Genomic DNA, 71,397 nt, shown 5'->3' with positions numbered 1-71,397 from the left:
TCCTCCTGTCAGAGTCTGGGGCACACCACGGGACCCAGATTCAAGTCCCCGTCCACCCACATGTGCCTCAAAATTGCATGAGATCCAGACCCAGCTGGTCCCCCCCGCCTCATAGGGACAGATCCAGACCTGGCTAGTCCCACCCTTGTCAAGCCCCGCCAGGCGGGGAACGTAGCCTCAGGTCCCCTGGCCCAGCGCCAGGACAGGGGGCATGGCCTGAGGTCCCCCAGCCCAGACTGGGGTGGGGGGGCATGGCCTGAGGTCCCCTGTCAAGCCCTGCCAGGCAGGGGGTAGGGGGTGGGCACAGCCTCAGGTCACCCGGCCCGGCACCGGGAAGGGGGAACAGCCTCAGGTCCCCTGTCAAGCCCCATAGGCAGGGGGGGTGCAGCCTCAGGTCCCCCTGGGCAGTGGGTGCGGCCTGAGTTCCATCCACCCAGCACTGGGGGTGCACCTTGAGGTCCCCTGTCAAGCCCCGCCAGGCAGAGGGGCGCAGCCTCAGGTCCCCTGGCTCAGTGCTGGGGCGGGAGGTGCAGCCTGAGGTCCCCCGGCCTGGTGCTGGGGTGGGGGTCACGGCCTGAAGTCCCCTGTCAAGCCCCACCTGGTGGGGGGCGTGGTCTGAGGTCCCCTGTCAAGCCCTGCCAGGTGGGGGGGGGGTGCAGCCTGAGGTCCCCTGGCCTGGCGCTGGGGCGGGGGTGAGCACACTGAGGTCCCCTAGCCCAGCACCAGGACAGGAAGTGCACCTTGAGGTCCCCTGTCAAACCCTGCCAGGTGTGGAAGATGGCCTGAGGTCCCCTGTCAAGCCCCGCTGGGTGGGGGGAGTGGCCTGAGATCCCCTGTCAAGCCCCATGGGGGCAGGGGAGGGCGTAGTCTCAGGTCCCTGCTGATTGCTTGTTAAGGCTCCTTATGGGAACTTGGCCTCAGCTGTGGGTGCAGCCATCTTTGTGACGGAGTGATGGTTAATTAGCATATTCCCTCTTTATTAGATAGGATTGATTTCAGAGAGGAAGGGAGAGGGAGAGAGAGAGAGAGAAACATCCGTGGTGAGAGAGAATCATGGTTTGACTGCCTCCTGCACGCCCCCCACAAGGGATTGAGCCCACAACCCGGGCATGTGCCCTTGACCAGGAATCGAACCCGGGACCCGTCAGTCCCCAGCCCGATGCTCTATCCACTGAGCCACAACGGCCAGGGCTGTTTTGTGCTTTTTAATCCTCACTCCAGGATATGTTTTATTATTGATTTTAAAGACAGAAAGGGAGAGAGAGAGCAAGACAAACATCAATGTGAGAGAGGTTGCCTTCCATAGATGCCCTGCTGAGGGTGGAACCCCAACCTGGGCATGTGCCCTGACCGGAATAGAATCTGCCACCTTTCGGTGTCCAGGATGATGCTCCAACCAACTGAGCCACACCAGCCAGGACAGTTGTTGCGTTTTTGAAAGTCCGAAGGCTAGACTGCCCTGGCCGGGGTGGCTCAGGGTTCAGAGCATCCGCCCGGAGCACTGAAGGGTGGAGAGTTCAGTTACCTGGGCTGCAGGTGGATCCCTGGCCCTGCTCCAGGCAGGTTTGGGAGGCAACCAGTCGTCGTGTCACTCTCACATCGCTGTCTCTCTCTCGCTCTTCCTTTCGCTGTTTCTGTCCCTCTCCCCCTACCAACCTCCCTTCCCCTCTCTCTCTAAAGGGCAATGGAAGAAATATTCTGGGGGAGGATTAACAACAACAACTGCTACAACGAACAGGATGCTGCAACAGTGTCTCCCTCTTCTCGCCGCTAGACCCTCCCCTCCCCTGCCATCTGCAGCCTTGCCTCCTGCCTCGCTTTGCTCCGTGGCCCCGACCCCGCAGGAACGCAGAGTCCGAGCATGTTGCTCGCCTCCGGGGAGGAAGCGCCTTGAGCCGCCACCGGATCTCAGGAAGGACCCTTCTGGTCCGGAGGAGGGGGAGGAACCCGGGCGGCCTGCGAGCGGCAACCCAACCCCGCAGGCCGGAGCGTGAGTGACATTTCTGTTCATTTCATTTCAAAGACGTGCCACCCCCTCCCCGGCCCACGCGTGTACCCCGCGAATGGACGCCTTGGCCGGATATTCTGTCCCAATGTTCCTGTCACTGTGGCACGATGGGGTCACTATCTACCCTGAGAGGTCGTGAGAGAGGAGTACAAGTTTCTTGCTAAATTGATGACGAAACTCTGATCTTAGTCCCTAAGTTTAACGGACACTGTGCTGCGTGTCGTTTTCGTTGACAGGAAGGCGAGACCAAGCCCGGGCCCTGACCCACACCCTCGGTGGGGCCGTAACAACTGCCGGGCGCCGGGTGCGGCGAGACCCGGTCCTCCCTCCCGGGTCGGGGACTCGCCGCCTCGCGGCCACCAGCGCGCCACAGGCCGGATCAGAACCCGGAGACAGGGGGCGGGGGACGTCAGGCCGAGGGCGTGGCGTATGCAGATGAGCATGGGCGCAGAGGCTGCCGGTCCCACTCCGCCTGCGCCTCCACGTCCCCGCATCCGGAGATGGAAGCGCCTCCGGGTTGTTTTCGTGACGGACGCGTTTGTCGCTTGGGTCTGTGGGAGAGCGGGGGTGCAGAGGCGTGTCGAGTAGAGTGAGCGTGTGTGAAGAGTGAGGCGTGCGTGGGGGTCAGGGTGGAGGCGGGCGGAGCAACTCATACTTACCTGGCAGGGGAGATACCATGATCACGAAGGTGGTTTTCCCAGGGCGAGGCTTATCCATTGCACTCCGGATGTGCTGACCCCTGCGATTTCCCCAAATGTGGGAAACTCGACTGCATAATTTGTGGTAGTGGGGGACTGCGTTCGCGCTCTCCCCTGGTTTTCTCGGTTGCAAAGGCAGAAACAACTAATTTAACGCGCCACTGTTTTATCTACTGGTCAAGCCAGTCAGGGTTACTTTCTCCGTTTTGCATTCTCTCCATTTCTCTCCCAGCTGTTCACAACCTCTCGAATTAGAACTAAATAAAGTTTTGCGTTTTTCTTTCTTTCCCACCTTAAGTTTTCATCAGCACAGAACCGGGCAATCCCAAAGCAAATGGTGGGATGGTGGGATGGTGGGATGGTGGGATGGTGGGATGGTGGGATGGTGGGATGGTGGGATGGTGGGGGGTGAGATGGTGGGATGGTGCGGGGGGGTGGGGGGTGGGGGGTGGGGGGTGGGGGGGTGGGGGGTGGGGGGTGGGGGGTGGTGGTGGTGGGTTTCCCCCAAAGTGCAGGTTGGCAATGAGAGGTCGTGAAAGTTCTGTCCTGCAGAAGCTGCTCATTGTGTTAGTTACCTGCAGCCAAGGCTATCCTACCTATAGAGCTCTTTAAAAATGATGATTGATAGATAGATAGATAGATAGATAGATCGAGCTATCTATATGGATATATTGATTTCAGAGACAGAGGGAGATAGAAACACCAATGATCAGAGAGAATCATTGATCGGCTGCCTCCTGCACGCCCACCCCCACTCTCACCCTCCGCTGGGGATCAAGCCTGCCACCGGGCATGTGCCCTGACGGGAAATCGAACCGTGACCTCCTGCTTCATAGGTCGATCCTCAACTATTTAGCCACAGGGGCCCGGCTCTTTATTGATATTTCACCTGTTGTCTTAATAATGTTCTTAACTTCGAAAGGAAATTCAAGACAATGTGTTGCCTTCAGTGCATGTCTTTTTAGGTTTATTTAATCTGAAAAAGTGCCTGGCATTTTCTTCTCTTGCCATTGTTTACTCTCATGGAATATGCCCTTCATCCCGTATTCTCCTGGTTCCCACCCAACTATAGACTCCTAAGCCACTCCCCCTGTCTGGCCCACTTCTGTTTCTCCTCAGAGCTTAAAGAACCGGTTTTCAACCATTTTCATCTCATAGCACACAAACACTAAAATTCTGCAGCACACCATAAAATATATTATTTGCGGATCTAACAAAAAAAAGTGTAATTTTGATTCATTCACACTTGGGCGGTTATTGTATCTGTAATAACTCTCAATAATGATTTTAAGTTTTTTTAAAGTATCAACTGTTTGAAATTTGCTTTATTTTCAAAATAAACTATTCAGCAGTTCGTTCTCAAACTTATGTACATCTATATAAGCATACACATACATCAAAATGTGAATGTAGTAAGATTATCTTTTAATCATTTTCTCTAAAGATTCTGAATATTAAAGTGTTTTTTGTTTTTGTTTTGTGCCATGAGGTGTTTTATTTCATTATTCACACAAATAATTTTCTACAATAACCGAGGGAAAACCAGAGAATTTGGCAGTCCGCTGGGGAGAGGGTCCCCTCAGAGACCCACAGGCCGATGGCATGTGCGCGGAGTGTCCGGGTTCACGGTGCAGTTTGTCGCTCGGGTCCTTGCAGGTGGCTTTTTCTCCACATCACGACTGGGGTCCCGAAGACGACGGGGATGGGAAATCCCGAGGTTCTTAGGAAATTTCACTTCGCCTCTCCTATTCAATGGTCTGTCTCTTTGGTGGGCAGGGTGTTCTTCTGCATCCCCGTCTTCTTCAGCTTGGCCTGATCGAAGCTGGCGACTTCCCCCATGTCTGGCTTGTCTGCTATTTTCTTTAAACAATCCGAGGCCTTCGCTCCAGATGGGGTTCCAGGGTCCCATTCGCGTTGTTGCAGCAAGAGACCTAATTTAAGTTCTTACCCTCTTCTCCGAGTGTCAACACAGGCCTGATCTTCGTTATCTTTCTCAGGATCATATAGTAATTCATCATTTTTTGGAATCCTGTGTTTCTTTTCTTTTCTCTTGGTCACCTGTGCTAATTTCAAAAATGTTAAGGATATGGCTAAGTATCACGTCTAAAGTTCACACTTTTTTCTTTTAATCCTTACCTGAGAATATTTTTTCCCCATTGATTTCTAGAGAGAGTGGAGGGGAGGGAGGAGAGGAGGAGAGAGAGGAACATCTATGTGAGAGACACATGGATTGGCAGCCTCCTGCACGCACCCCTACAGGGACTGGGGAACCTGCAACGGAGGTACTGCCCTTGACCGGGAATCCAACCCAAGACTTTTCAGTTCTCAGGCTGATGCTCTCACCACGAGCAAAACTGGCCAGGGTTAAAGTTCATGCCTTTTTAATACAGAATGAGGAACCCATTTCCTAAACTACATATTTTTTCTATTTATATTTTCCTTAAAATTTTTTTAAACTATTTCTCCAAGTACAGTTCTTGTACAATTAACAAGTCATTAAAAAGAAGATGACAGCCCTAGCCAGTTTGTCTCAGTGGATAGAGCATAGGCCTGCGGAATGAAGGGTCCCCCGGTCGATTCCAGTCAAGGAAGGGCACTTGCCCAGGTTGCAGGATCCATCCCAATAGGGGGCGTGCAAGAGGCAGCCAATCAAGGATTCTCACTCATCATTGATATTTCTTTTTTTTTTTTTAAGTATATTTTATTGATTTTTTTACAGAGAGGAGGGGAGAGGGATAGAGTTAGAAACATCAATGAGAGAGGAACGTTGATCAGCTGCCTCCTGCACACCCCCCACTGGGCATGTGCCCGCAACCAAGGTACATGCCCCTGACTGGAATCGAACCTGGGACCCTTCGATCCACAGGCCGACGCTCTATCCACTGAGCAAAACCGGTCAGGGCTCATCATTGATATTTCTCTCTCTCCCTCTCCCTTCCTCTGAAATCAATAAAAGTAATATATTAAAAAAAAAAAAAAAGATGACAGAGGTTAAACTATTCTTTCACTGAAAACTGGTTTCTCAAACTGGTATTTAAATAATGAAAATTTTGAGTCCAAAAAGGCTACACAAAGCAAGGCAAGAATAGAAACTATTGTTTTTTTAATTTCTTTATTGATTAAGGTTTTACATATGTATCCTTATTCCCCCATTACCTCTCATCCCCCCCACTCATGCCCTCAACCCCCTGTTGTCTGTGTCCATTGGTTAGGTTAGGCCCATGTGCATGCATACAAGTCCTTTGGTTGTTCTCTCCCCCTTACCCCCACCCTCCCCTACCTTCCCTCTGAGGTTTGATGGTCTGATCGATGTTAGAAACTATTTTTGACATCTAAATTCTCTACAAGTTCCCATACGTAAGATGCTACTGAAATCAGAAGAGAAATATTTCAAAAGTGAATGGAAAAAACGACTTTTAAAATGTACTTGAGCAGGCCGAAACCGGTTTGGCTCAGTGGATAGAGCGTCGGCCTGCGGACTCAAGGGTCCCAGGTTCGATTCCGGTCAAGGGCATGTACCTGGGTTGCGGGCACATCCCCAGTAGGGGGCGTGCAGGAGGCAGCTGATCGATGTCTCTCTCTCATCGATGTTTCTAACTCTCTATCCCTCTCTCTTTCTCTCTGTAAAATATCAATAAAATATATTAAAAAAATGTACTTGAGCAGGTCAATATTAAATAATATAAAAAATTATTTACCCCAAAATTTATTATTTGTGTATTCCAGTGTAATTATTGATATATTAAATTACTTTTGGGTCTTGTCAATATGTCCATCTTCACTCAAATTTTGTACAAAACCAATTCCAAAGAATAGAGACTGCCCAGCTGGTTTGCCTCAGTGGTTGAGGATCGACCTATGAAGCAGGAGGTCACGGTTTGATTTCCCGTCAGGGCACATGCCCGGTGGCAGGCTTGATCCCCAGCGGAGGGTGAGGGTGGGGGTGGGCGTGCAGGAGGCAACCGATCAATGATTCTCTATGATCATTGGTGTTTCTATCTCCCTCTGTCTCTGAAATCAATATATACATATAGATAGCTCGATCTATCTATCTATCTATCTATCTATCAATCATCATTTTTAAAGAGCTCTATAGGTAGGATAGCCTTGGCTGCAGGCAACTAACACAATGAGCAGCTTCTGCAGGACAGAACTTTCACGACCTCTCATTGCCAACCTGCACTTTGGGGGAAACCCACCACCACCACCCCCCACCCCCCACCCCCCACCCCCCACCCCCCACCCCCCACCCCCCCGCACCATCCCACCATCTCACCCCCCACCATCCCACCATCCCACCATCCCACCATCCCACCATCCCACCATCCCACCATCCCACCATCCCACCATCCCACCATCCCACCATCCCACCATCCCACCATCCCACCATCCCACCATCCCACCATCCCACCATCCCACCATTTGCTTTGGGATTGCCCGGTTCTGTGCTGATGAAAACTTAAGGTGGGAAAGAAAGAAAAACGCAAAACTTTATTTAGTTCTAATTCGAGAGGTTGTGAACAGCTGGGAGAGAAATGGAGAGAATGCAAAACGGAGAAAGTAACCCTGACTGGCTTGACCAGTAGATAAAACAGTGGCGCGTTAAATTAGTTGTTTCTGCCTTTGCAACCGAGAAAACCAGGGGAGAGCGCGAACGCAGTCCCCCACTACCACAAATTATGCAGTCGAGTTTCCCACATTTGGGGAAATCGCAGGGGTCAGCACATCCGGAGTGCAATGGATAAGCCTCGCCCTGGGAAAACCACCTTCGTGATCATGGTATCTCCCCTGCCAGGTAAGTATGAGTTGCTCCGCCCGCCTCCACCCTGACCCCCACGCACGCCTCACTCTTCACACACGCTCACTCTACTCGACACGCCTCTGCACCCCCGCTCTCCCACAGACCCAAGCGACAAACGCGTCCGTCACGAAAACAACCCGGAGGCGCTTCCATCTCCGGATGCGGGGACGTGGAGGCGCAGGCGGAGTGGGACCGGCAGCCTCTGCGCCCATGCTCATCTGCATACGCCACGCCCTCGGCCTGACGTCCCCCGCCCCCTGTCTCCGGGTTCTGATCCGGCCTGTGGCGCGCTGGTGGCCGCGAGGCGGCGAGTCCCCGACCCGGGAGGGAGGACCGGGTCTCGCCGCACCTGGCGCCCGGCAGTTGTTACGGCCCCACCGAGGGTGTGGGTCAGGGCCCGGGCTTGGTCTCGCCTTCCTGTCAACGAAAACGACACGCAGCACAGTGTCCGTTAAACTTAGGGACTAAGATCAGAGTTTCGTCATCAATTTAGCAAGAAACTTGTACTCCTCTCTCACGACCTCTCAGGGTAGATAGTGACCCCATCGTGCCACAGTGACAGGAACATTGGGACAGAATATCCGGCCAAGGCGTCCATTCGCGGGGTACACGCGTGGGCCGGGGAGGGGGTGGCACGTCTTTGAAATGAAATGAACAGAAATGTCACTCACGCTCCGGCCTGCGGGGTTGGGTTGCCGCTCGCAGGCCGCCCGGGTTCCTCCCCCTCCTCGGGACCAGAAGGGTCCTTCCTGAGATCCGGTGGCGGCTCAAGGCGCTTCCTCCCCGGAGGCGAGCAACATGCTCGGACTCTGCGTTCCTGCGGGGTCGGGGCCACGGAGCAAAGCGAGGCAGGAGGCAAGGCTGCAGATGGCAGGGGAGGGGAGGGTCTAGCGGCGAGAAGAGGGAGACACTGTTGCAGCATCCTGTTCGTTGTAGCAGTTGTTGTTGTTAATCCTCCCCCAGAATATTTCTTCCATTGCCTTTTAGAGAGAGAGGGGAAGGGAGGTTGGTAGGGGGAGAGGGACAGAAACAGCGAAAGGAAGAGCGAGAGAGAGACAGTGATGTGAGAGTGACAGGACGACTGGTATTTCTGCCAAAAGTGCGCAACCTAAACCCATTAATTAGACAAACCCAAATGAAGGGGCATTGTGTAGGCCTGTGCTTTCAACAGTGTCCAATGCTATGTGATACAAAAACCCAGGAACGTTTCCAGATTAAAGAAGTCTAAAGAAACATGCCCTGAGTGCAACACATTATTTTGAATTTCCTTTTGACGTTAAGGACATTCCTGGGGCAACCGGTGGCAGTGAATAAAAGGCCTGTGGATTAGAGAAGCATAGTATCAATGTTCCTGTCACTGTGGCACGATGGGGTCCCTATCTAACCTGATCTTTCCTATTGTAATGAGGATTTTAAGAGAATTATTTGGCTTTAGGAAATTCACACTGAAGTGTTAAAGAGTCAAGAGGCATCCTATCTGCAACTTACTTAAGTGGATTAAGTCAAAATGAGATGCATAGATGTGTGTGTGTGTGTAAAGAGGAAGGACTACGCCAACGTGATAATGTGTACATTTGGGGAATCTGCGTGAAAGGTATCCAGGAATTCTCTGTACTTTCCTTACAACTACCTGAAAGTCTGAAATTAAGAGAACGTACACACTTAACAACCTCAGGTTAAGTCAGTGGGTTACTGTCAATGTTTTGACAGTATATTATCAGACCGCGACGCCTCCGGAAGCCCCGAACCTGCCATCTGCAGCTGGAGCCGGAGCAGCCAGAGGCCCTCAGAAGCCACGTGGAAGCCCCAGAGCGGCGCCGGGACCGCCCTCATTCAGACGCAGTAGCTGCACGCAGCCATGGCTGACACGCTCCCGGAGCACCTGAGCCGCCTGGACATTGATTCGCCGCCCCTCACGGCCTGGAACACTGGCATCACCTGTACCATCGGCCCTGCTTCCCGATCGGTGGAGATGTTGAAGGAGATGACTAAACCTGGAATGAATGTGACTCCTATGAATTTTGCTCGTGGAACTCAGGAGTGCCATGCAGAGACCATCAAGGACGTGCGCACGGCCACTGAAAGCTGTGGCCCTGGACACGGAAGGACCTGAGATCCGAACTGGGCTCATCAAGGGCAGCGGCACCGAGGAGGTGCAGCTGAAGCAAGGGGCCGCTCTCAAGATCACGCTGCATGACGCCTACCTGGAAAAGTGTGACGAAAACACCCTGCGGCTGGACTACCAGAATATTTGCAAGGTGGTGGGAGTGGGCAGCAGGATGTACGTGGATGATGGACTTATTTCTCTGCAGGTGAAGGAGAAAGGTGCTGACTTCCTGATAACAGAGGTGGAGAACGGTGGCTCTTCGGGCAGCGAGAAGGGTGTGAGCCTCCCTGGGGCTTCTGTGGACATGCCTGCCTGTCAGAAAAAGACATCCAGGATCTGAAGTTTGGGGTAGAGCAGAATGTAGATGTGGTGTTCGAGTCTTTCATGCGCAAGGCATCTGATGTCCATGAAGTCAGGAAGGTCCTGGGGGAAAAAGGAAAGAACATCAAGATGATCAGCAAAATGGAAAATCTTGAAGGAGTTCGGAGGTTTGAGGAGATCCTGGAAGCCAGTGATGGGATCATGGTGGCTCGTGGTGATCTAGGCCTTGAGATTCCTACAGAGAAGGTCTTCCTTGATCAAAAGATGATGATCGGGCGGTGCAACCGAGCTGGGAAGCCTGTCATCGGTGCCACGCAGATGCTGGAGGGCATGATCAAGAAGCCCCGCCCCACCCGGCCTGAGGACAGTGATGTGGCCAGTGCAGTCCTGGATGGAGCTGACTGCATCATGCTGTCTGGAGAGACGGCCAAAGGGGACTGACTAACCCTGGAGGCTGTGCGCATGCAGCGCCTGATTGCCCGGGAGGCAGAGGACGCCACCTACCACTTGCAATCATCTGAGGAACTCTGCCGCCTGGTGCTGTTACCAGCGACCCCCCCCCCCCCCGCAGGAGCCACCGCCATGGGCGCCGTAGAGGCCTCCTTCAAGTGCTGCAGTGGGGCCATAATCGTCCTCACCAAGTCTGGCAGGTCTGCTCACCAGGTGGCCAGGTACCGCCCCGTGCTCCCATCATTGCTGTGACCCGTAATCAGCAGACAGCTCGCCAGACCCACCTATACGGAGGCATCTTCCCTGTGGTGTGTAAGGACCCAGTGCAGGAGGCCTGGGCTGAGGACGTGGACCTCCGGGTGAACTTGGCCATGCCTGTTGGCAAGGCCCAAGGCTTCTTCAAGAAGGGAGATGTGGTCATCGTGCTGACGGGGTGGCGTCCTGGCTCTGGCTTCACCAACACCATGCGTGTAGTGCCTGTGCCGTGGTGGGCCCCAGAGCCCCTCTTCCAGCCCCTGACCCCTCCCCTCCTCCAACCCATCCCTTAGGCCAGTGGTCGGCAAACTCATTAGTCAACAGAGCCAAATATCAACAGTGCAATGATTGAAATTTCTTTTGAGAGCCAAATTTTTTAAACTTAAACTATATAGGTAGATACATTGTTATTAACTTAATTAGGGTACTCCTAAGCTGGCCTTTGCTAAAAACGTCCTCAATCTGATTGAGGTACGTTTGCTGAGGTCGACCCCTTCCAAATCTCCCATCCACACTCGTCTTGTATACTTGTTTCGTCTATCTCCTTTCGTTCATCCTCTCTATATGTCCAAACCATCTCAACATACCTTTCTCAGTCCTCGACACTACTTCTTCTTTCACTCCACAACGTTCCCTAAAATTAACTTACTAAACTTTACTTAAAGTTTTAAGTCTTAGTTAAACTATAGGTACGTTGAATAAAACTTGATATCATACTTAATAACGATATTATTTATTGATAAAATTAAATTCCTTACAATTTACCTTACAATATCCATAAAATTAAATCATGACAATGACTGACAAACACTAATGTGAACAATGGCCTTGCATCTCCTTGGGAAGTTTGGGTAAGTCAGGTTTGTATGTTGTTTTTAATTTTAGGCACGATTCCAGGTTCTCATCAATAAGACGACTTCTCAATTTACTCTTGATAAGGTTCATGCTTGAAAATGATTGTTCGCATAAATATGTAGACCCGAATAAGGAAAGAACAACAAACGCTAGTTTTTTCAGTTGATTATATGAGTCAGGAATACTATTCCAGGTGTTAAAAATCAACATATCTTCCTTCTCCATGTCTTTCAAAGCAGACCACTTTTGCTGTGAACTAAGTTCACATTTGTTTTTCTCCAATATTTCTATATCAGCACAAAGACGTTCAAATTTCGAGCTCCACTATTCTTTGTTTTTTAAATCCAGCAATTGCATTTCAAAGTTGCCAATGTCAACATTAAAGGGAGAAAAATTTAATTCTGTTACAGTAGCATTAAGAGGTTTTTTAACAAAGGCTAACGTCGCTTTGCTGTTTCTGAATTCCTGAAACCTGTTGAGAAAAGCTTCCCTCATATTGAAAAGTGTTGCCGAAACCGGTTTGGCTCAGTGGATAGAGCGTCGGCCTGCGGACTCAAGGGTCCCAGGTTCGATTCCGGTCAAGGGCATGTACCGTGGTTGCGGGCACATCCCCAGTGGGAGGTGTGCAGGAGGCAGCTGATCGATGTTTCTCTCTCATCGATGTTTCTAACTCTCTATCCCTCTCCCTTCCTCTCTGTAAAATATCAATAAAATGTATTTAAAAAAAAAAAAAAAAAAAAAAAAAAAAAGAAAAGTGTTGTTCTGAAATAGCAAATGTCAATATCAGAATTATTATTATTATTTTTTTAATATATATTTTAATATATATATTTTTTAATTGATTTTTTTTTTCAGAGAGGAAGGGAGAGGGATAGAGAGTTAGAAACATCGATGAGAGAGAAACATCGATCCGCTGCCTCCTGCACACTTCCCACTGGGTATGTGCCTGCAACCAAGGTACATGCCCTTGACTGGAATCGAACCTGGGACCTTTCAGTCCGCAGGCTGACGCTCTATCCACTGAGCCAAACCGGTTAGGGCCAGAATTATTTTCTTGGTGATGTTTCAGCAGGCTTGGAAAGTGAATCAAAGTGTCTCTTTCAAAATCTTGAGCAAAAAGAGATAATTTGTTTTCGAATGAAATAACTTCTTCTAACATCGAAAAAATTGTGTTTCCTTTCCCCGTAGTTTACGATTAAGCTGATTTAGATGAGACGTAACATCTACCATGAAATAAAAATTTTGGATCCACTGATCGTTTATTAGTTCTGGATAGTGAACACCCTTCTCAAGGAGAAATGCTTTAATTTCTGTTAATAAGGAAGGGAAACGTTTCAAAACGTTTCCTCTTGATAACCAACGTACCTTGTTATGCAGCAGAAGATCTGCGTACTCACTCTCCATTTCAACTAAAAATTCTTTAAATTGGCGATGATTAAGAGCTTTAGCTATAATGGAGTTGATAATGTTAATCACCAATTCCATAACTTTGCAAATTTCTTCTGGAAATGTCTGCGCACAAAGCGCTTCTTGATGAATGATGCAATGGTAAGTATCCTGTGATTAATTTTTTCTTTCAAAATAGCAACAAAACTGTTTCTTACGCCAGTCATACTTTTTGCCCCATCTGTTGAAATTGAGACAATTTTATCGAGTAGAATATGATGTTTTTCAATGCACTCAATTACAGCATTTGCTATATCCTCTCCAAGTGTTTGACCTTTGAGTGGCAATAATCCTAAAAGTTCTTCTTTAGGACCTGTAGATGAAATAAATCGTACAAAAAGTGAAACTTGCGCTGTATCATTTATGTCACAAGACTCGTCAACTGCTATTGATAAAGCTGAAACCAATTTAAGATCTTCGACTTGCTGGTTGGTTATATTTGAAGACATTTTGACTGTTCTATCTTTCACTGTTTTAGCACACAATGGTAACTCTTTAATTTTTTTTAGAATATCTGCTTTGTTCTTAAAATCCCGAAATAGCTCTTCAGATGCATTTATAAAACAACTTTTTAAAAAAATATATATTTTATTGATTTTCTTACAGAGTGGAAGGGAGAGGGATAGAGAGTTTAAAACATCGATGAGAGAGAAACATTGATCAGCTGCCTCCTGCACACCCCCTCCTGGGGATGTGCCTGCAACCAAGGTACATGCCCTTGACGGGAATAGAACCTGGGACCCTTGAGTCCTCAGGCCGACGCTCTATCCACTGAGCCAAACCGGTTAGGGCATAAAGCAACTTTTTATGTATTCACCATCTGTATATGGTTTTCCTCTCTTAGCAATCTCTTGACTAACCACAAAACTTGCAATATTAACATTGTTGGAAGATTGCATCTAGTAATTAAATACAGAACTTGATTTTTCTTGACTCTTCTGAAGTTCCTCAACTGCTTTCTTCCTTGCATCACCGACAGGATATTTAGTACTAAATGACACGTGTTTAGTTGTAAAGTGTCTCTCCAAATTTGATTTCTTGTTATGCACCAATTTTTCCTGACAAATAAGACAGGTCAGAAGACCATTTAAGTTTGGAATAAACGCGCAAGTCTCGGTCCATTCAACTTTAAATTCACGGTTTTCGTCTTCCGTTTTTCCTTTTTCTTTTTTTACAGTGTAAAATTTTTATATTTAGAATTAGGCAGCTGGACTCAGTTTAGATGATTCCAATTTTGTTGGCAACATCCAAAGCATCATAGTCAGGAGCCAGTCGAACATATGCCTTCTTCTCGCCATCAGGCCTGATCAGGGTGTTGACCTTGGCCACATCAATGTCATAGAGCTTCTTCACAGCCTGTTTGATCTGGTGCTTGTTGGCCTTGACATCCACAATGAACACAAGTGTATTATTGTCTTCTATCTTCTTCATGGCTGACTCGGTAGTCAGGGGGAACTTGATGATGGCATAGTGGTCAAGCTTGTTTCTCCTGGGTGCACTCTTTCGAGGATATTTTGGCTGCCTCTGGAGCCTTAGTGTCTTTGGCCGTTGGAATGTGGGTGACGTGCGGATCTTCTTTCTTTTGTGGCTGTGGACGCCTTTCAACACTGCTTTTTTGCCTTCAAAGCCTTTGCTTTGGCTTCGGCTTTGGGAGGGGCAGGGGCTTCCTTCTTAGCTTTCGGCGCCATCTTCGTAAAAAGGGTTTTTCTTCCGTTTTTCTTTGCTTCTTCTCCGTAGCCATGTCAAACAGGGCACCTAAAAAAAGTTTCATTTTATAATAATAAAGCCACCAACACAAAATAATTACAATTCTTAAATTGATGACAAAAATACCTGTAGGATTTGCAGCTGGTTGGAAAAATACAGGTAACTTTATGCTTCCAGTAGGTACTTTTGTCACCTGCGCGTGATTTGCGGACGCGACTAGCACTAACCACTGCACATGAGATGCTGACTGACTGGCTCACTCAACTCTGTGCATGAATCCTGCGCGCCTCCCCTGTGCTGCGTCTCCCCTCGCCCAACCGACTGACGCCCCCACTTCTTCTAACGCCACTTCTTCAAAATAGACTCGCCCAGGCCGAAAACCGACTTCTGTGCATGGGCCACGAAGTTTCAATCGCACTGTACGTGCACGCTCGCACGTGGTATTTTGTGGAAGAGCCACACTCAAGGGGCCAAAGAGCCGCATGGGGCTTGCGAGCTGCGGTTTGCCGACCACTGCCTTAGACCAGCGATGCCTGCAGTGCTCACTTGGGGCTGTAGTGTGGCACTGATGGGCTGGGCTCCAGGGAAGAAGATTAAGGCCTCTGTGAAGTATGGCTATTTTTTAAAAAATGTTTTAAAAATTTTTATTTATTTCAGAGAGGAAGGGAGAGGGAGAGAGAGATAGAAACATCATTGTTCTATCTTTCTCATTGAGAGGGAGAATCATTGATTGGCTGCCTCCTGCATGTCCCACACTGGGGATGGAGCCCACAGCCCGGGAATGTGCCCTTGACCGGAATCAAACCGGGGACCCTTCAGACTGCAGGTTGACACTCTATCCACTGAACCAAACCGGTGAGGGCAAGCATGGCTGTTTTTAAGACCCTGCTCAGGTGAGGTATAATCCAGAGCCAGGCTGCCCATCACACAGCCATACCCAAGCAAGACAGGCAGGGGTGCAGGACTGGATGTTCCGAAGCTGAACATAGGGGGCAATAGCTCCTGCTTCTCCTCTGTGCACTCCATTCAGTTCCTGTAGAAATGGACACTCAGAGAACTCCCAAGCCGGGCCTGGGTCAGAAGATAGCCGGCTAGAGAGGGCAGTGGTTCCAGTTTCAGCAGACCCTGTCTGGTCCTGGCCTTCACTGGCTTCTCCAATCCCCTCAGCCTTCCCCACTCCATCTCGTGCACTATGCGCCTCTGTTCCTGCACTCCACTCAGCTGTCACTGCGGACAAACTCCATCCTCCACCTTCATTATCTCCACTACTGTAGCCGCCTCTAGGCCTGTTGCTATAGAGCCTACCTGTATGTCAATAAACAGCAGCTGAAGAAAAAAAAAATCAGACAACATAGATCTTAATTTTTTTTTAATATATTTTATTGGTTTTTTACAGAGAGGAAGGGAGAGGGACAGAGAGCCAGAAACATCAATGAGAGAGAAACATCGATCAGCTGCCTCCTGCACACCCCCCACTGGGGATGTGCCCGCAACCAAGGTACATGCCCTTGACCGGAATCGAACCTGGGACCCTCCAGTCCGCAGGCTGACGCTCTATACACTGAGCCAAACCGGTTTCGGCCATAGATCTTAATTTTAATGAGAAATTTGATACTCCTTATACCCTTCCTGGATAAAATGGAGAAATGATGGTTGATGATACTACAAAGAGGCGAATTCATAACTACCTAAATAACTGTAACCAGAAGCATTTGAGATTTTGCCCCTCATCATACATATGTCATTAGTTTTGGATCAAATAGACTGTTAGAAAACATCTCTACAGGTTTGGATGTTCTTACGTCGACCCTCTATGCCTGTTCTGGATTCAATTGTGACCCAACAACAACAACAAAAGATGTTAAGAAAGTAAAAATAGACTGGCTGCCAGAGCCTCATAATCCCCTCCCCAAGAATATGAAAGTGATGATGACTCTTATGAAGTGTTGGATTTAAGTGAGTATGCAAGAAGACACCACTGGTGGAATCATGTTTTTGGCCACAGTTCAGGACCTATGGTAGAAAAATACTCAGAAGCCATGCAGATTGTAATGGGTGGAGTGACTGGCTGGTGTGCAGGATTTCTGTTTCAGAAAGTTGGAAACTTGCAGCAACTGCAGTAAGTGGTGGCTTTCTTCTCCTTCAGATTGCTAGTTACGGTGGCTATGTGCAAACTGACTGGAAAAAAGTTGAAAAAGGTATAAACCAAGCAAAAAGACAGATTAAGAAACAAGCAAATAAGGCAGCACCTGAAATCAGCAACATCACTGAGAGGCCTCAGAATTTGTCAAACAGAACCACACTGTGATATCCACTGGCTTTGTGGGAGGCTTTTTGCTAGGCCTTACATCTTAAGCATATGAGTGTTCTGCCACAGCGGAGTCAACTGTGAGAAAAGAAGTCGGGGTGACAAGTCAGTCCCTCAACATTACATGCCACCCTACTCAGTCTAGGGTGACAAGAAACAACTAGCTGGACAATTTCAAATTCAAAAGTTAGCATATTGCCGTTTGAAGTTTGGCAGTCTAGTATATGCTGAAAAACAATCTATATGGTATGTGTACAATAATATTCTTGATCAAAACAGGGCTGTCATTTATTTAAATTAGATGCTCTTCATTGTGCTTTTGAAGCATAGTAACCTCCATCTTGGGTAAAAACTGCTGTTTAAAATTTAACCCTGCTATTCTGGCTTCTGTAAATGTTTGCCTGCTTAAATAATAGGGAAAAATAAGACTACTCCCCATTCCAGAGAGGCCATAAACTATGCCCTGGACAGAGTTGTCAGTGCTGGCGCCAAGCCAGGCCTTGAGATATGGTCTCATGGCCTGTGCCAGCACACAGGGCTTTTTCTCAGGTCTGGAAGTCTCATTCCAAATTTGGAAAACAAAGAGCTGAAAAACATATAAATAAGGGAGACTTCCACCATATTGGGCCCCAGAATTTGAGAAGCAATATTTTCCTCTGGGCCCGCTAGCACTAGCAAAATGAACAGGACTCCAAATAAATTTGGCTTATTGATTTAGGCGTCTTCTGATTTACAATATAACACTTTATAATATAGTGCCAATAAATAAAAATTTGTATGATAGCTGCAACACTTGGGTAGACTTTTAAAAAATATGTGTTTGCAATAAACTGAATTATAATGCTCTTTTGTGGAAGGATTTAGAAATAGAATTATTAAATATATTAAACAGATTTAATACCATTTTTTAAAGATTTTTTTCTGCCATTCTTACTTTGCTTATACAATAACTATAATAAACAATTTCAAGGAAGGCTTTTCTAAGGAAATATCATGTTTAAAGCTTTCTTTTTTTTTTTTTTTTTTTTTTGGTGTCTGTAGTTGTAAAATAGCTTCTTGTATATAAGCTTCTATTTTTTTTTATTAATTTATTTACCTTGGTAGCCTGAGCAGAACAAATTATTTTGAAGGTACATATAGTTGGTTCACTGATTTATTATATTAACTTTGCATTCTAAAAGTCCTAATTATTATTTTAGCCTCTTCACAAAGTGATAAAAATTACCTTAAAATACTTAGTAGTACAGTATGAATTTACTCTCTGAAGAACCGTGGTTCTATATAATTATGAAATATAGCTTAAAGAGAATTGTCTCCTTCATCTAGAGATATAAATGCTAAAGCTTTCAAACTTTTGGGAGCATTGTGTTGGTTGAACACTAGGCCATATGACTTGATTCTCAGGGCCGACATCACACTCGCCCTGAGGCTCCTTTGCCCAGAAAAGCTTCCTGTGTTGTTTTGTCCATAGACTTGTAGGTTGGAATAGAGAAAAACGTCAGAACAGTGTTGGAGTCTTCAGCTTGGAAAGACTGCAGATCTTTTGTAAAAATAAGGCATTTGATACTTTGGAGATTGGGTGCTTTCATTATCTCAAGACTCCTTAAAATTGAATGAGAGATTGATCTTCATGTTCTTTCTTTACTCTCATTAGTGCCTCAGATACAATGCTAAATAAAACTCAGAGCCGAAACTGGTTTGGCTCAGTGGCTAGAGCGTCGGCCTGTGGACTGAAGGGTCCCGGGTTCGATTCCAGTCAAGGGCATGTACCTTGGTTGCAGGCACGTCCCCAGTAGGGGGTGTGCAGGAGGCAGCTGATCGATGTTTCTCTCTCATCGATGTTTCTAACTCTCTATCCCTCTCCCTTCCTCTCTGTAAAAAAATCAATAAAATATATATTTAAAAAAAAACAACAAACCTCAGAAATGATTTTGCTTTAAAAAATAAATAGCGATAGCCAAAAAATATTGACTAATAAGTTAATACCAATTAATACAGAAAGAAAGAAAACTAAAACTTTAGCCTTTTTTGGTGTCACGTACTTTTTAAAAGAAATCTTTATTGTTCAGAGTCTAACAGCTGTCACTGTCCTTCTCTCTCCCCTCCCACCCCCATTGCCAACCTCCACCCAGCTTTTGTTCTGCCCCAGCTCATTCCACCTTATTGTCTGTGACCATAGCTAATGTATATATGCATATAAATTCTTTGGTTAATCTCTTCCCAATGACTCCTCCCCCCTTCCCTCTGAGATTCATCTGTCTGTACCATGTTTCCATGCCTCTGATTCTAGTTTATTCATCAGTTTATTTTGTTCATTAGATTCCTTGTTTGTTTATTGATTTCAAATGTTGATCCATATGTATTTATTGCTATTTTATTGTTGTAGTTCTTCTTCTTCTTCTTCTTCTTCTTCTTCTTCTTCTTCTTCTTCTTCTTCTTCTTCTTCTTCTTCAAGAATGCCCTTCAACATTTCATGTAATACTGGTTTGGTGGAGAAGAGCTCCTTTAGCTTTTTCGTGTCTGTGAGGCTCTTCAATTGTAAATGATAGCTTTGCTGGATAGAGTAATCTTGACTGTAGGTCCTTGCTATTCATCACTCTGAATCTTTCTTGCCACTTCCTTCTGGCTCGCAAAGTTTCTGTTGAGAAATCAGCTGACAGTCATATGGGTGCTCCCTTGTAGGTAACTAACTGCTTTTCCCAAAAAATATATTTTTATTGATTTCAGAGAGAAAGGGAGAGGGAGAGAGAGATAGAAACACAATGATGAGAGAGAATCACTGATCAGCTGCCTTCTGCATGCCCCACACTGGAAATTGAGCCCGCCACACAGACATGTGTCCTGACTGGGGATCAAACTGTGATTTCCTGGTTCCTAGGTTGATGCTCAACCTCTGAGCCATGCCGGTTGGGCCATAACTCATATTCTTGAGTAAGCAAATTGTCCTGGATATGTGTAGGGAAATGGATTGAACTATATTATGGAGGGCCATCAAGAATACTTCAGAATAAGGTGAACAGATCAGGAGGTAAAGATGAAATATCAGGACTTTTTAGAAAGGAAATCATCCAAAGCAAAGATGTGCTGGAAGAGGATCCCTCTGCCAGTAAAGAGTAGCATGGATTGCAGAGGGAACAAAAGCAAAACAAGGCTGTCATAGGAGCCTATATCAATAGTCAAGCTGAGGGGTAGGGAGATCAGATGTGGATGAGAGACGTTGCTAAGAGATCTACAGACTTGGGAATTGATGACTCATCCAGGGACAGAGAAAGGAGTCAACCAAGAGTCTAAGATTTTCTTTCAGTCTATAGCCGTTGTAAGAATGGAGGAAGTGACAGAAATCAAGAGTCAAAAGTAGCTATTGGCCCTGCCAGGGGAGCTCAGTTGGTTAGAGCGTCATCCGGATAAAAGGTTGTGGGTTCGATCCCGGTCACGACACATACAAGAAATCAACCAATGAATGAATAAGTGGAGCAACAAATAGGTGTTTCTCGCTCTCTCCCTCCTTCCTCTCTCCCTAAAATCAATCAAATAATAATAATAAAAAAAGTAGTTATGGCTAAAGTATAGGAATGGGGTGGAACATGTTGAGTTGGATTTGAGCTATATCGACTTTGAATTGGCAGGGGTGCAGCAGACGGAGATACCTAGCCAGGCAATTGGAAATCCGACATAGTGCTTGGAGGAGAGGGTAAGAGAGGATAGTGATCTGAATGGAATTTTGAAGATGGGAGAGTTGTCCGGAAGGAGGCAGGAACTTGAGTATAGGCTGGTACAGAGACGGGAGAAAAGGTGTCACAATCACGAGGCTGTCTGCCTCAGCTCAAGTATGGAGTGGATAAGGACTGAGCAAAGGTTGGGACTGAGGAGTCCAAAAAAGACAGTTGGGAAGTAACTGGTGACAGTCTAACAACTTTTCCGTAGGAAGTCAGGGCCGCTGTCAAAGTGAGGAGTGAATACTGAAGGCGAGGCGGCGGCGCAGCGAAAAGAAGGTAGAACGGCTTGAGGCGAGGAGATTGGAGGAACGTCGGTCGCCAGTGTCTGAGGACCTACAGGCGGCATGTCCCTCTGCATCTAGATTTCTGCTTTTCACATCACAAAATGAGGTACGGCAAGACGAGGATGATTACATCCGATGATAAGGTAGCTGCATCCAGGTAAGCAGAAGCGGCGGCCGGCAGTGACCGGATACGCCCCTTCTCCCCGCCGCACCCCCCACCCCGCCGCTGGGGCAATCTGCGCAGGCGCGCGGGGGGGGGGCGAAGCGGAAGTGCGGGCGGAAGTGGAGTCAGCAACGCCTTAGTGAAGGGGCCCCAGAGGAAACGCACTCTGCGGCCGTCCGAGGACGGTGTTGGAGTGCGGAGGCCGACATGAACCGGCTCCAAGATGACTCTGACCCCTACGCAGTTGAAGAGCCTAGCGATGAGGAGCCGGCTTTGAGCAGGTGGGCCCCTGCTCCGCCCCGGCCCAAGGCCTCCGCTGCGGCCGGGCCGTAGCCTCTTCCCCTGCGCTGCGCCGGCCGGCCTGTGCGGACCCTTGGCCCAGCGGCTCGGGCCCCTGTCGCGCCCCGCTGTCGCCTGTGGGGAGTTCTGGTGAGGTCTTGCAGCCACGGGGGAGGCGGGGCCGGACCGACGCGGGGAAGGGGGCTATTTTGGAATCTCGCGTAAGTCTTCAAAAGCCGCGTGATCGAATCCTGCCTCTGCAGCTTACTGCCAGTGTGACCCAAGGCAAGTCGCTTCTCCTCGGTTTCTCATCTGTAGAAAGGAACTATAATAACTATATCGTAAGTATGTTGTAAGGCTCGTGACACTTAATGTGAAGTGACCAGCTCGAAGACTAATACGCCATAAACAGAAATAAGAGGATATTTAACAGGCTTTTTTTGGGCACCTGTTATGTGCTTGCTCTGGGCTGCAGAGATCAGTTATAAGGTTTTTGCCTTTCACAGGTTTACAGCATAGTAGGGGAAATAATATACATACCTTGGAAGGTATCTATCTTGGAAATAAGCATGTATCTCTGAAGAGCGTTGTAGAAAACGATCTTAGCTAGGCACCGACAAAGTTTTCGTGGGAATTTCCAAAAGGAAGGACGTAATCCTACCTGAGGGAAACTTGCAGTTTTGTTGGCAATAGAGTTCCAGGCAAATTTCAGCCATTTTAGAGCTGTCAGCAGATCCTACTTATAACTTTGAAACATTTTGTCGGATTGAGCTTTCTGTAAAACTGGCTTACTTTGAATCACAGTGTTTCCTTCCGTTATCCCGGGGAGGGGTCCTAGGCATGGGAGATCAGGCTGTTGTGAAGATTTCTGTTGTGAGGAGTGAGGGTGGATTCCAGGATTCCCTGTGAAAGAGAGTTTACTTAAAGGGTCAGGTCTGTGAAAGGAGGTATAGACTTCAATTAGTAATTCAGTTTGATTGGAATAGAGGAGTGTTTCCTGTACTTGAGTTATTCAGCCGTTACCATCTCCATATTCACTTGTGTTATTTAACACTTTTCTTTAAGTCACTTTACACTTTTGTAGTTAAATATCTTAAAGAAAGCGTTATAATCCTGACAGTTGTTAATTGTAAAGTAGTGAAAAAAATAAATACTATGAAAACAAAACAATGCTTTAAGGCAGTATTGCCTGCTTGAGGCTCTGAATCCAGTGTTTGTTTTAAAAAGGGAGATTGTGCCAAGACCGGTTTGGCTCAGTGGATAGAGCATCGGTCTGCGGACTGAGGGGTCCCAGGTTCGATTCCGGTCAAGGGCATGTACCTTGGTTGCGGGCACATCTCTAGTAGGAGGTGTGCAAGAGGCAGCTGATCGATGTTTCTCTCTCATCGATGTTTCTAACTCTCTATCCCTCTTCCTTCCTCTCTGTAGAAAATCAATAAAATATATTTTTTTTTTAAAAAAAAGGGAGATTGTGTTAGAGAGGTAAGAGGTATCTGTCAAGATTTGATTTTACTCCTCTTTATAAGATAATATTTTATAGCCTGTCACTGTTTTGTGGAAGCTGGCAGGAGATCTGAGACTCCTGGGTTACAGAAAACTCACAGCATAGCAGGCAGCATGAACATTATGTTGGTATTGGTTGCTCTTCCTAACTTCTACAGAGGTTATGCAAAGAGACCAAGATGGATGCTAACATTCAGTGGATTGGTATCCTGGCTGAGGACCACATGAGCTTGGAATCTACCTCTTTTACAGCAGGCAGTAAATAAGCCTGCTCTTTGTCCTAGGAAGGGACATCACCTCATCCATCAAGTTTTTTTTTTTTTTTTTAATATTTTATTGATTTTTTACAGAGAGGAAGGGAGAGGGAGAAAGAGTTAGAAACATTGATGAGAGAGAAACATCAATCAGCTGCTTCCTGCACCCCCCCACTGGAGATGTTCCTGCAACCAAGGTACATGTCCTTGACCGGAATTGAACCTGGGACCCTTCAGTCCGCTGAACCAAACCAGTTAGGGCTCCATCAAGTTTTTTTTTTTACTTCAAACAACCCTGAAAAATGGCCTAGGTAAAGAGTGTTTCGAACTTTGCATTCCTGGTATACTCAACAAGAATATGCAGGGCCCATGACATAATTGCCTTGACTAGCAGTGCTAAATGCTGAGACTTTGGAAATAATCACAAAGATTGAAGAAAATTTGCAAAAAGAATAACACTCTTGCCTTGTGTTTTTATTTTTTAAATTAAACATTTTGTTTTTACAACTAGAGTCACATGTCGTTGTAAGAAATAATACAGAGAGATTGTGTCCCCTTTACTCAGTTTCCTCCAATGTTAACATGTTGCAGAACTAGTGCAATAGCACAACTGGGATATTGATATGAATACAGTCAAGTTACAGAACATTTCCATCAGCATGAGGAGCGTTCATATTCCCTACTTCCCACCCCTCATGCCCCACTTAACCTCTGGTAACTGCTAGTCTGTCCTCCATTTCTATAATTTTGTCCTTTTCAAAAACATGTAAGTGGAATTCTGCGTATGTAACCTTTTGGTATTGGCTTTTTTCACTCAGTATAGTTCTCTGGAGATTCACCCCCACTTTTTTAGGTATTAATAGTTCATTTCTTTCTTTATTGCTGAGTAATATTCCTCATTTAACCATTCACTTGTTGAAGGAAGGACATCTTTCAAGTTTAGACTATTGTAAATAAAACTGCTATAAACATTCATGTATAGGTGTTTTTTTTTAAACCTCACCTGAGGACATTTTTTCCATTGATTTTCAGAGAGAGTGGAAGGGAGAGGGAGAGACAGAGAGAACACTGATATGAGAGAGACACATTGATTGGTTGCCTCCTGCATGCCCCTGACCATGGCTGGTGGCTCCCGAGGTATGTGCCCTGGACTGGAATTGAACCAGGGTCCCTTCAGTCCATAGGCCAATCTGCTGATCCAAACTGGCTAGGGCAGTGGTCGGCAAACTGTGGCTCGCGAGCTGCGGTTTGCCGCTCTGTTGACTAATGAGTTTGCCGACCACTGACCTAGACTCTCGATTCCAATAATTACAGGCTGTTGTTGTTCCTTGTGATTAAGCTCCTATTCCAGTGGTCGGCAAACTCATTAGTCAACCGTGGCAAACCGTGGCTCGCGAGCCGCATGTGGCTCACGAGCTGCAGTTTGCCGACCACTGGGCTAGGGCCATGTATAGGTTTTTGTGTGCATATACATTTTCATTTCTCTGGGATAAATGCCCAGGGGTTCAATTGCTGAGTTGTATGGTAATTGTATGTTTAGTTTTATAAGAAACTGTCACGCTGTTTTCCATAGTGGTTGTACCATTTTACATTCCCACTAGCAATGGCTTTAGTATTCTTTAATGGGCCATCGTCTATTCTGCTACTCATTAAAATAATCTATGTCCCACACTTTGGAAACACTTAAATATAGAATAGATCAGGATTTCTCAACCTTGGCAGCATTGACATCTTGGGTCAGATATTGACATCTTGGGTTAAAATTGATTGTTGTGAGTTGGATTTTTCTGATTTACTTTCTGCTAGAGGCTCAAAAGCATTGTCTAGAAGACAAAAATAGAAAACCAAAAACCAAGAATAGTCTGTAAGTATTCATCAGACCATGAGTAACTGAGCATTATTTATGTACTGTTGACTGTATTAGAACTGTTTTGGGCATTTCAGATATTTCTGCTGATAATCTGGTTTAATTTTGTCCCATTCCTATTGTTAGGGAAACCCAGGCACAGAAGGCCAAGTAAATTGGCAGAAATTGCTCAGGAGAACTTGGGATATAATTTAGTTTTCTCTCTCTTTGTAATTCTCTGCAGCACTGTGCCTTTTATTTTTTTACTAGAGGCTCGGTGCACGAATTTGTGCACTGGTGGGGTCCAGCCAGCTGCCCTGATCGGGCCGATTGGGCTGGGCTGCAGGTGGTTGGCTGGCTGGATGACCCCACCCCTGATCATGGTGGGGGGGGGGCTGTGGGGGGATGGCTGGGGGGAGGGGCCACAGGTGGTTGGTGGGCCGGCCCCACCTCCTGGTTGAACTTCTGGTCGAATTCCTAGTTGAGGGGACAATTTGCACATTAGCCTTTTATTATAGAGAATTTTTAAATATATTTTTATTGATTTCAGAGAGGAAGGGAAAGGGAGAGAGAGATAGAAACATCAATGATGAGAGATTGATCAGCTGCCTTCTGCACACCCCACACTAGGGATCGAGCCTGCAACCCAGACATGTGCCCTGACTGGGAATCGAACCCTGACCTCCTGGTTCATAGGTCGATGCTTAACCACTGAGCAACACCAGCCGGGTAGCACTGTGCCTTTTAAATTGTAATGTTTAATACTGTAGGTTAACATTTTATGTGGATATTAGAGATATATTACATATTTTAGGATTAATTTAAAAATGTTTTTATTGATTTCAGAGAGGAAGGGAGAGGGAGAGACAGAAATATCAATGATGAGAGAGAATCATTGATCGGCTGCTTCCTGCACGCCCCCTACTGGGGACAAGCCCGGAAACCCGGGCATGTGCCCTGACTGGGAATTGAACTGTGACCCCCTGGTTCCTAGGCTGACACTCAACCACTGAGTCACACTGGATGGGCATTTTAGGTTTAATTTAAATGTCCTGAGTTTTAAAAAACTGTGGAGTAAACTTTTCATTGCTGATAAAATTAGAATTGGTACAATCCTTTGGAAAGCAGTGTGATAATCAAAGAAGTCAGAAAGATGTTTGTATCTAATTCTAGACATTCATCCTAAGGAAATAAACAAAGTTATATATACAAAGATGTTCATTCTAGTGTTTAATAGCAAAGATCTAGAAATAAATGTACAACTTTTACAAGAGGAAGTGTTATGTTAACATTAAAAAATATATTTGGAAATATGCAAAAATGTTTGATCTATTAAGTGAGAATAGCTCTATGTAATATGCCAGATAAATCAAATGCAACCTTATAAGCTTAAACTTATTGGGCAGTGAGGTGGTGGGAATTGTAAGTTATTTTAATTCTTTAATATTCATATTTTTTATGATTTAAATTTATATTAGTTCTGAAGATGAAGTGGATGTGCTTTTACATGGAACTCCTGACCAAAAACGAAAACTCATCAGAGAATGTCTTACTGGAGAAAGTGAATCTAGTGAAGATGAATTTGAAAAAGAAATGGAAGCTGAATTAAATTCCACCATAAAAACAATGGAGGTCAAATTATCCTCCCTGGAAACAGGTAAACTTTTAGTTAGATTTCAGTAAAGATATTTTTCCAAGCTCTGTATGGGCAAGAACCTTGTTTGTGCTCTTTTGTGTCTCCAGAACCTTCAGTAGGTACTCAGTAAGTAAATAAATAAATACCATATATATAGATATTATTTTTTTAAGTGGATAAGCTGAACTTTTAAAAAAATTCTTATTGATTTTTTTTATAATATATTTTTATTGATTTCAGAGAGAAAGGGAGAGGGAGAGAGAGAGAAACATCAATGATGAGAAAGAATCATTCATCAGCTGCCTCCTACACGCCCTCTACTGGGGATCAAGCCTGCAACCCCGGGCATGTGCCCTTGACCGGAATTAAACCTGGGACCCTTCAGTCCTCAGGCCGATGCTCTATCCACTTAGGCAAACCAGCTAGGGCTTGATTTTTTGATTTTTTTTTTAAGAGAGAGAGAGAGAGAGAGAAACATCAATGTGAGAGGGAAACATTGATTGACTGCCTCCTGCATGCCCCCTACCCGAGATTGAGCCCAAAACCCATGCATGTGCCCTGACTGGGAATCTAACCAGCAATCTCTTGGTGTCTGGGATGATTCCCAGCCAGCTGAGCCACATGGGCCAGGGCAACTCAGTAAATATTTATTGAGTGAATGAATAAATGTGTTTGGCAGCCTGAGCATAGTTTTCTTTGATGACTAGTGAAGAATTTTTCTGTGTTATTGGAAAGAGATTATTTAATACTGTTTATTTGCGTGATTTCCTTTTGTAATTTTTTTTTTTCTTAAATATATTTTATTGATTTTTTACAGAGAGGAAGGGAGAGGGATAGAGAGTTAGAAACATCGATGAGAGAGAGACATCGATCAGCTGCCTCCTGCACACCCCTTACTGGGGATGTGCCCGCAACCAAGGTACGTGCCCTTGACTGGAATCGAACCTGGGACCTTTCAGTCCGCAGGCCGACGCTCTATCCACTGAGCCAAACCGGTTAGGGCTCCTTTTGTAATTTTTACCCCAGGAGAAAAAAATAAGCAGGTTTATAGAAGTATATTTAGGTTACATAGCACTGATATGGCAGGTTGAATGATGTGTCAGCACAAATTCCTATCTTATTTTATTAAGTAATGAAATACTTCATTTTCATACGTAAACTGTATCTGACTCAAACAGTGATTTGTGATAGGACTCCTCAGCATTGGTTTCCATGTTGATATGCTATGTATTAGCTGTTAAGAAAGTGTATATGATGATAATAAAAACAAAAGCAGATTTTAAGAGGAAGAATTAGGATGCAGGCATATGATGACATAAGTATACGTCAGTGGTCGGCAAACCGCGTCTCGCGAGCCGCATCCGCGGTTTGCTGCTCTGTTGACTAATGAGTTTGCCGACCACTGGTATATGTAATGTCATAGCACTAGGCACAAATGAGTTCTTGAGTCATTCCCCTGCCTCTCTGTAGAACTCTTACTCTCCCCTGAAGTTCCTTTAAAACAAGATGTTTATTCCCTGTTCTCCACAGTAAATTGCATGGCTGAAAGGTAGAGATATGTATGCTGGCAACCTGAAAATAGGCTATTTAATTAGATATGTGGGAAGGGAGAGAAAAAAATAATCCCATGATCTGGAGCATTTAATCAGGAGGGGCAGCTCTCTGTAATGCATGGGGCACCAATCTAGTAAGTCATTGATGTGAAAATATTTTTCTATCCAAATGAGATTGGGAATGAGTTGATATTACTTTGAAGTGATGGAAGAATATATGGAGATTTTTCCTTGTCAATTATGTAAGGTTTAGTCTGTAAACTTCCCTTATGGTTTGAACAGGGTCTTCTTCAGGAAATGGGAAAGTTGGAACAGCTTCCACAAAGTACTATGATGATATATATTTTGATTCTGATTCTGAGGATGAAGACAAAACAGGTAAGTCAAATGTTTACCAGGTTTAGCAGTTATATTTTATGAAAAAAAGTTTATTTAGGAATTATTTTGTATTAGGATTTCCCTGTGTTTGATTTTTTCAAAGAAATTGCAGGGTGCTGATGTGAAAACAAAAGCAGGATCGATGAATAGGAACAGATGTGGTACAAATATTGAACTGTAATGTTGTACACCTTGAAATATGTATAACCTTGTATACCAATTTTACCACAAGAAATAAAAAAAGAACAGATGGGAGTACATACATATAAGGACCAACACTGGCACTGCATAGGCACAACTCAGGAAAGGGAGATTATGTTCCAACTCTGGGCTCTTGGCCCCCCCTCTTCTTTCAGGTTCCCTAGCACAGCAACATTTGTTTTCACACTTGCAAATAGTTTCTATATATATATATATTTTAATATATTTTATTGATTTTTACAGAGAGGAAGGGAGAGGGACAGTGAGTCAGAAACATCAATGAGAGAGAAACATCAATCAGCTGCCTCCTGCACAACCTCCACTGGGGATGTGCCCGCAACCAAGGCACATGCCCCCAACCGGAATCGAACCTGGGACCCTTGTGTCCGCAGGCCGACACTCTATCCACTGAGCCAAACCAGCCAGGGCAGTTTCTATATTTTTTTACCCCCCTTGCAGAATTCTCCCTAACTTGATTTTTATTTTTTAATTTTTATTTTATTTTATTTTTATTTATTTTTTTAAAATATATTTTATTGATATTTTACAGAGAGGAAGGGAGAGGGATAGAGAGCTAGAAACATCGATGAGAGAGAAGCATCGATCAGCTGCCTCCTGCACACCCCCCACTGGGGATGTGCCCGCAACCAAGGTACATGCCCTTGACCGGAATCGAACCCGGGACCCTTCAGTCCGCAGGTCGACGCTCTATCCACTGAGCCAAACCAGTTTCCGCACCCTAACTTGATTTTTAAAAAAAATGTAATTTTATTGCTTTCAGAGAAGAAGGGGGAGAGAGAGAGAGAGAGAGAGAGAGAGAGAGAGAGAGAGAGAGAGAGAGAGAGAGAGAGAGAAAAAGAGAAACATCAGTGATGAGAGAGAATCATTGATTTGCTGCCTCCTGCACACCCCACACTGGGGATCAAGCCCATAAGCAGGGCACATGCCCTCGACCGGAACCCTTCAGTCCGCAGGCCAACAACGCTCTATCCACTGAGCCAAACCAGCTAGGGCTTGTTATTTTTTAAAAATCAGCCTCTAGCCGAAACCGGTTTGGCTCAGTGGATAGAGCGTCGGCCTGCGGACTGAGGGGTCCCGGGTTCGATTCCGGTCAAGGGCATGTACCTTGGTTGCGGGCACATCCCCAGTGGGGGGTGTGCAGGAGGCAGCTGATCGATGTTTCTCTCTCATCGATGTTTCTAGCTCTCTATCCCTCTCCCTTCCTCTCTGTAAAATATCAATAAAATATATTTAAAAAAAAAAATCAGCCTCTATTCTTTGGAATTGGTTTTGTATACAATTTGAGTGAAGATGAACATATTGACAAGACCCAAAACTAATTTACTATATCAGTAATTACATTGGAATACACAAATAATAAATTTATTTGGTAAAGAAATAATTTTATATATTATTAAATATTGACATGCTCAAGTACATTTTAAAAGTCTAGTGTAGCCCTAACCGGTTTGGCTCAGTGGATAGAGCGTTGGCCTGCGGGCTGAAGGGTCCCAGGTTTGATTCCGGTCAGGGCCATGTACCTTGGTTGCAGGCACATCCCCAGTGGGGGGTGTGCAGGAGGCAGCTGATTGATGTTTCTCTCTCATTGATGTTTCTAACTCTCTATTCCTCTCCCTTCCTCTCTGTAAAAAATCAATAAAATATATATATATATATATATATATATATATATATATATATATATAAAAGTCTAGTGTATGTAGATGACCATATTTTTTTCCATTCACTTGAAATTTTTTTTTTTATGATTTCAGTAGCATTTTATATATGGGAACTTGTAGAAAATTTAGATGTCAAAAATATTTTCTATTCTTGCCTTGCTTTGAGTAGCCTTTTTGGACTCAATTTTCATTACTTAAATACCAGTTTGAGATAACAGTTTTCAGTGAAAAAACAGTTTTGCCTCCTCTGTCATCTTCTTTTTAATGCCTTCTAATTGGGCAATAACTGTACTTGGAGGAATAGTTAAAATTTTTTAAAAGGAAAATATAAATAGAATAAATATGTAGCTTAGGAAATGGGATTCTTCATTCTGTATTAAAAAGGTATGAACTTTAACTCTGGTCGGTTTTGCTCGTGGTGAGTGTCAGCCTGAGGACTGAAAGGTCTTGGGTTCGATTCCCGGTCAAGGGCAGTACCTCCGTTGCAGGTTCCCCAGCCCCAGTAGGGGTGCGTGCAGGAGGCTGCCAATCCATGTGTCTCTCACATAGATGTTTCTCTCCCTCCCCTCCTTTCCCCCTTCCCCTCCCCCTCCCTTCCCCTTCCCCTCCTCCTCCCTTTTCCTCCCCGTCCTTCTCCCTTTCCATTCCACTCTGTTTAGAAATCAATGGAAAAAATATCCTCAGGTGAGGATTAAAAAGAAAGTGTGAACTTTAGACATGATACTTAGCCATATCCTTAACATTTTTGAAATTAGCACTGGTGACCAAGAGAAAAAAGAAGAAACGACACAGGATTCTAACAAATGATGAATTACTATATGATCCTGAAAAAGATAACAGAGATCAGGCCTGGGTTGATGCACGGAGAAGAGGGTAAGAACTGAAATTTAATATTTAGAATCTTTAGAGAAAATGATTAAAAGATAAACTCACTACATTCACATTTTGAATGTATGTGTATGCTTATATAGATGTACATAAAGACGTTTGAGAACTAACTGCTGAATACTTAATTTTGAAAATGAAGCAAATTTCAGTCAGAAAGTTGATTTTTAAAAAAACTTTTGAATTCAAACTGTTGTAGTCAGTCTTTCCATTCAAGAACCAGAAATGGCCCTGGGCTTGGCTTTGTGGATAGAGCATCGGCCTGCGGACTGAAGGGTCGCAGGTTTGATTCCGGTCAGGGGCATATGCCTGGGTTGTGGGCTCGATCCCCAGTGGGGGGCGTGCAGGAGGCAGCTGATCAGTGGTTCTCTTTCATCATTGATGTTTCTATCTCTCTCCCCCTCTCCCTTCTCAAATCAATAAAAAATATATTAAAAAAAAAGAACCAAAAATGAATTAAAAAAAATAGACACAATTTAAATGTATTGGAAATTAAGAGTTTATGTGGATGAAGAGTGGATGTTATGTTTTGCATCTGAACTGTTTTAACTGTTTATAAATTGGATTTTTAATAATTGAAGTAAAATTCACATAACATAAAACTAATCATTTTAAAATATACTGACATTTAATATATTCACACTAATGTGACATTGAGTATATTCACACTTCTATTTAATTTCCAACCATATTCATCATTTCAAGAGGAAACTTCATATTCAAATTTGATTTTATAAAGGCTGATATGTCATAAAATAAAAACTAGGTAACTTGCGTCTATTATATAGTGCTTCCTTAACCTGGTTGTGGTTCAGAGTTACCTAGGGAGAATGAAATGCAAACCCTTGAGTTGTAGTCTAGGAAGTTTTGATTCCGGTAAGGTGGGGTCCAAGAATTTATATTTTTCAAATCCAGATATATTTTGATGTAGTGTCGGCCTTTATTCATTTTTTAATATTAAAGTTAATACAATGTATATGTTAATTTCAAAGCAATATAACAGGATACAGTAAAAACTTAAGTCCCTAAGCCAGACTCTAGTTTCCCTAGCCTCCCTTTCCAGAGAAACCACAATGACCAGGTTCTTGCATATTCTTTCAGAGAGAGCCTAGCTTATATAATAAAACCCTAATATGCAAATAGACTGAACGGGGAACAACTGGTCGCTATGACGCGCACTGACCACCAGGACAGACGCTCAATGCAGTAGCTGCCCCCAACCGAGAGGAAGGTGACCAGTGGCAGTGGCAGCTGCGGCAGCGGCGGCAGGGGGAGGGAGGGGGGGTAGTGTGAGGGGCTAGGGTTGAGCGGGGGGGGCCAGCGGGCAGGCCCCCGGCCGCCAGCCAAGGCAGGTGTCAGCAGGGGGGCCCCCAGATCGCCCCGCCTGCTGGTCGCCCCACAGATGGCCCTGATCCCAGACCAGGCCTAGGGACCTACCCTATATATTGGGAACAGTCTCTTAGATTTAAAAATTAAAACCTGGCAAGGCTATTGCACATATTGTGGTCAGCCCTGATTCTGACACTTTTAACTGTGACAAAGCCAGTTACTTAACTTCTCTCTGCTTCAGTTTTTCCATCCATAAAATGGGGAAAATGGAACAACTTCTTCAGAAGGATCATGTTATGTACTACCTTTTATAATCAGGGCAAAAAAATGTAGATGCCCATACAACAGCAAGATGCCTTGCACCTGTATGAAAAGTATGGTCACTGGTGCATGGAGCTTTTCAGATTGCGAGAGGGATGTTTGACTGCCAGTTTAGGCCCGATCCCTGGCAGTCGAACATCCCCTGAGGGCGCAGGCCGGGCTGAGGGGCTGAGGGACACCCGCCCCCCCCCCCCCCCATATTTTGTGTAACCGGCCTCTAGTAGATTAAATAAGTTAATATACCAGAAGTCCTTAGAACAGTGGTTGGCAAACTGCAGCTCGTGAGCCACATGTGGCTCTTGAGCCGCGGTTTGCCGCTCTGTTGACTAATGAGTTTGCCGACCACTGCCTTAGAACATTGCCTAACTCAAACCAAATACCACATAAATATTTGCTTTAAATGGTGAAAGAGGAGGTGATGGTACTGATAGTGGAGTGATGGTAGATGAGCATTTATCCGTTTCAATTTTTTTTAGTGGCTAAATGTTATAACTGTAAGATAGTACTTTGAACATTCCCTTACAAAAGGTATGTGCCCTTGACCAAATCAAACCAGGGATCCTTCAGTCCATAGCCGATGCTCTATCCACTGAGCCAAACCAGCTAGGGCTCAGCATAATTTTTTTTTTAAATTTAAATTCTTTATTGTTGAAAGTATTATATATGTCTCCTTTTTTTCCTCATTGTCCTCTCCCCGGCTGCTCCCATCCCCCAGCACATACCCTCACCCCCTACTGTCTGTGTCCATTAGTTATGTTTATATGTATGCATACAAGTCCTTTGATTTATCTCTTACCACCCCCCTCCCCCCTGCCTTCCCTCTGAGGTTTGACGGTCTGTTCAATGTTTCTGTGTCTCTGGATCAATTTTTGTTCATCAGTTTACACTGTTCATTATATTCCACAAATAAGTGAGATCATGTAATACTTATCCTTCTCTGACTGGCTTACTTCGCTTAGCATAATGCTCTCCATGTTCATTCATGCTGTTGCAAATGGTAAGAGTTCTTTTTTTACAGCACCATAGTATTCCATTGTGTAGATGTACCATAGTTTTTTAATCAACTCATTTGCTGATGAGCACTTAGGCTGTTTCCAAACCTCAGATATTGTAAATTGTGATGCTATGAACATAGGGGTGCATAAATTCTTTCTGATTGGTGTTTCTGAATTCTTAGGATATGCTCCTAGAAGTGAGATTACTGGGTCAAGTGGGAGTTCCATTTTTAACTTTTTGAGGGAAGTCCATACTGTTTTCCATAGTGGCTACACCAGTCTGCATTCCCACCAGCATTGTACAAGGGTTCCTTTTTCTCCACATCCGCGCCAGCACTTACCCTTTGTTGATTTGTTGATGATAGTCATTCTGACAGGTGTGAGATGGTACCTCATTGTCATTTTGATTTGCATCTCTTGGATGATTAGTGACTGAGCATTATTTCGTATGTCTCTTGGTCTTCTGTATGTCCACTTTCGAGAAGTGTCTATTTAGGTGCTTTATCCATTTTTTGATTGGATTGTTTATCTTCCTTTTGTTAAGTTGTATGAGTTCCCTATAAATAATATAGATTAAACCCTTATCAGATGTCACATTGGCAAATATGTTCTCCCTGCAGTGGGCTTTCTTGTTATTTTGTTGATGGTTTCTTTCATATATATATATATATATATATATATATATATATATATATATATATATTTATTTATTTATATTGATTTCAGGGAGGAAGGAAGAGGGAGAGATAGAAACATCAATGATGAGAGAGAATCATTGATTGGCTGCCTCCTGCACGCCCCACACTGAGGATTGAGCCCACAGCCCAGGCATATGCCCTGACCAGGAATCGAACTGGTGACCTCTTGGTTCCTGGGTCGACACTCAACCACTGAGCCACACCCGGCTGGGCTGATGGTTTCTTTTGCTGTGCAGAAGCTTTATATTTTGATGTAGTTACATTTGTTTATTTTCTCCTTAGTTTCCATTGCCCTAGGAGATGTGTCCATAAACATACTGCTATGAGCTATGTAGTATTGGAAGTGCTAGCCATAGTGATAAGACAAGAAGAAGAAATAGCCAAAACCGGTTTGGCTCAGTGGATGGAGCGTCGGCCTGCGGACTGGGGGGTCCCGGGTTCGATTCCGGTCAGGGGCATGTACCTTGGTTGCGGGCACGTCCCCAGTGGGGGGTGTGCAGGAGGCAGCTGATCGATGTTTCTAACTCTCTATCTCTCTCCCTTCCTCTCTGTGAAATATCAATAAAATATATTTAAAAAAAAAAAAAAAAAAGAAGAAATAAAAGGTATCCAAATTGGAAAAGAAGAAGTAAAACTGTCATTATTCACAGATGACATGATATTGTACATAAAAACCCTAAATACTCCATCAAAAAACTATTAGATTTAATAAATGAATTTGGCAATGTAGCAGGATAGAAAATCCACACCCAGAAATCTACGACATTTTATACACCAATAATGAACTCACAGAAAGAGAAACTAAAAAAAAAAAAAAAAATCCCATTTACCATTGCAGCAAAAAAATTAAGATACCTAGGAATAAACTTAATTAAGGAGGTAAAAGACCTGTACTTAGAAAACTACAGGACATTGAAAAAAGAGATAGAGGAAGATATAAACAAGTGGAAGAATATACTGTGTTCATGGATTGGTAGAATCAGTATCATTAAAATGTCCAGAATGCCCAAAGCAATCTGTAGATTCAATGCAATTCCCATTAAAATACCAATGACATATTTCACAGACCTAGAACAAACTCTCCAAAAATTTATATGGAATAAACACACACACACACACACACACACCCATAAAACCCCTAATAGCCGCAGCAGTCCTGAGAAAGAAGAACAAAGTTGGAGGGATCACAATACCAGATACCAAGCTATATTACAAAGCAACTGTTCTCAAAATTGCCTGGTTCTGGCCCAAGAACAGGCATATAGACCAATGGAACAGAACAGAGAACCCAGAAATCAACCCAAGCCATTATGCTCAATATTTTGCAAAGGAGGCAATAGCATACAGTGGACAAGACAGTCTCTTTAGAAAATGGTGTTGGGAAAATTAGACAGATATATCTAAAAAAATGAAAATAGACCACCAAATTACACCATACACAAAAATAAAATGGATAAAAGACTTAAATAAAGATGGGAAACCATATAAGTCTTTTTTTTTTTTTTATTAAAAAATATATTTTATTGATTTTTTACAGAGAGGAAGAGAGAGAGACAGAGAGCTAGAAACATCGATGAGAGAGAAACATCGATCAGCTGCCCCCTGCACACCTCCCACTGGGGATGTGCCCGCAACCAAGTTACGTGCCCTTGACCGGAATCGAACCCGGGACCCCTCAGTCCACAGGCTGATGCTCTATCCACTGAGCCAAACCGGCTTTGGCTTAGAAGAATTCATAGGCAGCAAAATATCAGAAAAAACTCATTTTTACATTTGCATGGAAATCAGTGATATCGACCCAGATATTTGGGTTAAGAAGTAAGTAAAGGAAAGAAGAGAAGCACGTACCAAGATACAAGAAGATCGTTTTTCTGTACAATCTGGTATTTATTAGTACTTTGGTCAGAGACATCCAAAGTTCACTATACTGGAGGGATTTGGAACCCCAGGCTGTTTCTGAGACTGCAGGCTGAATGGCCTCAGCTTGTCATACTGGATGAGGTTTACCCAAACAACAGACCTAAAGTGCATCAGCAAAGATGCTAAGAACCTTTTTCTTCTAGCAGGGGCCTGTGGGTGAGATACTGATAGAGACAGTGGAAAGAACAGTCAGATATTTCCTCCTCATCAGGAAAACTGTACAGTTCCATGATTTGCTCTATGGTATAGGTATTGGAACAAAGCAGGAACTGAGGGCTCCAGCCTCTCCAACTGAGGATCTTGCCTTTGGACATCACTTGTGGGACCCTTGGTGAAGATAGAGTCCCATGCCAAATTGGAAGGCCCTACGGGCTGAGGTGGAAGGGAGCTATGGGAATAATAAGGACTGGTTGATGTTGCAGGTGGGGTGGATACATTCTTGGCTGGAAGAATCTGATTTGGTTGTTTTAGTGATAGCTGCTGCTGCTGCCTCTGCTTCCTTGATTTGACTCGTTGGTTCCTTAACCAAGTCTTTATTGTTGACTCCGGTGGGTAGAGTTCCAAGGCAAGTTTCTTTTGGAGATTTTCATTTGGAAACCTGTTGCAGTTAAATTGAACCTCCAACTGTTCACGCTGCATACACACGAATGAGGCATGTTTTCAGGGACCAGCTGGATGCTACCAAGAGACATGGTAAACATGAAACAATTGAACAAACAAGACAAAAACTTACAGAAACAGACAACAGTGTGGTGGTTACCAGAGGGGCGGGGGTAGTAAAGGTGGTCAAATATATTGTAAAAGAAGATTTGACTTTGGGTGGTGGGTACACAATGCAATATACAGATGATGTATCATGGAATTGTACATTTGAAACCTATATAATCTTATTAACCAACTAGATGCCCGATGTACAAAATTTGTGCAAGAGTAGGCCTTCTTTCCCCTGGCTGCCCACACTAGCTTCCCTCTGGCACCTGGGACCTGGGCTTCCCTCTGGCCGCCAGGACCCGGGACCCAGGACCCGGGCTTCCCTCGCAGCCCCGTCTTCGTCCGGTCTAATTAACATATTACGCTTCAAAAAAAATTTTTTTTTATTGATTTTTTACAGAGAGGAAGGGAGAGGGAGAGAGAGTTAGAAACATTGATGAGAGAGAAACATCAATCAGCTGCCCCTACACACCCCCTACTGGGGATGTGCCCACAACCAAGGTACATGCCCTTGAGCGGAATCGAACCTGGGACCCTTGAGTCTGCAGGCCAACGCTCTATCCACTGAGCCAAACCAGTTAGGGCTATTATGCTTTTATTATTATAGATGACACCCCAATAAATTTGATGAAAAAAGTATAAAAAAAAAAGAAACTTGGTAAACATAAAATGTATACAGCTGCAGCCAGCATAAGGCACATTTGTTATATCGTATATTTTTTATTTTTGTAAGTAGAAAGAGTCCACTCAAAATAATGATAAAAGTATATATAGTAAATATATAGCCCAGTAACATAGTTATTTATTATCAAGTGTTATGTACTGTATATAATTGTATGCACTATACTTTTTTTAAAATTTTTATTTATTTATTTATTTATTTATTTATTTATTTATTTATTTATTTATTTATTTAATAAATCTTTATTGTTCAGATTATTACAGTTGTTTCTCCTTTTTTCCCCCCATAGCTCCCCTCTACCCGGTTTCCACCCCACCCTTTGCCCTTACCTCCCCAAACACTGTCCTCATCCATAGGTGTACGATTTTTGTCCAGTCTCTTCCTGCACCCTCCATACCCCTTTCCCCCTGAGAATTATCAGTCTACTCCCTTTCTATGCCCCTGATTCTATTATATTCACCAGTTTATTCTGTCCCTCAGATTTTTAATTCACTTGTTTTTTAGGTTCACTTGTTGATAGATATGTATTTGTTGTTCATAATTTTTCTCTTTACTTTTTTCTTCTTCCTCTTCTTAAAGAATACCTTTCAGCATCCTATCTAATAAAAGAGTAATATGCAAATTAACCATCACTCCGCCACACAAACAAGCCATGCCCACAAGCCACACCCACAAGCCAATCAGGAGCGAATATGCAAATAAACCCAACCAAGATGGCTACGGCCACAGAGAGCAGTTGGGAGGCTTGGTTTTCCCCGGCAATGGAGGAAGCCAAGCTTTCCGCCTGCCCTTGCCGGCCAAGGCCTCCACTCAAGGCTACAAAGTTTCAATGAGAGAAGATACATAAACCCAAACAGAAATGGTGGCAGCCACGGAGCTGGAAAGAGCAGGAGGCTAGGGTTGCCCCCGGTGATGGAGGAAGCCAAGCTTTCCACGCACCCTGGTCGGCCCAGGCCTCTGCTTAAGGCTACAAAGTTTCAATTATAGAAGATACATAAACCCCAATAGAAATGGCTGCCGACAGGGAGCAAGCAGAAGGCTTGGCTCTGTTCCAGGCAACAAAGTTTCAATTGTAGAAGATAAATAAACCCCAGATACCAGGGCCTCCGCTTGGGTCGCCAGGGGGCGTGGCCAGCCTGCAAACCACCACAGCCCGTCGCCCAAGCCACCCCATACCCCAAGGGAACCCCCACACTGATCCAGGACACCCTTCAGAGCAAACCAGCTGGCCCCCACCCATGCACCAGGCCTCTATCCTATCTAATAAAAGAGTAATATGCAGATTGACCATAACTCCAACACACAAGATGGCTGCCCCCATGTGGTCAAAGATCCTGCCCTGATGTGGACACAAGATGGCCACCACAATATGGCCAGCAAGGGAGGGCAGTTGGGAGGGACCAGGCCTGCAAGGGAGGGCAGTTGGGAGGGACCAGGCCTGCAGGGGAGGGCAGTTGGGGGCAATCAAGCTTGCAGGGGAGGGCAGTTAGGGGTGACCAAGTCGGCAGAGGAGGGAAGTTGGGGGTGACCAGGCCTGCAGGGAAAGGCAGTTGGGAGGGACCCAGGCGTGCAGGGGAGAGCAGTTAGGGGTGACCAGGCCTGTAGGGGAGGGCAGTTAGGGGCAAACAGGTTGACAGGGGAGCAGTTAGGCATCAATCAGGCTGGCAGGGGAGTGGTTAGGGGGTGATCAGGCTGGCAGGCAGAAGCAGTTAGGGGCAATCAGGAAGGCAGGCAGGTGAGCAGTTGGGAGCCAGCAGTCCTGGATTGTGAGAGGGATGTCCGACTGCCCGTTTAGGCCCGATCCCACTGGGATCGGGCCTAAACGGGCAGTCGGACATCCCTCGAGGGGTCCCAGGTTGGAGAGGGTGCAGACTGGGCTGAGGGACACCCCCCTCCCCTGTGCACGAATTTCGTGCACCGGGCCTCTATTTTCATATAATACTGGTTTGGTGGTGATGAACTCCTTTAGCTTTTTCTTATCTGTGAAGCTCTTTATCTGACCTTCCATTCTGAATAATAGCTTTGCTGGGTAGAGTAGTCTTGGTTGTAGGTTCTTGCTATTCATCACTTTGAAAATTTCTTGCCACTCCCGTCTGGCTTGCATAGTTTCTGTTAGGAAATCAGCTGACAATCGTATGGGTGCTCCCTTGTAGGTAATTAACTGTTTTTCTCTTGCTGCTTTTAATACTCTCTCTTTGTCTTTTGCTCTTGGCATTTTAATTATGATGTGTCTTGGTGTGGTCCTCTTTGGATTCCTTTTGTTTGGGGTTCTGTGTGCTTTCTGGACTTGTAAGTCTATTTCTTTCACGAGGTCAGGGAAGTTTTCGGTCATTATTTCTTCAAATAGGTTTTCAGTATCTTGCTCTCTCTCTTGTTCTGGCACCCCCATAATTCGGATGTTGGTACGCTTGAAGTTGTCCCAGAGTCTCCTTACACTATCTTCAACTTTTTGGTTTCTTTTTTCTTTTTTTTGCTTTTCTGGTTGAGTGTTTTTTGCTTCTTTGTATTTCAATTCTTTGACTTGATTCTTGCGTTCCTCTAGTCTGCTGTTAGGTCTCTGTATAATATTTTTTATTTCAGTCAGTGTATGTTTAATTTCTAGTTGGTCCTTTTTCATATCTTCGAGGGTCTCGTTATATTTATCTGCCTTTTCTAGGATATTCTTGAAAAGCCTTATAACCGTGGTTTTGAATTCTATATCCAGTCGTTTGTTTTCCTCCATTTCTTTCGTTTGTGATCTGTTTCTTTGTCTCCCCATTTTTCACTGCTTCCCTGAGTTGGTAGGGTAGGTTTGTGTGCTAGGTTTCCTATATGGCCCAGTGGGTCGGCCTCCCCAGTTAACCTGAGGTGGACACTCTTGGTGCACCCCTTTGTGGACTGTGTGTACAGCCTTGTTGTAGTTAAGCCTTGATTGTTGTTGGTATCACTGGGAGGAATTGACCTGCAGGCCAGTTGGCTGTGAGGATCAGCTGTGTCTACACTGGGAGATTTTCGGTGCTGGAGACAGCCTTAGAGGATTAGCCTTGCCAGATTGCAAAAGCCTCTGTGCTCAGCTTGGAAGGGGTGGAGTCTCAGGGCCGAGCATACAGTCTTGGTTTCCCGTCAGCTCTGCCCTTGTGTGCGTGCGCCTTCAGACCTCTGCCTTCCACGGTTCCAGAGTTTCCGCCTTACAGTCCAGATTTCCCCCGTAAAAGCGTGGGTCCCCAGGGGCTCGCCCGGAACTGGGGTTCAGTGCAGTCAGGAGCTTCCGACTCCCTTCCCCTAGGGATAGCCTGTGGTAACCTCCGCATTCAGTCTTTGCGCGCACTCGCGCCTCCAGACCCCTGCTGCCGCGGCTCCCCCTAGTCTCCGAGTCTCCGTGTGCCTTTCTCTCTACCTGACAGTCCAAACTCCCCCTGTATGAGTTGGGTCCACAGGGTTTCACCCGGAACTGAGGTTCAGTGCAGTCGGAACTGGGGTTCAGTGGTCTGGGGCTTCCTTTCACCTCCTGCCAGAGAAAGCTAGCCAGGCACTCTGCCGCCCTTCCTCTCTGTGAGTGCGTGTCTCTGTACCTCAGCTCTTTGCTGCTCCTTCTCCGTGAGCTTTCCTCTTTCCTTTTAGTTGTAGAATTTCCACTCAGCAAGCTTTCCTGTGGTTCTGGATGGTGTCCGTTCTGTCTTTTAGTTGTAGTTTTGAAATTGTTGTGCGGGGCAGCAGTTTAGGTGTTTACCTATGCCGCCATCTTGGTTTCTCCCCTGCACTATACTTTTATACTACTGGCAATGTGGTAGGTTTGTTTACACCAGCATGACCACAAACACTTAATAACTTGTTGCTGAGTAATATGGTTGCACTACGATGTAACCATGGCTATGATGTCACTAGGTGATAGGAATTTTTCAGCTTCTTAATAATCTTATGGAACCACCATTGTATATGTGTTCTGTCATTGACCAAAATGTTATGTGGTGCATGATTGTATATTGTAGGAAGCCTCTCTAATTGGAATTTGCCTCATGTTTTTCTCATGATTAGACAGGGATTATATAGGTTTTTGGGAGAAGACCAAAGAGGCAAAGTAGCATTTTTATCACATATCAAGGGCACATACTGTCATCATGATTTATGACTATTAAAGTTGACTTTAATCATCTTGGTTAGGTAGTGTTTCTCAGGTTTCTCTCTACTATAAAGGTACCCTTTCCCCCCTCTTTCCATACTGTGGTTTTTGGAAGGAAGTCACTATGTGCAGCCCAGATTTAAGGAGTAGGGAGTTATGAGGGGAGAGTATTTTCATAAGTTATTTGTAATTCTTCTGTATGTGAGATTTGTCTATTCTTCCTCATTTATGTATTCAGCATGGACTCATGAGAATTTATACTTTGGGTTAAAATCCAATACTACTTTATTTTTTTTTATCTAATTGCTTTAGTTTTGGCCTCTGGGACTGTTTTCAGTTGGCTCCTGTGCCCCTTTGACATACCTATTGCATTGTGTTTTTCTTTTCTTTTTAAAAAATATATTTTTTATTGATTTCAGAGAGGAAGGGAGAGGGAGAGAGGGATAGAAACATCAATGATGAGAGGGACTCATTGATCCGCTGCCTCCTGCATGCCCCACACTAGGGATCGAGCTCAAAACCCAGGCATATGCCCTGACTGGGAATCAAACCATGATCTCCTGGTTCATAGGTTGACTCTCAACCACTGAGCCAAGCCGGCTGGGCAGGTTTTTCTTTTTTTCCTTCTTAGCACTTCCTTACTTTCTGGCACAACAATAAACTCCAGGTTCATCTTGTATGCCCCATTCCTAGAATTAACCAATTTTCTGAGGATTACTAATTACTTTTATTGGAGAGTAGCATTAGAAATCAAGTTCTGGTTTTAATGTGTCTTCCCCCTACTTTCTTTTTCTGTTCAAGATACCATGGTTTTGGAATACAGAGGCCATGTCAACAACAACAGCCTGTTCCAAATAGTGATGCTGTCTTGAATTGCCCTGCCTGCATGACCACACTGTGTCTTGATTGTCAAAGGTAACAGATAAAGGCTAACAGTAGACACATACACACAAAACAAAACAAAATGGTGGGTCTTTTTTAAAATCTGAAGCAGACTTTTGAGGTAGTCAGGAATTCTGATAAGGTTCTGTTCTCATATATCCTTGGTGCTACATGGTAATCTTTATATAAATAATTTTGTTTATACATAGTTCTGTCACAAGTAGTATAAAGCACTTGCCAGTACTGACAAGGATTCAGTGAAACTGTATATATGTTGTGGAATGATATAATCTCTCCAATACACTCTTTTTTTTTATTGTGATAAAATACATGTAACATAAAGTTTACTATTTTAACCATTAAAAAAATTTGCTGTTGAAGAGTATTTCATTGTAATATTCAAATTTTTTTTAAAAAAAATCTATTTTATTGATTTTTTACAGAGAGAAAGGGAGAGGGAGAGAGAGCCAGAAACATCGACAGGAGAGAAACATCAATCAGCTGCCTCCTGCACACCCCCCACTGGGGATGTGCCTGCAACCAAGGTACATGCCCTTTACCGGAATCGAACCTGGGACCCTTGAGTCTGCAGGCCGATGCTCTATCAACTGAGCCAAACCGGTCAGGGCTGGAATATTCAATTTATTGTCAACTAGACGATTTAAAAAAATTAAAAAATTTTCACAGTTTTATTGACTTATGAGATACAATTGACATTATATAAGTTTAAAGTGTATAACATGATGATTTGATATACAAGTATATTGTAAAATGATTATCACAATAAGGTTAGTTAACACATCCATCACTTTTCTTTTTCTTTGTGGTGAGAACTTTCAAGATCTACTGTCTTAGCTACTCTCAAGTATGTAGTACAGTATTGTTGACTGTAGTCATCATGCTGTACATTACATCCCCAGAACTCTTCATCTTATAACTGGAAATTTGTACCCTTTGACATTGCCCCTATCCACCCTTCCCCATCAACCATCAATCTGCTCTCTCTTTCTATGATTTCAGTTTTTTTAGATTCCACATATAAGTGAGATCATACAGTACTTGTCTTTCTCTGTCTGACTTATTCACTTAGCATAATGCCCTCAAGGTTCCTCTATGTTGTCACAGTGGCTGGGTTTCCTTTTTTTTTTTTTTTTAAATATATTTTATTGATTTCTTACAGAGAGGAAGGGAGAGGGATAGAGAGTCAGGAACATCAATGGGAGAGAAACATCGATCAGCTGCCTCCTGCACACCTCCCACTGGGGATGTGCCCGCAACCAAGTTACATGCCCTTGACCGGAATCGAACCCGGGACCCTTCAGTCCGCAGGCTGACGCTCCATCCACTGAGCCAAACCGGTTTTGGCAGGGTTTCCTTTTCTTAATGGCTGAATGATACTCCATTGTGTGTATTTACTAATTTTTCTTCATCATTCATGTGTTGATGGACACTTTGGTTGTTTTCATGTCTTGACTATTGTAATTAATGCTGCAGTAGGTTTTTGGTAGGAAGACCACAGAGGTGAAGTGTCATTTTCATCATATTATATCAAGGGCACAATTTATCAACATGATTTATGACTGTTAATGTTGACATGATCACCTACCTGGCTGTGGTGGGGGTACAGATATTTCTTTGAGATAGAGATTTTATTTTCTTCAGATATATATACCCAGAAGGGGAATTGCTGATCATATAGTAGTTCTATTTTTAATTTTTTGAGGAGCTTCCATACTGTTTTCCATAGAGGCTGTACCAGTTTACATTCCCACCAACAATCCAAGGGTTCACTTTTGTTCTCTCTTGTCTTTTTGATAATAGCTATTTTAACAGGTGTATCTCATTGTAGTTTTTAAAAATATATATTTTAAAATGAGATTTATTCTCTTTTTTAATATTTTTTATTTACTTGTTATAATTTTTAAAAAAGGCGTATGTGTGTATATACATATATATTTTTTTTATTTTTATTTTTTAAGTATATTTCTTTTTTATTGATTTCAGAGAGGAAGGAAGAAGGAGAGAGAGAGAAACATCAATGATGAGAGAGAATCATTGATTGGCTGCCTCCTGCACGCCCCCCACTGGAGATCAAACCCACAACCCAGGCATGTGCCCCTGGCCGGAATCGAACCCGGGACCCTTCAGTCCTCAGGCTAATTCTCTATCCACTGAGCCAAGCCGGCCAAGGCTATATATATTTTTAAACATTTTTATTACTTATTAATTTATTTTTTTTAAATCCTTATCCGAGGATATATTTCCATTGATTTTTAGGGAGCGTGGAAGAGAGAGGGAAAGACAGAGATAAACACTGATGTGAGAGAAGCACGCGTCCTGACCAGAACCCGGGGAGCCTGCAACCCAAGTACATGCCCTTGATCAGAATTGAACATGAGATCCTTTGGTCCGCAGGCCGATGATCTGTCCACTGAGCCAAACCCAGGGCTTTATTTATGTTTTAATCCTCACCCAAGGATATTTTTCTTCTAAAAAATATTTTTTTATTTTTTAAAAATATTTTTTTATTGATTTTTTACAGAGAGGAAGGGCGAGGTATAGAGAATTAGAAACATTGATGAGAGAGAATCATTGATTGGCTGCCTCCTGCACACCGCACACCTCTACTGGGGCTTGAGCCCACAACTTGGGCACATGCTCTTGACTGGAATCAAACCCGGGACCCTTCAGTTTGCAGGCAGATGCTCTTTCTACTGAGCCAAACCAGCTAGGGCATGGATATTTTTCTATTGATTTTTAGAGAAAGTGGAACAGAGGGGGAGAGACAGCAAAACATCCATGTGAGAGACACACATTGATTGGTTGCCTCCCGCACATGCCCCAGCCAGGGCTGGGGAGGAACCTGCAACCGAGGTACATGCCCTTGACTGGAATTTGCACCTGAGATCCTTCAATCCATAGGCCAGTGCTCTATCCACTGAGCCAAACCAACAAGGGCGTTAAATATATTTTTATTGATTTCAGAGAGGAAGGGGGAGAGGGAGAGAGAAATAGAAACACCAATGATGCCTTAACCTATTTGGCTCAGTGGATAGAGCGTCGGCCTGTGGACAGAAGAGTCCCAGGTTGGATTCCGGTCAAGGGCATGTACCTTGGTTGCGGGCACATCCCCAGTGGGGAGTGTGCAGGAGGCAGCTGAATCGATGTTTCTTTCATCGATGTTTCTAACTCTCTATCCCTCTCCCTTCCTCTCTGTAAAAAATCAATTAAAAAAAAATACATATATATATATATATATATATATATATATATATATATATATATATATATAAATAAAAAAAACCAACACCAACGATGAGAATCATTAATCAGCTGCCTCCTGCACACCCCCTACTGGGGATCCAGCTCACAACCCAGGCATGTGCCCTTGACCAGAATCGAACCCAGGACCCTTCAGTCCGCAGGCTGATGCTCTATCCAATGAGCCAAACCAGCTAGGGCTTTCATTGTAGTTTTGATTTGCATTTTCTTGATATTGAACACCTTTTCATGTTCCTGTTAGCTATTTGTATGTCTTTGGATACATGTCTATTCAGGTCCTTTGCTCATTTTTTAAATTGGCTTGTTTGTATCATTACTTTTTTTTTTAAATTTATTTTTATTGATTTCAGAGAGGGAGAGAGAGATAGAAACACCACTGATGAGAGAGAATCATTGATTGGCTGCCTCCTACACCCTCCCTACTGGAGATTGAACCTGCAACCTGGGCTTATGCCTGTGACCATAATCAAACCCGGGACCCTTTAGTCTGTAAGCCGATGCTCTATCCACAGAGCCAAACCAGCTAGGGCTGTTATTTACTATTGAGTTGTATGAGTTCCTTGTATATTTTTACTATAACCCCTTATTAGATAGTATATGATTTGCAAATATTTTCTCCTATTTTGTTGATTGTTTCTTTGCTATACAGAAGCTTTTTAGTTTTATGTAGCCCTGCTTGTTTAATTTCGCTTTTATTGCTTGTGCTTTTGCTGTTATATTAAAAAAACATTTCCAAGATAAAGGTTAAGGAGCTTTTCCCATTTTCTTCTAGGAGTTTTACAATTTCAGGCCTTATATTTAAGTCTTTTATCCATTTAAAATTAATTTTTGTGAGTGGTGTATAACAGGGGTACAGTTTTATTCATTTGCATGTGAACATCCACTTTTCCCAATACTGTTTATTGAAGAGACTTATCTTTTTCATATTGAATATTCTTGGCTTCCTTGTCAAATACTGGTTATATGTTGTGGCTTTATTTCTGGGCTCTCACTTGATTCTGTTCTGTTGATCTATTGGTCTGTTTTTATGCCATTCCCATACTGTTTATGCCATTCCTATACTCTAGCTTTGTATTACAGTTTGAAATCAGGAAGTGTGATGCTTTCAGCTTTGCTGTTTTTTAAAAAAATATATTTTTATTGATTTCAGGGAGGAAGGGAGAAGGAGAGAGAGATAGAAACATCAATGATGAGAGAGAATCATTGTTTGGCTGACTCCTGCATGCCCCCTCCTGGGGATTGAGCCCGTGACCTAGTCATGTGCCATTGACCAGAATCAAACCCAGGACCTTCCAGTCTGCAGGCCAATGCTCTATCCACTGAGTCAAACTGGCTAGGGCCAGTTTTGTTTTTCTTTTTCAAGATGACTTTGACTATTCAGAGTCTTCCGTGGTTCCATATAAATTTTAGGATGGTTTTTTCTTTTTTTTTTTTTTTTTTTTTTTAAATTTTTCATTGTGTTTTTATTATTTATTGCTGTGGGCTATACTTTGTTTTGTTTTTTTTTATCTTATTTTTTTTAAAATAAATCTTTATTCAAATTATTACAATTATTTCTCCTTTTTCCCCCCATAGCTCCCCTCCACCCATTTCCCACCCCACCTTCTGCCCTTACCTCCCCCCCACTGTCCTCATCCATAGGTGTATGATTTTTGTCCATTCTCTTCATGAACCCCCCATACCCCTTTCCCCCTGAAAATTATCAGTCCACTCCCTTTCTATGCCCCTGATTCTATTATATTCACCAGATTATTCTGTTCCTCAGGTTTTTAATTCACTTGATTTTTAGGTTCGCTTGTTGATAGATATGTATTTGTTGTTCATAATTTTTCTCTTTACTTTTTTCTTCTTCCTCTTCTTTCAGAATACCTTTCAGCATTTCATATAATACTGGTTTGGTGGTGATGAACTCCTTCAGCTTTTTCTTATCTGTGAAGCTCTTTATCTGCCCTTCAATTCTGAATGATAGCTTTGCTGGGTAGAGTAATCTTGGTTGTAGGTTCTTGCTATTCATCACATTGAAAATTTCTTGCCACTCCCGTCTGGCTTGCATAGTTTCTGTTGAGAAATCAGCTGACAGTCGTATGGGTGCTCCCTTGTAGGTAATTAACTGTTTTTCTCTTGCTGCTTTTAAGATTCTCTCTTTGTCTTTTGATCTTGGCATTTTAATTATGATGTGTCTTGGTGTGGTCCTCTTTGGATTCCTTTTGTTTGGGGTTCTGTGCGCTTCCTGGACTTGTAAGTCTATTTCTTTCACCAGGTTGGGGAAGTTTTCGGTCATTATTTCTTCAAATAGGTTTTCAGTATCTTGCTCTCTCTCTTCTTCTGGCACCCCCATAATTCTGATGTTGGTACGCTTGAAGTTGTCCCAGAGTCTTCTTACATTATCTTCAACTTTTTGGATTTTTTTTTTTGCTTTTTGCTTTTTCGGTTGAGTGTTTTTTGCTTCTTTGTATTTCTTTTTTTTTTTTTTTTTTTTAAATATATTTTATTGATATTTCACAGAGAGGAAGGGAGAGGGATAGAGAGCCAGAAACATCGATGAGAGAGAAACATCGATCAGCTGCCTCCTGCACACATCCCACTGGGGATGTGCTTGCAACCAAGGTACATGCCCTTGACCGGAATCGAACCCGGGACCCTTCAGTCCGCAGGCCGACGCTCCATCCACTGAGCCAAACCGGTTTCGGCTGCTTCTTTGTATTTCAATTCTTTGACTTGATTCTTGTGTTCCTCTATTCTGTTTCTGGGTCTCTGTATAATATTTTTTATTTCAGTCAGTGTATGTTTAATTTCTAGTTGGTCCTTTTTCATATCTTCGAGGGTCTCGTTATATTTATCTGCCTTTTCTAGGATATTCTTAAAAAGTCTTATAACCGTGGTTTTGAATTCTATATCCAGTCGTTTGTTTTCCTCCATTTCTTTCGTTTGTGATCTGATTCTTTGACCCCGCATTTTCATTGATTCCCTGAGTTGGTAAGGTAGATATTTGTGCTAGGTTTCCAATATGGCCCAGTGGGTCAGCTTCCCCAGTTAACCTGAGGTGGACACTCTTGGTGCACCCCTTTGTGGACTGTGTGTACAGCCTTGTTGTAATTAAGTCTTTATTGTTGTTGGTATCACTGGGAAGAATTGACCTCCGGGCCAGTTGGCTGTAAGGATCAGCTGTGTCTATGCTGGGAGAAGTTCGGTGCTGGAGACAGCCTTATAGGATTAGACTTGCCAAATTGCAATAGCCTCTGTGCTCAGCTTGGATGGGGTGGAGCCTCAGTCTTGGCTTCCTGTCAGCCCCGCCCCTGCGCGCACGTGCGCTTTCAGTCCTCCGCCTTCCCCAGCTCGAGTCTCCGCCTGAGAGTCCAGACTCCCCCCACAAGAGCGTGGGTCCCCAGGGGCTCGCCTGGAACCGGGGTTCACTGCAGTCAGAACTGGGGCACAGTGCCGTCAGGAGCCTCTGACTCCCCTCCACCAGGGAAAGCCCGCGGCAACCTCCGCAGCCCTTGTGCGCACCGGCGCGGGCGCGCTTTCAGTCCTCCGCCTTCCCCGGCTCACGAGTCTCCGCCTGAGAGTCCAGACTCCCCCCACAAGAGCGTGGGTCCCCAGGGGCTCGCCTGGAACTGGGGTTCAGTGCAGTCAGAACTGGGGTTCAGTGCGGTCGGAGGCTTCCTTCCCCCTTCCGCCAGAGAAAGTCAGCCAGGCTCTCAGCCGCCCTTCCTCTCTGCGCGCACAAAGCCCCTTTGCCGTACCTCCAATTCTCTGTGAGCTTTTCTCCTTCCTTCTAGTTGTAGAATTTTCACTCAGCCAGCTTTCCTGTGGTTCTGGATGGTGTCCGTTCTGTCTTTTAGTTGTAGTTTTGAAATTGTTGTGCTAGGCAGCAGTTTAGGTGTTTACCTATGCCGCCATCTTGGTTTTCTTGACCTTTTATTTATTTTTCATACCAAATTGCTCTGATTAGAATTTCCAATACTATGTTGAATAGAAGTGGTGAAAGCAGGTATTTTTGTCTTTTTTCTGACCTTAGAGGAAAAGTTTTCAGTCTTTCATCAGTGAGTATGATGCTGGCTATGGGTTTTTCATATGTGGTATTTATTTTTTTGAGGATATTTTCTTCTATTCCTAGCTTATTGGGTATTTTATTTTATTTATTTTTTTATAATCCTCACCGAGGATATTTTTTCCATTGATTTTCAGAGTGGAAGGGAGGGGAGAGAGAGAGCAACATTGATGTGAGAGAGACACATTGGTTGGTTGCCTCCTGCAAATGCCCTGACCTGGTCGGAACACACAACCAAGGTATGTGCCCTTGATCGAGAATTGAATCCTTGGCCCTTTGGTCTATGGGCCAACGCTCTAACAACTGAGCCAAATTGGCCAGGGCTTATTGGGTGTTTTTATCATGAAAGCATGTTGAATTTTATCAACTTTTTCTGCATCATTTGAGATGATCAAGTTTTGTTTCCCCCCCCTTCCTTCCGTTAATCCAAATATAGTCATCCCTTGGTGTTGGAGGGAGATTGATTCCAGGACACGCTCCCACCTCCTCCATCCCAGTGGATACTAAAATCCATGGATGCTCAAGTCCCGTATACTATGAAATAGCACAGAACAGTGCATACATTTTGGCCCTTGGCATTTATGGATTTCCAACTGCAGGTTGAAAATACTGTTTTCTATCTGCAATTGGTTGAATATGAGGATGCGACACTAGCGGACATGGAGGGTTGACTGTATACTCTCTACCTTTTTCTTTCCTTTTTTCCTCTATTGGTAGCCTTAGAAATGCCTAGCTTAGTCCGTGTTCTGAATCAAGTTAATTGAAACTAAGTGATGCCGGAGTGGTAGATTTGCTCTAGGAGCTAATGAGGAGCTAGATGCAAGTTATTCTTACTCACTACCTGGAAGTTTCTGATCTGCAACAATTAATTTATGTACTTTCCATGTGAACCCTTAAGCTTTTTGTATATAAATTGACACCTAGAATATGTCTATGAAATGAAGAAAAAGTAAAATGTCTTTGTACTTAAGTTGTTCTTTTAAATTAAACCATGTTACAGGGTTTCTATACTCAAAAGAAATTGCTTTATAATCTAACAGAATTTTTCCTTGGTAAAAATTGTGTTCCACATTAATACAGGATTCCAATACAGTGGAGTGAAATTTTAATAGTCTTACTTGGAGAAGCACCAGCTTGCACAGTCTAAGTTACCAGTGGTGGTGATGATAGCGGAGGTTAACATTTGGAACTAATGAAGGCATAACTGGAGTTCACTGTTTTTAGCCAGATAGATATTTCTGTTACACGAGGTTTAAAGGGAAGAAAGTAAAGCAACTTATTAAGTGGGGAAAGAAGTAGGAAAATATTAAGTATTTGAGGGGAACAAAGGAAGCATTATCCTTTTTTTTTTAATCCTCATCCGGGGATATGTTTATTGATTTTAGAGAGAAAGAGGCAGAAAGAGAAGCATCGATGTGAAAGAGACACATTGATTGTTTGCTTCATGCACTTGTCCTGACCTGGGTCGGGATGGAACCTGCAACCCAAGTACATGCTGTTGGTGGTGTGCAGACTTGAACCCATGACCCTTTAGTGCATGGGCTGTCTCTCTAACTATTAAGCAACATGAGCCAGGGCTCTTTAAGCTTTTAAAACTAGCTTTTACTGAAATGGTGACCAGAATGGCACCACTTGTAATGAGAGGATGGCAGAGTCTCAGGTCACAATAGAAACAGTCAAAGATTATTTAAATATTACCTCTCAAGTTTCCTACAACTTATCTTTCTAAGTTTGAAGAGCAAATCAAATTTTTTTTCTGAGGTAAAAGTTACTTATGCACCATTATCTATTAACAAGTTTCTTCCTATTCTTAAAAAAGCTCTTAACATTTCTGTAAGGTTCCCATTTTGTTCTTATGTCTTTACTTTGGTTGGTATTTCAGTAATTTTTGGTGTCATATTTTATCTAAATGGATAACTATTAAAATAAAACAAATATATATTCTCCATTTTATTTCCCTCTTAGGCATGAGTCATACAAAACTCAGTATAGAGCAATGTTTGTGATGAATTGTTCTGTCAACAAAGAGGAGGTTCTAAGATACAAAACTCCAGAGAACAGGAAGAAAAAGCGAGGCCATAAGAAGATGCGGGCTAACCATGAAGATGCTGCAGAGCAGGCAGAGACAGAAGTGGAAGAAATCTATCACCCAGTTATGTGCACCGAATGTTCCACTGAAGTGGCAGTCTATGACAAGGATGAAGTCTTTCACTTTTTCAATGTTTTGGCAAGCCATTCCTAAATAGCTAAGTTTGCATTTAAGTGGCCAATAGTGTATATAAGGCAAATATGACAGTTATTTTCCTCCTGCCTATTTATATTAAGTGACATTCTGAGTGGTTATTTGAGGGAGCAGTGTTTTGTTTTTGAAAGAGAATGGTTACCAACCTTCACCTTTCCCCCTTCTTTAAAAAAAATTTCTCCCAGCTCTGTTGAGGCTGATTATTCATTCCCTTTTTGATGGACTTTGGGAACTTGGGGCTTTTCATTTATTAAAGCTCTTTAGAATTAAAGTGTTCTGGAGTTGTAAGTAATCTGTTTTAGAGTGTTATTTTTTATTTTAGACACACCCTTGGTGTGATTAAACTGGAAACTATTTCCTGACTTCTGTATGTATTGGTTTTGCTAAGAAGTATATTTATTTCCCTTCTACCCCACAGGGTGGAGTGACAGTATTTAGCAACTGTTACAATGACATGGAGTTAGTATTGCTGGCTGCTTTGAGTAATTAATGTAGGCCTTTCCTTAAAAGGATTGTACTTACTAGTATTTTAAACTTAATGAACTAACATAGTGAAATAGAAATGTGTGGTGAGGAAGAGCAGCCTCAGCCTCCAGCCTTAGATTTAAAAATCCTCTTGCTGCCCCTTGTATCTACTGTTTATTCCGGAATTTCTCTTGCTGGCAACCAAGTTTTTCTTGTTTTTGTTATTAAGTACATCAGTGATTTTCAACATTTTTCATCTCATGGCACACATAATCTCTAATTACTAAAATTCTGTGGCACACCAAAAAGTATTTTTTGCTGATCTGACCAAAAAAAAAAAAAAAAAGGTATAATTTTGATTCATTCACCCTGATGGCTGTTGTTGTTTTGGCTGTTGTAATTTTTTTATTTGACAGTCTAAGGGAAAAGAGGTCAGTGCCCCTGACTAAATAGGTAGGTACTACATGTTTTAAAAATTCTTGCAGCATGCTGGTTGAAAATCACTGAAGTACATAAAAATCTTAGTGGCAGCTAGCAGGAAATTACATTGTAGGCAGCCGTACATTTTAGCTTTTTAAAAAAATTTTTTATTGACTTCGGAGAGGAGGTGAGAGGGAGAGAGAGATAAAAAACATCAATGATGAGAGAGAATCATTGATCTGCTGCCTCCTGCACATCCCCTAGTGGGAATTGAGCCTGCAACCCGGGCATGTGCCCTGGGCAGGAATAGAACCATGACTCCTGGTTCATAGGTCAGCACTCAACCTCCGAACCACACCAGCTGAGCCATTTTAGCTTTTTAAAAGAGTGATATGATTGGACTGTTTCTAAAAACAACATTAGGAAACCCAGGGTCCTCTTGTTAATCTACTAGTAATAGATATGTGATAGAGTGAAAAGAAATCAGGAAATATGCTTTAATTTGGGCTCTACCATGGTAATCTTGGGTAAGTCTGTTCCTTGGAGTCTAGTTTTCTCATCTATAAAATGAAAAAATTGGGTTAGGGCAATGGTTTCTGCAGAGGTCAGGGTTCAACAGAGCTTGAGGGGGACCTCTGCATACTGCCTCAGAGAATGCTCCACTTCCAGAAGGAAAACATGTCTCTCAATGCCTTGCCTTCTGTGCTTTCTAAAAGCTACATCTTAGGAGAGCTGGAACCAGTGATGGTGAAGTGTTTGTATGAATTTTGGGTGGGGGCAGAAAAATGATAAAGAAAAATATGCTAATATCTGATTAGAAGCATTATATATACTTTATTTTTAAATTGATTTTAGAGAGAAAGGAAGAGAGAAACATTGATTTGTTGTTCCACTTACGCATTTATTGGTTGATTCTTGTAGTGCCTTGACCAGGAATTGAACCCACAACCTTGGCATATCAGGACCATGCTCTTACCAACTGAGCTATCTGGCCAGGGCACATCCTATCTAATAAAAGAGTAATGTGCAAATTAACCATCACTCTGTTACACACACAAGCCATGCCCACAAGCCAATCAGGAGCAAGTATGCAAATTAACCCAACCAAGATGGCTGCGGCCATGGAGAGAGCAGGAGGGAGGCTTGGGTTTCCCTGGCGATGGAGGAAGCCAAGCTTTCTGCACACCCTGGCTGGTCCAGGCCTCCACACAAGGCTACAAAGTTTCAGTTATAGAAGATAAATAAATCCCAACAAAAATGGTGGCAGCTACAGAGCTGGAGAGAGCAGGAGGCTAGGGTTGCCCCCGGCGATGGAGGAAGCCAAGCTTCTGCAGCCCTGGCAGGCCCAGGTCTCCACACAAGGCTACAAAGTTTCAATTATAGAAGATAAATAAATCCCAATAAAAATGGCTGCCGCCATGGAGCAAGCAGGAGGCTTGGCTCCATTCAAGGCTACAAAGTTTCAATTATAGAAGACAGATAAATTCCAACAAAAATGGCTGCCACCACGGAGCGAGCAGAAGGCTTGGTTCTGCTCCAGGCTACAAAGTTTCAATTATAGAAGATAAATCCAGATACCTGGGCCTCCGCTTGGGTTGCCGGAGGGCATGGCTGGCCTGAAAACCACCACAGGCCCCTTGCCCAGGCCACCCCACACCCCAAGGGAACCCCCACACTGATCCAGGACACCCTTCAGGGCAAACCAGCTGGCCCTGACCCATGCACCAGGCCTCTATCCTATCTAATAAAAGAGTAATATGCAGATTGTTCAACACACAAAATGGCTGCCCCCATGTGGTCAAAGATCCTGCCCCCATGTGGACACAAGATGGTCACCACAAGAAGGCCAGGAGTGGAGGGCAGTTGGGAGGGACCAGGCCTGCAAGGGAGGACAGTTGTGGGTGATCAGGCCTGCAGGGGAGGGCACTTAGCGGTGACCAGGCCGGCAGAGGAGGGAAGTTGGGGGTGACCGGGCCTGCAGAGAAGGGCAGTTGGGGGGACCCAGGCCTGCAAGGGAGGGCAGTTGGGGGCGATCAAGCCTGCAGGGGAGGGCACTTAGGGGTGACCAGGCCAGCAGAGGAGGGAAGTTGGGGGTGACCGGGCCTGCAGAGAAGGGCAGTTGGGAGGGACCAGGCCTGCAAGGGAGGGCAGTTGGGGGAGATCAAGCCTGCAGGGGAGGGCACTTAGGGGTGACCAGGCCAGCAGAGGAGGGAAGTTGGGGGTGACTGGGCCTGCAGAGAAGGGCAGTTGGGGGGGGACCCAGGCCTGCAGGGGAGAGCAGTTGGGGGGGACCAGGCCTGCAGGGGAGGGCAGTTAGGGGCAAACAGGCTGCAGGCTGGCAGGGGAGCAGTTAGGCATCAATCAGGCTGGCAGGTGAGTGGTTAGGACAGCCGTGGGCAAACTATGGCCCGCGGGCCGGATCCAGCCCATTCGGCTGTTCTATCCGGCCCGCGGAGCTGAAAGAGCGGAGGGTTCTTTTGCTCTCCCCTCTGCTCCTTTACTTTGAATTTATATTAGGTCACACAAACACTCCATCCATGCTTTTGTTCTGGCCCTCCGGTCCAGTTTAAGAACCCATTGTGGCCCTCGAGTCAAAAAGTTTGCCCACCCCTGGGTTAGGGGGTGATCAGGCTGGCAGGCAGAAGCGGTGAGGGGCAATCAGGAAGGCAGGCAGGCGAGCAGTTGGGAGCCAGCAGTCCTGGACTGTGAGAGGGATGTCCGACTGTCTGTTTAGGCCCGATCCCACCAGGACAGTCGGACATCCCTCAAGGGGTCCCAGATTGGACAGGGTGCAGGCTGGGCTGAGGGACACCCCGTCTCCCCCCCCCCCCCCCATGCACGAATTTCATGCACCGGGCCTCTAGTTATATATACTTTTAAATGTTTCAACATATTGCCGGATGGTATATTACAGAATAGCACTACAGTCTATTTATCTTAACCTTGTGTTTGCCATGGTGTAGCTTTGCAAGATTTCTTTTGTCATTGCAAATCTTTCTTCCCAGTTCCCACAACCACCCCTCCACCGTACCCTCATCTCCATTTCAGAGGGAGGTTCTCAGTGGTCTTATACATAAAGATCATTTGGAGCAGATATTAAAAAGGCACATTATCGAGGCCCTACTCAAGGTGATTCAATAATAAAAACGAGGCAGGAAATCACAATGTATAAAGATGTAATTTGTGACGATAACATAATGGGGAGGGACAGAACTGTATAGAAGCAGATTTTTGTGTTATATTAAAGCTAAGTTCAAGCTAGTTTGTTAGAAATTGAAGATGACAATGGTAAACTGCAGGTTAACTATAAAGATGTTACAAGAAGAAGAAAATTTAAAGTGACCCAATAATATACTATATTTAAGTATTATAAAATGTAAAGCTATGTATAACTATTCTTTCTTTATGTCGCTTTAATTTAAAAAAATCCTTCAAATGTCACTTAACTTGGTGCAGAACACTGTTTTGGCTTGAAGTAGAGAGGGCTCTGACAGTTTTTCCATCTCAGTTTTAATGCCTCGCTTAGAATATATTTTCTGTTCTTTTGTTTTCTTAAGATGCTACCTACAATGTGGTTACATTCAGATTATTCAAAAATCATACTGCTTTTGTGAAAGAAAAACAGCAAAATGGAGTTGATATTCTCAAGAGAGCCATCTAAAATGGAGCAGGGCCCAGCTGGTGTGGCTCAGCGGGAACCAAGAAGTCACCCGTTCCATTCTCGGTCAGGGCACATGCCCGGGTTGCAGCTCGATCCCCAATAGGGGTGCATTCAGCAGGCAGCCGATTGATGATGCTTCTCTCTCATCGATATTTCTATCTATCTATCCATCTCCCTCTCTATAAATCAATAAAAACATATTTTAAAAAATAAAATGGAGCAGGGAGGCCTCTGGGAAGCTGGCTAACTCACCCCCTTCCATGTGAAACTGAACTTTTTAAACTGGCCTAAACCAAATAGCTACACTCTGATACATGTCCTGGAACTAGACTTGCATCATTGAACTCTGTTTTTTTTTTTTTTTTTTTTTAAATATACATTTTTATTGATTTCAGAAAGGAAGGGAGAGACAGAAAGATAGGAACATCAATGAGAGAGAGAATCATTGATCGGCTGCTTCTCGCCTGCCCCATACTGGGCATTGAGCATGCAACCTGGGCATATGCCCTGACCAGGAATCCAACCATGATTCATAGGGTGATGTTCAACCACTGAGCCACACCAGCCAGGCTATTCATATTATTAAAAAATATTGATTTAGAGATCAATGGGGGGGGGGGAAGAGAGAGAGAGAGAGAGAGAGAGAGAGAGAGAGAGAGAGAGAGAGAGAGAGAGAGAAAGAGAAACATCGATTAACCGCCTCCCATACATACCCCGACTGACAGGGTATCCAACCCTCAATCTGATCACGAATGGAACCTGCAGCCTGGGTATATGCCCTGACCAGAACTGAACTGGCAATCTTTTAGTGCATGGGATGACACTCAAACAACTGAGCCACACAAGCCAGGGCTCTATTCATATCAAATTCTTTAATCCACCACTGATTTATTTTTTTTTCACTTGGATAGTTAGCAGTGTTTATTGAAAAGTCCCTCCTTTCCCCAGTGATCTATAATGCTATCTCTGTCTTTTTTTTTTTTTTTAATATATTTTATTGATTTTTTACAGAGAGGAAGAGAGAGGGATAGAGAGTTAGAAACATCGATGAGAGAGAAACATCGATCAGCTGCCTCCTGCACACCTCCTACTGGGGATGTGCCCGCAACCAAGGTACATGCCCTTGACCGGAATCGAACCCGGGACCTTTCAGTCTGCAGGCCAACACTCTTTCCACTGAGCCAAACCGGTTAGGGCGCTATCTCTGTCTTATCAAATATGCACGGATCTATTTCTGGGCTCTCCACTCTGTTTTATAGGTTTATTTCTTTGTTTTTGTACCAATACCATATCATGCTAATTACTATAATGTTATGGTAAGTCATTCTATTACATTTTATTTTGATTTTTTAAAATATATTTTTTATTGATATTTTACAGAGAGGAAGGGAGAGGGATAGAGAGCTAGAAACATCGATGAGAGAGAAACATCGACCAGCTGCCTCCTGCACACCTCCCACTGGGGATGTGCTCACAACCAAGGTACATGCCCTTGACCGGAATCGAACCCGGGACCCTTCAGTCCGCAGGCCGACGCTCTATCCACTGAGCCAAACCGGTTTCGGCACATTCTATTACATTTTAGATTCAACTTGTTAATGTAGAACTATGATGAGATTTTTTTGTTGTTAATCCTCACCCAAGGATATTTTCCCATTGATTTTTTTTAGAGAGTGCAAGGGAGGGGGAAATACAGAGAGAAACATCGATGTGAGAGAGACACATCCTGCATGTGCCAGGACCAGGGCTAGGGATCGAGCTTGCAAAGGAGGTACATGCCCTTGACTGGATGGAATCCAGGACACTCAGTCCACAGGACAATGCTTTATCCACTGAGCCAAATTGGCTAGGGCCCACCACTATTTCTAAATGTTGGTAACTGATCATCTGTTCAGATCTGTAACTTCATCATTTTGAGGACTTTATCTAAATGGACTCATACCATATGTACCTTTTGAGACTGGCTTTTCAGACCCATCCAAATTATTGCATGTGTCAATAGTTCATTTCCTTTTTATTACTGAGTAGTTTATCTAAATGGAAAGCTGTAATGACTCTTGTAAACCTTAGCTAAAAGAATAAGTTATCCCCTACCTTGGAAAAGTGATATGCTAATGCTTATTCACTGTGAGGATTCTTCTATTTGTGGTAGGTTTAAAGTTAATGTGAAAACCATGTAATTAGAAATACTTTAAAATGGGTTGGTATTTTTTTAAATCCTCACCTGAGGATATGTTTTTAATGGGGGGGAGGGGAGAGAGAGAGAGAGAGAGAGAGAGAGAGAGAGAGAAATGAGAGAGGAGCATTGATATTGCTTGGCTGTCTCCTGTATGTGCCTCAAGCAGGGATTGAACCTGCAACCTAGGTATGTGCCCTGACTGGTATTTGAACCCACAGCCTTTTGGTGTATGGGATGACGCTTCATCCAGGCTAGAAAAATGGGTTGGAATTTAATGGAGCTATCTTTTGGCTGTATGATGCAGAAATAGTCCTTGACAGGGTGTTACTTTAATATGTAAGGGGTCCAGAAATAGATCTGATGGCTCTGTGTCTTTAATGAGGGCACAGTTTAAAATCGTCATAGAAGGATTTCAGAGATGCATGCTGCCTTATGAAGCTCTCTATAGAAAATCTAACGCATAAAACAGATAAACTAGGAATGGTGTTTGATAATACAGGAGGGGTTTTAATTCTTTTAAATTTGAGAGTAATCTTTTGCACTTATGTCTTTATAGATTAAAAAATGTTAATGATAGTGTTTAGAATCAGAACAAATTAAGAATTAATGTTGGAGGTAAAAATGTTGGAGACTCAATGCCTAGAGAAGATAAATCCAAAAAAGGTAAGGTATCAGGAGATTGGGACATCCTGACCTTGGAGAGTCTAGTAAATTTACTCTGGGTCCTATTTTGGGTAGTTGGAAATGTTTCCCTTGCTCAGTGAATTCCTGGCATTACTGCCTCATGCTTTTGTTTGACTCTATGCAGTTTTACATACATACAACCTTGACTCAAACTAAGCATTACATGAATTGATGAAAGTTACGAATTTAGTAACTTCGTTAAGGTTTAGTGTGGAGTATTTACAAGAAAGGGATTCTGTGGCAGGCCCTTGCCTGGCTTGCTCACCCCCTATGTAGTCTAGGTCTCTAGCTGTCCAAGAACTTCCTCTTTTTTTTTTTTTTTTAAAATAAATCTTTATTCAGATTATTACAATTGTTTCTCCTTTTTCCCCCCATAGCTCCCCTCCGCCCGGTTCCCACCCCACCTTCTGCCCTTACCTCCCCCCCACTGTCCTCATCCATGGGTGTATGATTTTTGTCCAGTCTCTTCCTGAACCCCCCAAACCCCTTTCCCCCTGAGAATTATCAGTCCACTCCCTTTCTATGCCCCTGATTCTATTATATTCACCAGATTATTCTGTTCATCAGATTTTTATTCACTTGATTTTTAGATTCACTTGTTGATAGATATGTATTTGTTGTTCATAATTTTTATCTTTATCTTTTTCTTCTTCTTCCTCTTCTTTCAGAATACCTTTCAGCATTTCATATAATACTGGTTTGGTGGTGATGAACTCCTTCAGCTTTTTCTCATCTTTGAAGCTCTTTATCTGCCCTTCCATTCTGAATAATAGCTTTGCTGGGTAGAGTTATCTTGGTTGTAGGTTCTTGCTATTCATCACTTTGAATATTTCTTGCCACTCCCATCTGGCCTGCATAGTTTCTGTTGAGAAATCAGCTGACAGTCATATGGGTGCTCCCTTGTAGGTAACTAACTGTTTTTCTCTTGCTGCTTTTAATATTCTCTCTTTGTCTTTTGCTCTTGGCATTTTAATTATGATGTGTCTTGGTGTGGTCCTTTTTGGATTCCTTTTGTTTGGGGTTCTGTGTGCTTCCTGGACTTGTAAGTCTATTTCTTTCACCAGGTGGAGGAAGTTTTCGGTCATTATTTCTTCAAATAGGTTTTCAGTGTCTTGCTCTCTCTCTTCTTCTGGAACCCCCATAATTTGGATGTTGGTACGCTTGAAGTTGTCCCAGATTCTTCTTACACTATCTTCATATTTTTGGATTCTTTTTTTTTTTTTGCTTTTCCGGTTGAGTGTTTTTTGCTTCTTTGTATTTTAAATCTTTGACTTGATTCTTGCGATCCTCTAGTCTGTTAGATCTCTGTATAATATTTTTTATTTCAGTCAGTGTATGCTTAATTTCTAGTTGGTCCTTTTTCATATCTTGGAGGGTCTCGTTAAATTTATCAGCCTTTTCTAGAAAATTCTTGAAAAACCTTATAACCGTGGTTTTGAACTCTATATCCAGTCGTTTGTTTTCCTCCATTTCTTTCATTTGTGATCTGTTTCTTTGACGCCGCATTTTCACTGCTTCCCTGAGTTGATAGAGTGGCTTTGTGTGCTAGGTTTCCTATAGGGCCCAGTGGCTAAGCCTCCCCACTTACCTGAGGTGGACACTCTTGGTGCACCCCTTTGTGGGCTGTGTGCACAGTCTTGTTGTAGTTAAGCCTTGATTGTTGTTGGTATCACTGGGAGGAATTGACCTCCAGGCCAATTGGCTGTGAGGATCAGCTGTGTCTATGCTGGGAGAACTTCTGTGCTGGAGACACCCTTATGAGACAAGACTTGCAAAAGCCGCCGAAACCGGTTTGGCTCAGTGGATAGAGCGTCGGCCTGTGGACTGAAGGGTCCTGGGTTTGGTTCCGGTCGGGGGCATGTGCCTTGGTTGCGGGCACGTCCGCAGTGGGGGGTATGCGGGAGGCAGCTGATCAATGTTTCTCTCTCATTGATGTTTCTAGCTCTCTATCCCTCTCCCTTCCTCTCTGCGGAATATCAATAAAATATATTAAAAAAAAAAAAAAAAGACTTGCAAAAGCCTGTGTTCTCAGCTTGGATGGGGCGGAGTCTCAGGGCGGAGCAGACAGCACCGGTTTCCCATCAGCCCTGGCCCAATAGGCCCCTGTGTCTCAGTGTCCTGTGGTAATCGCTGCAAGCACCTCTGAGAGAAAGCCGCCCTCGAGTTTTGCCCACTGCCAGACAGTCCAGTTTCTCCTTGAATGAGTCTGGGTCCCCAGAGTCTCGTCCAGAACTGGAGTTCAGCACAGTTGGGAGCTTTTGTCTCCCTCCCGCTTGAGAAAGCCAGCTGCGTATTCAGTTGCCAGTCCTCTCCACGCACGTGTCTCAGTACCTCTGCCTCCTGCAGCTCCTCTGAGTCTCAGTGTGCTTTTCTCTTTCCTTCTAGTTGTAGAATTTCCACTCAGCCAGCCTTCCTGTGGTTCTGGATGATGTCCGTTTTGTCTTTTTTTTTTAATATCCTATTAGGAGTTTATTAAGAAATTTTGTTTCACAGGCCACACAGAAATAAAAGGACTATGTACAGGCTTTCAGGAAACAGGCAGGGAGCTGAGGAGGGCCAAGATGAATCTAGGGCCTTGGTGGGTGCATTCCTGGGGGAGGGGGCCCTCGCATTCCTGGTGGAGGGGGCCACATTCCTGGAGGGGGCATGCCCATTGGAGTTCCTTGTCCAGGGGGGATCCCCATTGGGGTACCCATGGGAGGCCTCATACCAGGAGGTGGGCCCATCATGCCTGGAAGGGGTGCCTCTCGGCCCATAGGTGGGGGAGGACCTCCACGGCCCGGTGGGTACTGGGTTAGGGCCCCTGCAATACTAGCTATGGCAGCAACTGCAACAGTCCCTCTTGCTTGTGGGGTCATCACCTGTTGGGATGGTCCACCAACCCCACGAACTGGCCCAGCAAGTCCTGCAGGGGCCTGGGGCATGGGAACACCAGCTGGGATTCCTCTGCCAGCAGCCCTGCCGATCCCCGGGCCTCCAGCAGCTCCAGCAATTGGCATTTGGGCAATGCCCATATCTTTGGGAGGGTCCCTCTACTGTCATTGAGACCAGGTTCTCCCCTCGAAGTAGCACCAGCCCAAGGACTCGCTTCTCTTCTCTTTCAGCTTGTTTTGAGTTCTTTGGCTTGATCTTCCTGAATTCATCACAATCACATAGGATCAAATTCATATGCTTGTCCAAAGCCTTGAAGGTGCCAATGAAGATACGACGGTCTTGCAGGATGCACCTCATCCTGTAGTCGATCTGCTGCAGCATCTTGCTGCTCTTGCCCACAGTCATGGTGGCGGTTCTGATGGCGCCGATTCCCGCCGGATTCGCCTGCGCCGAGGCCTAGCCCTCCTGTCCGTTTTGTCTTTTTTTTTTTTTTTTTTTTAGGCATTTTCTTTTTTTTTTTTTTTTTTAAATATATTTTATTGATATTTTACAGAGAGGAAGGGAGAGGGATAGAGAGCTAGAAACATCGATGAGAGAGAAACATCGATCAGCTGCCTCCTGCACACCTCCTACTGGGGATGTGCCCGCAACCAAGGTACGTGCCCCTGACCGGAATCGAACCCGGGACCCTTCAGTCCGCAGGCCGACGCTCTATCCACTGAGCCAAACCGGTTTCGGCCCGTTTTGTCTTTTAATTGCAGTTTTGAAATTGTTGTGCGAGGCAGCAGTTTAGGTGTTTACCTATGCCGCCATCTTGGTTTCTCTTCCTGACGAGGATATTTTAAAGGCCTGAGCTGCACCATATCAATCCAGAATTTATCTATTAATCATTTTCTTTATTGTCCTGCTTTTGGGATCAAAGCTGAAAAAACTTTGTCCCTTATTTTCTCTTCTATATCTCTTTTATCTGGTTTTTATTTTTTTCATTAATCTCGTTGGTCCACTTGGAATTTATTTTGGCTTGAAATTTCATTAAATGTATACATTTGAAGGACAATGACATCTTCATATCATATTTCCCACCAACAATGTCTTCACGTTATTAAAATGTTCTTTCATCCATGTGGATTCCTGCAACAGAGAGGAATTGACAGGTCTGCTCCAACCACGAAGACAAGAGGAGAAACAGTCCAGAGATGGAAGACGCTGACGACGCCTTGCCACGCCAGCAGTCAGCAGCTGTGCGTCACAGCAGGTTGCCTAGGACCAAACCAGAGAGGGTTGGACCTGCATTGCCACCATGTGCCCACCATCCAGATATCATTGCTGACATGTACACATAAGGAACTGTTTGACATTGAAACGGGGACTCAGAACTGTTGGACATTGAAATTGGGACTCAAACATTTTTTGTTATTATATGTTTATTTCTAGTCTGCAGAGGCAAGATTTTTTAAAGGAAAGAAATGGGGAAAAATAGATACAGAGGCAAAGAAGCATTGAACAGACTGTCAAACTACAGCGGGAAGGGAGGGGAGGTTGGAGGGGGGGCTGTAAGAGATCAACCGAAGGACTTGTACGCATGCATATAAGCATAACCAATGGATACAAGACACTGGGGGGGGGGCAGGTAAAGGCATGTACTGGGGGTTAGGGGAGGTCGGGGGGGAGGTAAATGGGGGAGGAAAAAAAAAGGAGACATATGTACTACTATTTGTAATACTTCAAACAATAAAAAAAAATGTTCTTTCAGTTTTTGTAAATTGTAACAGTACCACACAAAGTTTAGCCATAGATTTTTCTTTCTTTCTTGCCATTGAAAATGGCATCTTTTGTCCATTATATTTTCTAACAGGTTAGAGTTGGAGCAAAGCCGTCAGTTGTTGCAAGCAATCGCTGTATTTTGAAACTCACCACCTTCCCAACATTGAGTTCCAATAGTTTCAGGCGATTCTCTTGAGTTTTCCTCCTCTCACCTGCAGGTGGTGCTGCTCCATTGTGTTCAGGGTTTGGCACTGCCTTGCTCCTCCATGAACACACTCTTTTCCTCTCTAGACCAAGCATGTCAAACCCAAAGGCTGACAGGGGCCAAATAGACAAGGTTTACTATGTGGGCTGCAAAAAAACAAAAGCTTCAATTTCCATAGAAGCGTAGGTTTATTTCGATAGAGACATGCTGAATACAAAGGGATGAAATAAACGAGTAATCGTTAAAATAATAGAACATGTTAATAAAAATTAATATTTTTTTCTTGAACATTAACTTACCAGACACTGGATAACTACACAAATTAATAAGCATAACGCAAATAAATCTATTTTTCTTGTTCTCCGAAAGCAAAATATTTCCTGTTGCACACACCAAACAAGTCAGTCCAAGACTAATGATGTGGCAATTGGCTGCTAAAATATTCGCTGCTAGTATTAGTGGAGAGAAATGGTGCACCTGTGCATAAGGCGAGTAAGGGAAATGAATACAACATGATTATATAATCAGTCATCAGCGAACATGGTTATTAATAATTATGTATAACAAGGTATTGTAAAAATTAAGTTACAAAATTTTTATTAAAACGTTTCTTTTTAAAATACATATTTTATTGATTTTTACAGAGAGGAAGGAGAGGGAGAAAGAGTTAGAATCATTGATCAGCTGTCTCCTGCACATCCCCTACTGGGGATGTGCCCACAACCAAGGTACATGCCCTTGACCAGAGTCAAACCTGGGACCTTTCAGTCCACAGGCTGACACTCTATCCACTGAGCCAAACCCGTTAGGGTTAAAACATTTCTTACATACCGTTATATTGGCTGGGCTGCAAAAATATTTGTTGTGGGCCACATGAGGCCTGTGGGCCATGAGTTTGACATGCTTGCTCTAGACCTTTATTTTCTCCAAGTTTTAGTCCTTTAACCACTCAATACATAATCTCTTCCTCAGAGAGCTCATCCCCTTTTAAAAATATTTCAGCCTCAATGCAGTGGCTCCCAAATTTATGTTGAGCCTTGACTCTAATTCTGAATGTCCGAAAGCATATTGGGTTTTCCTAGGACCTCACAAAATCTGCTTACCTAAAATGGAACAAATTGGCTATTCGAGGATTCCTTTATTCCAGTTGTGGTATACAATTCATAGCTGTGTAGGCTTAAATTGTAAAATTCATGTGATTGTTTTTTCTTTGTTTCCCATTTCCACATAGTTATCAAGTCTTCCTTTTTCCTTTCAAATGTCCCATACTCATCTATATTTTCCTCCTAGTCATACTCCAGGTGATTTTAATCTCTCGTGGACCATTGCAACCACCTTTCAACTGGTTTTCTTGTTCTTAATCTTCCCTTCATTGATTGGTTCATTCTATTCAACATTAATCGGGCTTGTCCTATGTGCCAGGTGCTAGACATTTACAGATGAATGACAGGGGCCCTGCTCTCAACGAGATGAATGGGGCAAATAGGTAACCTAATAATCACAGTATCGTGTGGTGTGTGCCAAGGCACCACTGTGCCACCAGAGTACAGAAAAGGAAGGACTAGGGACAGCTCTAGAGAGGAGGTAATGTTTGAGCTGAGTCTTACAGAATTAGGATGAATTGTCAGGAACTCAGCCCTCTGAGATTAACTCTTTTTTTTAAAAAAACCAGTTTTAAAATTAAAAAATAATCTTTATTGTTGACAGTATTACAGCTCCTCCCCCCTTTTACTTCCATTGACCCCATCCACCCCACACCTGCCCTCCCAAGCCTTCACCACACTATTGTCTGTGTCCATGGGCTATGCATCTATAATAATAAAAGTGTAATATGCTAATTAGACTGGATGGCTGAACAGTGGAACGACCGTCTGGATGACCTTCTGGACGACCATCCGGGACCATGCTATAACACCCACTGGCACCAGGCCAGCCAAGGTGGATGTGATGTGGTTGGTCGGGGACCTGGTCAATGCCCCATGATTGTCCTGCAAGGGAGGTCCAGGCCACCAGCTGGTGGGGCGATCAATCAGGGGGCTTCATGATTGTCCCCAAAGAGGGAGGCCCATGCCACGGACCAGTGGGCTGTGGTGGGTGGTTGGGACCTCCCTGTATGAGGGAAGCCCCAGTCCAGGTTGCCTGGTGGCAGCCAGAGGGAAGCCCAGGTCCCGAGTGCCAAAGGGAAGCCATGCTGGCAGCCGGGGGAAGGAAGGCCTACTCTTGCACGAATTTTGTGCATTGGGCCTCTAGTCCTCCTATATAATAAAGAGCTAATATGCTAATTAGACCGGACAGTAGAATGACCTTCCGGAACAACCTTCCGGAATGACCAGTGGGCAGGGTGCAGGGCCATGAGGCAGCCAGGGCTGCAAGGCAGCCGGGGCTGCGAGAGCCTACACTTGCACGAATTTCATGCATCGGGCCTCTAGTATATGCATATAAGTTCTCCAGTTAATCTCCCCGACTCCCACCCCCACCTTCCCACTGAAATTTGTCAATGTGTTCTGTTTCATGTGAACCAAAGTCTTCTTTGGGATTTTTTTTCCTCTCTAGACGCAAATTTTCCATATATCTTAATTTTTTTATAGTAGACTTTCAGGCTCTTAAAATGCTATTTTCACATTTCAATCATTGTAACTCAAGTATAGAATCAAATATCAAGCTACCAAGTGACTATATTTACTAAGAAACTAAACCTCAGGTATAAAGTTGCTAATCTTTCCCCCTGCTACAGCTATCTAGTCATATCTCCCATGCTATGCTCTCTAGATTATTAAGTAGCATTTTGGAGATCAACAAGGTTTTCATAGATTTGATGCTGTCCTAGTCCATCTATAGACCTGTATTTCAACTATTAGGTTTATTAACTTACTAGTGGCCTGGTGCATGAATTTGTGCACATTGAAAGGAAATTAATTAGAAGAAATATTTTAATATCGCTATTTGCCCTTTATAATAGAAGTGTCAATCAAATTCACAATTGACAATGACAGATCAAAACACATGTGCGATTGGCGCCAGCGAGAGCTTTATATGTATTGTGCATGTGCAAGTCAACTTAGCCTTTTATACATATAGAATAAACTTGCTTAATGAGACCTGCTTTCTGATTTAGCTAAACTTCTTCCAGCCCAGTGAAGCACCCCAACTTCTCTTTCAGGTAATTGTCAGCAACACAGCAGTAAATATCAACACAAAGCAGATTATTATTGTAGATCATGCTGGGAGAACAAAGGGTAAAATATTTAAGTGCAGCACTGTTTGACTATATTCTGTGCAGTGAGAAAACCTGAAATCATTTTCAAGATCCACCATTTCTTATTTCTTTTCAGTTGGGTCAAGTTTCTAAGCTTTCTAAATCTCCATTTTCCAGCTAATGAAAAGAAAATAGGATTCTACTGAATCTCCTATCTACCTACTCCAGGACTTCTGTGAGGATCAAATGAGATGAGGCATGGGAAAATGCTTCATAGACTTTTGGTTAAAGTGTGAAATGTTTCCACCTGGCTATAAAGCAAGTCTTGTTCCTGGGCTGAAGAAACTGCAAGGAGGCTAGTCATCGCTAGGGAGAGGAAGCCGGGCGTTACTATGTGACATCATTACCTGGATGGACACTTAGCATATTAGCCTTTTATATATATACTAGTGACTCACCACGTGAAATCGCGCGAGACCTGGGACCCTCCCCACCCCCCCATGGGACTGCCCTGAGTCCTGGAGTCCTGCCCCGTGTGGCTGGCGTGTCGCGGGATGGCCCCAAGTCCTGGAGTGTCGCCCCGATGCCCTGCCATTTTTATTTTTGTTAATCCTCACCTGAGGATATTTTTCCATTGATTTTTAGGGAGAGTGGAAAGGAGAGGGAAAGACAGAGAGAAACACTGATGTGAGAAAAACACAATGATTGGTTCCCTCCTGCATGAGCCCCGACCAGGGCCCTGGTCGGGGAGGATCCTGCAATCAAGGTATGTGCCCTTGACTGGAACTGGACCTCAGACCCTTGGGTCTGCAGGCTGATGCTCTATCTACTGAGCCGGCTAGGGCGGAATGTTTCATTTTTACTGATATAATTTCAGACAGCAAAATTTCCAATAGACAGTGATTTTAGAGAACAAAAACTTTTGGTGCGTTAGGAAGCAGTAGTCATACCACGAAGGGGTTGTTTTTGATATTTTACAGCTGTAATGTCATTGGGCGAGACGTTTTTCTTGTTATTTAGCACCTGCCTTTACCTGTGCCTGTTATCCTAGCCTGGTAAATGACAAGGCAGATTTTTAATTTTCTCAGTCCTACCACATTTTGGTATTTTCAATGTGTACATTACAATAAAGCAGGGTCTGCAGACAAAAGGCAGAGGTTGTGATGAAGGTGAGTGCTCCTCAGGGAAGCCTGTGGTGGGTGCCTCTGTGCTCTGGCATCCGCTCTCGCCCTGCAGTGGGAATGGAAGTGTACTATCCTCTGTTACGCATCCTGTTATGCATCTGGCTGTGAGTTTCTTGAGAACTGCTGAGCCTTTCAAAGATTTCCTCTGTACTGCCAGTTCCTAGCACACAATGTTGAATGAACTCATAAATGAGTCATCAGGGTTGCTCACCCCAAGTTTTTATAATTTGTCACTCTTCCAACATTTCTTAGGTGGAGGTTTCAAGTGCTGCCTGTCCCCAGAATCTTCAGGGCTATAAAAGTGCTTTGGACTCCTGGTGTTCCTTGATCAGTGAAGAATGTGGGGTGGGGGTGGTGGAGATGGAGGATTTGCATATGTGTCAGAGTCAGCTAACTCAGTCTCCATGCAGAGCCCGAAGTCATTTTCTGAGCGTCTTGCAGAATCTCTGGCCCAGCCTGTTAAAGCCAGGCTTCTCCTTAGCTGTGGAGGTGTGGGAGGAATGCCCTCTCAGCACAGCTGGCAGGGGAAAGTGTGATGATGCTCTTCCGGAACATCACCGGGTTTAAAAGAAGCAGTATCATTTAAATGAACTCAGCCTCTTGAACTACCTTCATTGGTGTGCAATCCGTCTGTGTTGTTGTAGGATTAGCCAAATATGTCACTTTAAAGGTCCTCAAATTAAGTCACTTTTTCTTGGGTGTTTTAATTGCCAGATTGTGTGTCTTTAGCTCAGGATTCTTGGGCACCTGCAGAAATGCCAGCTTTTGTAGGGCTCTAGTTAAAGGGCCAGAATGATCTCCTTTCTCCTTTTACTGTGTAGTGAGCTGCTTTATAAAGTAACTTCAGCTTTTCTGTGTTCAGCTTCTATTTAAGAATTATTCTTTTTTCTTTTCTTTTTAAAAAAATCTTTATTGTTGAAACTATTACATATGTCCCTTTCCTGCCCCATTGACCTCCTCCAGCCTGCCTCTACCCCCGTCCCAGGCTTTCACCACCCTATTGTCTGTGTCCATCGGTTATGCATATATGTATACAAGGTCTTTGGTTGATTACCTCCCACCCACCCTCTTCCACCTTCCCTCTGAGATTCCACACTCTGTTCCATCCTTCCATGTCAGAATTATTTTAATGAATCATATAGTGGTCCCTGAATACCAGTTGTCAAGGCAGTTTTCTGTTATTCAACAACAGGGTGAATAATTCATAGGGAGGATCATAGTCTGTCAGGATATACCTGGTGCCTTCAGTAGCTTTTACCTGCAGATCTCAAGAGAGATCACAGATGGTCCAGAAATGCACAGAAAGTGCCCTTTGCGAATGTGTCTTGACTAAAAAATGATTTTCATCTTTAGGTAATGCATAAAACTTTGCCCCCTATCACTGAAGATCTCTCAGAATTTTTAAATTTTAATTTTTATGAAGTTAATATATAAACTGTTTTAAGGATAAAATAGTACTAAAAGGGAACAAAACAGTTTTCCTCCCTAGCCAAGATGCTGCTACCCAGAGGCATCTCCTTCCAGTTTAGTTGTTTATTTCGGGAATTCACTTCCTCTATCTAAAAAATACGCTTAATACTATGGATTTTCAATTCATCAACTTTAGATAATTGTGTTTACTTTTCTACAGTATATGGTCAACAAGGCCCTAGAGTTTTCTTATACTCTGTTCTCTCAATATAAATGCAGCACCGACTTTCTTTTCAAAATCAGTATTAAAGAGTTACCTTACTTAATCATTTAATAATGTAACTAAGTAGTGTATGATGGTCACAATTTTTCTTAGAGTTAAACATTGCTTTTACTTTATTTATTTGCTTAATTTTCTTGAACATCTAAACGAGTTTTCTCACATCTTCTAACTGCTTCTCAATGAATCATTCCACATGGTGAAACCTAGCAGATAATCCACTCCCTCCACGTGTTCCTAGGAACCACCCTTCTGGACGCCTTGATCTTACTCTGCTATCTATAGCTTTGCCGTACACTTGCCGCTCTGTACCCTCCCTTTTGCCGTAGTATGGGGAATTTGCTTTATTTCACTCCTATGTTGGATCTTACTTCCTGGATTCTGTGCTCCTTCCTTCCTTCCTTCCTTCCTTCCTTCCTTCCTTCCTTCCTTCCTTCCTTCCTTCCTTCCTCTCTCTCTCTCTCTCTCTCTCTCTCTCTCTCTCTCTCTCTCTCTTCTTTTCTTTTGCTAGAGCATGCCCTCCAATA

At 43.8% G+C, this 71,397-nt stretch overlaps 2 protein-coding genes and 3 pseudogenes across 9 annotated transcripts; 3 read left to right on the top strand and 2 right to left on the bottom strand.

Moving 5' to 3' along the window:
* The first annotated feature begins 2,063 nt into the window (after positions 1 to 2,063).
* Positions 2,064 to 10,933, top strand: LOC308239801 (pyruvate kinase PKM-like; annotated as a pseudogene). Its single transcript has 2 exons — positions 2,064 to 2,143; positions 9,218 to 10,933. The product of its transcript is annotated as a pyruvate kinase PKM-like (transcript).
* Positions 10,934 to 14,113: 3,180 nt separating this feature from the next.
* LOC308257979 (large ribosomal subunit protein uL23-like) lies at positions 14,114 to 14,638 on the bottom strand (annotated as a pseudogene). Its single transcript has one exon. The product of its transcript is annotated as a large ribosomal subunit protein uL23-like (transcript).
* Positions 14,639 to 16,663: 2,025 nt separating this feature from the next.
* Positions 16,664 to 17,003, top strand: LOC308250713 (FUN14 domain-containing protein 1-like; annotated as a pseudogene). Its single transcript has one exon. The product of its transcript is annotated as an FUN14 domain-containing protein 1-like (transcript).
* A 4,209-nt stretch (positions 17,004 to 21,212) lies between these two features.
* On the top strand, positions 21,213 to 64,096 carry EAPP (E2F associated phosphoprotein). Of its 5 annotated transcripts, XM_080676440.1 has the most exons (6): positions 21,213 to 21,400; positions 26,480 to 26,658; positions 28,473 to 28,568; positions 31,207 to 31,324; positions 42,893 to 43,006; positions 52,272 to 52,836. In XM_080676440.1, exons 1-6 carry the CDS (start codon positions 21,327 to 21,329, stop codon positions 52,546 to 52,548), a joined length of 858 nt encoding a protein of 285 aa, XP_080532566.1. In that variant the 5' UTR covers positions 21,213 to 21,326; the 3' UTR covers positions 52,549 to 52,836. The 5 variants fall into 5 exon arrangements, with proteins under 5 accessions (XP_080532566.1, XP_080532569.1, XP_080532570.1 ...); XM_080676443.1 differs by lacking the exons at positions 31,207 to 31,324; positions 52,272 to 52,836 and adding an exon at positions 63,972 to 64,096 and having other exon boundaries at positions 21,224 to 21,400; XM_080676444.1 differs by lacking the exons at positions 31,207 to 31,324; positions 52,272 to 52,836 and adding an exon at positions 63,062 to 63,186 and having other exon boundaries at positions 21,224 to 21,400.
* Positions 62,400 to 63,290, bottom strand: LOC308252216 (small nuclear ribonucleoprotein-associated proteins B and B'-like). Its single transcript, XM_080676493.1, is given in 2 exon segments — positions 62,400 to 62,984; positions 62,986 to 63,290. Coding segments are annotated over 2 exon segments (711 nt in total). The 5' UTR covers positions 63,237 to 63,290; the 3' UTR covers positions 62,400 to 62,524.
* Positions 64,097 to 71,397: the final 7,301 nt, after the last annotated feature.

Source organism: Plecotus auritus (assembly GCF_963455305.1).
Source record: "Plecotus auritus genome assembly, chromosome: 1".
In the NCBI taxonomy this organism is placed as follows: Eukaryota; Metazoa; Chordata; class Mammalia; order Chiroptera; family Vespertilionidae; genus Plecotus; species Plecotus auritus.
This window is presented reverse-complemented; position numbering and strand designations above follow the sequence as displayed.

Bases quoted from the DNA above. Each gene is read 5' to 3' on its own strand.
- EAPP (XM_080676440.1), top strand. From the start codon at position 21,327: ATGAACCGGCTCCAAGATGACTCTGACCCCTACGCAGTTGAAGAGCCT. The intron at 21,401-26,479 runs GTGGGCCCCTGC...AATTTATATTAG, and splicing joins GAGGAGCCGGCTTTGAGCAG to TTCTGAAGATGAAGTGGATG. The intron at 28,569-31,206 runs GTAAGTCAAATG...TTTTGAAATTAG, and splicing joins TGAGGATGAAGACAAAACAG to CACTGGTGACCAAGAGAAAA.